Source organism: Brassica napus, chromosome C9 (genome assembly GCF_020379485.1).
Source record: "Brassica napus cultivar Da-Ae chromosome C9, Da-Ae, whole genome shotgun sequence".
Lineage (NCBI taxonomy): Eukaryota > Viridiplantae > Streptophyta > Magnoliopsida > Brassicales > Brassicaceae > Brassica > Brassica napus.
Genome location: NC_063452.1, coordinates 48,893,515 through 48,965,603, shown reverse-complemented (window position 1 = coordinate 48,965,603; position 72,089 = coordinate 48,893,515). Strand labels below are relative to the sequence as shown.

The 72,089-nt window shown below is 38.5% G+C and overlaps 3 protein-coding genes, 1 non-coding gene and 2 pseudogenes across 7 annotated transcripts in view; 3 read left to right on the top strand and 3 right to left on the bottom strand.

The window, feature by feature from the left end:
- Positions 1-15,894: 15,894 nt before the first annotated feature.
- LOC125593706 lies at positions 15,895-16,001 on the bottom strand. The gene has a single exon (XR_007329604.1). It is a non-coding gene; the product is annotated as a small nucleolar RNA R71 (small nucleolar RNA).
- A 14,830-nt stretch (positions 16,002-30,831) lies between these two features.
- On the top strand, positions 30,832-31,845 carry LOC106392610 (uncharacterized protein K02A2.6-like). The gene has a single exon (XM_013833419.1). The coding sequence runs from the start codon at positions 30,832-30,834 to the stop codon at positions 31,843-31,845; it is 1,014 nt and encodes a 337-aa protein (XP_013688873.1).
- An 8,110-nt stretch (positions 31,846-39,955) lies between these two features.
- On the top strand, positions 39,956-47,216 carry LOC106394818 (E3 ubiquitin-protein ligase XBAT32-like). Its single transcript, XM_013835371.3, has 9 exons — positions 39,956-40,561; positions 45,140-45,199; positions 45,268-45,339; positions 45,408-45,574; positions 45,660-45,820; positions 45,920-45,978; positions 46,039-46,085; positions 46,171-46,323; positions 46,397-47,216. Exons 1-9 carry the CDS (start codon positions 40,367-40,369, stop codon positions 47,028-47,030), a joined length of 1,548 nt encoding a protein of 515 aa, XP_013690825.2. The 5' UTR covers positions 39,956-40,366; the 3' UTR covers positions 47,031-47,216.
- Positions 47,217-51,104: 3,888 nt separating this feature from the next.
- LOC125593004 lies at positions 51,105-56,299 on the bottom strand (annotated as a pseudogene).
- A 4,708-nt stretch (positions 56,300-61,007) lies between these two features.
- On the top strand, positions 61,008-68,508 carry LOC106390998 (annotated as a pseudogene).
- Positions 68,509-71,548: 3,040 nt separating this feature from the next.
- LOC106395977 (protein SUPPRESSOR OF MAX2 1) overlaps positions 71,549-72,089 on the bottom strand; it is a 3,881-nt gene continuing 3,340 nt past the window's right edge. For all 4 annotated transcript variants that reach the window (XM_048768835.1, XM_013836279.3, XM_048768834.1 and 1 more), the window contains one exon: positions 71,549-72,089. This exon is cut by the window's right edge and continues 971 nt beyond it. In XM_048768835.1, coding sequence (XP_048624792.1) covers positions 71,822-72,089 — 268 coding nt within the window. In that variant the 3' untranslated portion in view covers positions 71,549-71,821.

Below are 72,089 nucleotides of genomic sequence, written 5' to 3'. Positions count from 1 at the left end.
CCACGGCCAAGCCACTCTCCTTTAGGATATGGCCGGTCATGTTCCTCAACCACACAAGCTCTCGGCTTGCTTAGTACATGGCTATGATCTCAGCATGATTAGATGATGTTGCCACTAAGGTTTGTTTTGTGGACCGCCAACTTACTGCAGCCCCACTGTATATAAACACATAACCTGTCCGAGATCTAGCATTGTGTGGGTCAGATAAGTACCCAACATCTGCATATCCGGCCAAGCTATCTCCTGGTCGGCTCGTATAGAACAAACCGAGATCGGTTGTTCCTTGCAGATATCTGAACAAATGTTTTATTCCGTTCCAGTGCCTAAGTGTCGGACATGAACTGAATCTAGACAGTAAACTCACGGCAAAACTAATGTACGGTCTTGTATGGCTAGCCAAATACATTAAGGCTCCAATGGCACTTAGATAAGGTATTTCCGGCCCGAGCATATCCTCGTCCGGCTTCTGTGGTCCGAATGGATCCTTCTCAAGGTCTAAGGACCTCACGACCATAGGACTTGACAAGGAATGAGCCTTGTCCATATTGAACTGCTTGAGTATCTTTTCTGTATATGTCTTTTGATGCACAAGGATTCCATTATTCACATACTCAAATTGCAGTCCCAAACAGAACTTAATTTTTCCTAAGTCTTTCATTTCGAATTCTTTCTTTAGACATTCGACCTTTTGGGAAATCTCTCCAGGGGTTCCAATCACATTCAGGTCGTCCACATAGACAAACATAATCACGAAGTCCTTGCTGTCAAATCTCTTTATAAAGATACATGGACTTATTGGATCGTTCTTATAACCTTCTTTCATTAGGTACTCTGATAATCGGTTGTGACACATTCGACCTGATTGTTTCAAACCGTACAAGGCTTTATTCAGCTTAATACAATGCTGTTCTCGAGAACCTTTCTTATCTTTGAGCTCAATACCCTCTGGAACTCTCATATGAATTTCATTATCCAGTGGACCGTACAGATACGCAGTTACTACATCCATTAGGCGCAGATCAATTTTCTCTTTCACGGCCAGACTGATCAAGTATCGTAATGTAGTTGCGTCCACCATAGGGGAATAAGTTTCCTCATAATTTATTCCTGGTCTCTGTGAGAATCCTTGTGCTACAAGCCATGCTTTGTATCTCACTACTTCTCCTTTCTCATTTCTCTTTCTCACAAAGACCCATTTGTATCCCACTGGTTTGACATCTCTAGGTGTCACGGTTATAGGGCCAAAAACGCCTCTTTTCTTTAATGATTCTAACTCCACGTTTATTGCTTCTTTCCATTTGATCCAATCTGATCTTTGCATGCATTCATATATGGACGTGGGTTCTAGATCCTCATCTTTTTCCATGATCTCAAGTGCTACTTTATAAGCAAAAATATCATCGACGTCGATATCATTTCTGTTCCATTTCGTTCCAAACATTATATAGTTTATAGAGATCTCTTGATTGTCCGGCCCTTGTGTCCCATGAAGTTCGGCGTCCCGAACCCCATCATGTGGAACGGTCGGATCATTTGGCATGGCCGGCTCACTTGGCTCGACCGTTTGGGTCGGCTCGGCCGGTCCATCAATGTTCTGGACGGTTTCCTTGATTCTCTCGGATCCAGCACCTCTCTTGGACTTCCGAGGCTGTTTATCTTTGGAACCAATAGGTCTACCACGTTTGAGACGTTGTTTAGACTTTGTAGCCACTTGACCTTGTCCCTTCTGGACATCTATTCGTATTGGTGCATTACAAGCCGGGATATACGATTTTGTCACTCTATTTGGGTCAGCAAATGAATCTGGCAGTTGATTAGCTAGCTTTTGAAGATGTATAATCTTTTGGACTTCCATATCACATTCTTTAGTCCGAGGATCTTGCCAAGATATTGATGGTTGAGACCATTCGATTTCTTTGTTCAATTCTTTGCTCAACCGACCGTTATCTCCCCCTAAGGTCGGATATGTGGACTCATCAAACTGTGAGTCTGCGTATCTGGCCTTAAACAAATCACCGGTTGTTGGCTCCAGATACTTTATAATGCTCGGGGAGTCATGTCCTACGTATATTTCCATCCTCCTTTGTGGTCCCATTTTCGTTCTCTGTGGTGGAGCAATTGGAACGTAGACGGCACATCCAAATGTTTTGATGTGGGACACGTCTGGCTCATGACCCATGAGTAACTGGGATGGCGAATATCTATGCTCACTAGATGGCCTTATGCGAATCAGTTCTGCTGCATGTAATACGGCATGTCCCCACGCTGATACCGGGAGCTGAGACCGCATGAGCAATGGTCTGGCTATCAGCTGGATACATTTAATGAATGATTCAGCCAAGCCGTTATGCGTATGTACATGTGCCACGGAGTGTTCTACACTTACCCCCATGGACATACAATAGTCATTAAACGTCTGGGACGTAAACTCACCGGCATTGTCTAGACGTATAGTCTTTAAAGGAAAGTCTGGAAAGTGTGCTCTCAGTCTTATTATCTGAGCAAGCAGGCGTGCAAATGCCAAGTTCCGTGTGGACAGTAGGCAGACATGCGACCATCTGGTCGATGCATCAATCAGGACCATGAAATACTGAAACGTCCCACTAGGTGGGTGTATTGGTCCACATATGTCTCCCTGAATCCTTTCCAGAAAATTTATGATCTCTTTATTAATTTTTTCTGGTGACGGCCTGGTTATGAGTTTCCCTTGTACACATGCTGCACATGTGAGATTGTATGGGACAACTCCTTTGAACGTGTGCCCTTGTGAGTTTATCATCAACGTTCGCATCATGTTAGTACCGGGATGGCCAAGCCGGTTATGCCATAAGGTGAAATTGTCGCAGTCATTAGCCTCGATCATACTGACCTTTGCATAGTATAGGTCAGTAGACATTGCAGGTAAGGTTTCTAGGATCCTTTTATAGCCTTTGGTGATCGAAATTATGTTAAGGAATTCTTTATTTCCTTCTTCCCATGTTTCAAGATGGAAACCGTTCAATCTTATGTCTTTGAAACTCAATAGGCTCCTTTTAGAGCTTGGGAAATACAAGGCATTTTTGATCTCTAGGTGAGTGCCCTTAGGCATCAACACATAAGCCTGGCCGTGACCTTCAATCAGGCCGGCTACACCTGCAATGGTGTGTACGTTTGCACTTTGCATTGTGAAATTTAAGAAATATCTTTTATCTCTAAGAATTGTATGACTTGTGCCACTATCCACCACGAGTATGCTCATTTCGTCATTCATTTCTATAAATAAGATTTCATTTCTCAGAGACTTCAAAATTTTCATTTATTAAAGTTGCAGAACACCGAAATTAAAAACACCAAATCAATCATAAAACAATCATAAAGCAATAAAACAAATCGTATCGAAATATTTAGTCCTTGAGACAATAAGAAGTCTCAAAATCCATCAGGTCGTCATTTGCAACATCGGATTCTTTATCAACCTCATAACCGGAATCATGGACCATGTGAGCTTCCGGATTCTTGTCTTTAATACTTTCCTGGTAGAGCTCACATAAGTGCTTAGGAGTCCTACAATTCTTGGCCCAATGGTTGCTCATCCCACATCTGTGACAAACGGATTTGGTTGAGTAAGACGGTTTGGATATACCGCCTCGACCTCGTCCATATCTGCCTTGGCCACGGCCGGGATTGGAACCACGACCACGGTTATTGTGGTTTCCTTTCCGGCCGGCCAAGTACTTATCTCGACCGTTCGAGTAATTGTCACGGTTCCTGTATCCACCACGGCCTTTGCCGTGTGATCTCTTATCATTCTGGATGTAATTGCACTCGTTGGGATTTTTCTTTTCAACTTCATTGGCCTCAGGTAATGGGGCAGATCCGACAGGTCTAGCTTCACTGTTCTTCATCAGGAGCTCATTGTTTGCCTCGGCCAGTAGCAGGCACGAGATCAGATCAGTGTATGTGGCGAAGCCTTTCATTCGGTACTGCTGCTGCAGGATTATGTTTGAGGAATGAAACGTAGAGAATGTTTTCTCAAGTAACTCTTCTTCGGTTACTACTTCACCACAAAGTCTCAGCATCGAGACCGTCTTAAACAAGACCGAATTGTACTCATCCACTGACTTATAATCCATGAATCTTAGATTCTTCCAGTCATTTCTAGCTTTTGGGAGTAACACCGTTTTCTGGTGATCATATCTATGATGTAAAGCATCCCAAAGCTCTAGTGGATTTTCCATCGTAATGTATTGATCTTTTAGACCTTCAATGAGGTGATGGCGTATAATACTTATAGCCCTGTACCGATTCTTGTCGGTCTCATTGTTGTCCTTGATGATTGTATCACCAAGTCCTTTTGACCTTAAGCTGATCTTTGTATCTAGCGCCCACTGCAAGTAGTTATCTCCGGAGAGATTAAGGGCTGCGTAGTCTCTATTTGAGATTTTCGACATCTGAATCACATTATCATTTCAATTTAGGTTCATAATGTGATCATGTGGCCGCATGGTATAACAAGCTCGGCCACAAACTTGTCTTACGCATCTATGAGAAAACAATCAATCTAATCAACCATGGAGCGAACAAACAAGCCGCACGGCTATGTGGACAAGCAATAGGATCGGACGTGTAAAACTAATTGACCATGGTGCGAACAATCCTAATATTTGATTCTACATGTACCAAGGAGATTAATGCCACACGGCCATATGAGTTTTAATACAATCAGATTCGAATTCGTATGTTTTCTACATGCTGGTCGATTTCATTAATCAATGTGAATGCAATTTAATTCAAATTCATATGTAATACAAACAACCTTAGCAATTGATTTATGAATTTAGGGTTTCTACTTTTAAATCTAAGGCTGTTGGTTTTAATAAAAGGTTTCAAGGCCTTTAGGATTCAAGTTCTAGATCAGATTACTTCAATCAATCTAACAATCCTAAAACCTCAAATCAACAAACAATTCAATCAATTAAAAATCGAATTCAGTCCTTTAGGGTTTAGGGTTTCGATTCCTAAATTAGGATTTCTCAAAATCAAATCAGGAACAATCAATTTAAGTTCTAAGGAATCGATTTCTATATTTCTAGTTAAGAGATTGCCGATTTTAATCTTGTAGGTTTTAGGGTTTTGATCAAGATCAAAGTTTCCATAATTATGGATTAGGGTTTCTGATCAATCTAGGTTCTCAGATTAAGTTATACCTTTGTTTGTAGGGGTTTAGAACCGGACCACCTTTAGAGAGAGAGAGACGAACGGATCGGGTCGCGGATGGGACGATCGCGGGCTGGAGGCGTTTCGGCTGCGAGCTGCGCGGAGATCGGGTCGTCTCGGGTCGATCGCGTCTTCGGGTTTGATCGCGAGCTGGACGGTTCTTATGAGCTGGAACGTGATCTGAGAATGTCTAAGATTCAAGAGGGATCAACTGAGTTCTTGATTGAACTAAGAACGAGATTAGGGTTTTGGGTTGTGGTCGCCGGTTTTGACTTTTAGGGTTTGAGAGGTTTCGATTTGTCTCAGGGATCTAGAGACGATCGTGCTGATAACGTGTTGTAAAAGAATGGGGAATTGTTTCTGTGTATTATTAATGAGTAATAGAGGTTCCTTATATAAGGATTACAAAGTATAGTAAAAATGAAATTATCCAAAACCTAATACAACATGAAATAGGAAAAGATCTAAAACAGATAAATGGAAAACATCATAAGACTAAAGTCGGCCAAGACATGGACCGACTCTCTCTCCTCTGGGACGCCGACTCTCTCTCCTCTTGGACACGGCTGGGTCTTGTCTTGGTCTTGGTTATCGGTCATCCGCATAATGATTTATAACACCACGAACTTTGTCACTTTATTCTCTCTCCTCAAATCTAACATCCATTAACGTTATTTTTGCCTCCGGAAACATCGAGTTCGGGATGGAGCTTGATCTGAGACGAGAGCGTGAAATATATAGATAGAAGCCATGTTCAAATCAGAAATTAGTTATGGATCTACAAGTTTTGGACATAAAAACAAAATACAAAAATACAGCTCGATGACACTTTTATCAGTCTGGTGGCCATTGAAAAAATTGCAGAGAATCCTTGAAGAAGATGAATAAAATTACATTAATGCAATTACAAAAAAAAGGGAAAAATATACATACAGACAGTGTCGTACTCTGGTTGTTGGCGTTAGGGACATCAAGAGTTTTCCAAAAGACCACTATTGTTTTTATAGTTCTTCATAACACATTTAGTATATCGCTCGGTTATTCACTCAAAGCTTAAACCAAACATTAATAAAACATAATAAACACTGTAGAATATTTTATAATTAGTTGACACATTATATTTGAATATATTATATATTTCTAATAAAAAAAACTCAGTGCATAATGATGATTTATATGATTAATTTTAGTTTTTTAATCTTTTTACAGATATAAAGATGGTCACTAAAATTGTCGCTGTTAAATTTTATAAAAACATAGAAACATGATTTCGTAATTTGTTTATTTATGAGACATTTTTATATTAAACACATTTATATCTTCCAACCTAGTCTAGATGATTGACACATTTATTTAATTTATAAAAGGATGTGTGGTTCATCTGCTTTTGAGACGAATTATTTTAGAGTCGTTTTAGAAATGAGATTTTGTAAGCTTTCATAAGGTTTCAATTCTGATTCCAGTTTTGAAGTAGGGATCAGACATGATGTGCCGTGCGGTAGCGCACCGGGCAAAACAGGCATGCATGGCTTGATCATGAAAAGCAGTAAAGATATATGTTCATTGTTTGACTCATATCTTCCGAACCACGAGGCTTCTACGCATGAAATCACTTGGAGAATGTTCTCAACTCAATTACGGAGCTCCTTGAAGAAGAATCAGATCAAACGGAGTTCATATGTGATAGTTATGCTATTTACAAATCAGGTGATCTTCAGTTCTCGCGAATTCAGACCACCCGAGAAGCTCGAAATGGCTAACCTTCTTTCTGATGAACCAACGGTCAATTCAATCATGACAAAGGTTATTATTCATGTTCTAAATGTTCAAGAAAGCATTGGGCTTGATGGTTTTCAAAAAGATTCAAAAACGAACTTGTTTGGGCCAAATGGAGAAACCGATAAATATTGGCTAAGGGAAAAGATGGATTTCGACCAGGCCTCAAAGGGACATGTCTTGGCCCTTATCAGGAGTATATTCTTCACCTTTCAAAGTCCTGGTCGTGGCTATATGAAGAGGTAGTCCAAGTTTCAGTCAAAGACTTTATTTAGTCAAATCTTTGTTTCTATTTCCAATGTCTTGTTTTTAGCACATTTTTCTTTGGATCTCTACAACTTGTAATCCTATAAATAAGGCCTTAGAGCCACGAAATAAAACAGATTGTTTTTCCTTTTTTATGAGTTTCTCTCATTGTTCTTTGTTTAGAACACTTCTTAGTTTCTTGGTGAGGTTATCTCCAAGTTTCGATCCTTCTTTTGTTGGACCGGTGCGTCACATCCGGCAACGATCGAAGTCTGGTAGTATCTTTGGGCTATTCCGCAACCCTTAGTGTCACCGTTCATACCATCAGTTCTCAATCCTCTCGGATCTGAGTTCATATCAACCTTACCGAAAGAGTGATCCTTATTTTGGTTCTATCAAGTGGTATCAGAGCCACTCTTCCGGTAACTCTATTATCATTCCATCTTCTCATCTCTCCATCTTCTTCAAACACTTCTTCTTCTACCTTTCTTGATTCCGGGCCCCTCATTACCATCCATTTATAAAAAAAAAAAAAGATTTACGATTTGATTAAAAAAAAAAAAAAATAGAAAAAGTTCAAAGTTTGTTTTGTGGATTGGTGGTGGAAGAGAAAGCCTGCTGGCTGAGGAGAAATCCAGCCTTTGAGGTGGTTAAAATGGATTTCAAAAATCAAAAATCTCTTATCTATCTATCTTGAGAAAAACCCTTTGTTTGCTTTGGATCTACCCATTGGGATTCTTGATTTGTTCTCTTAGAACCTTGAGGAGACTCTTGAGTGACCACTAAAATCTTAGAGAAACACTTGTGTGGGTGAGATCAAACACTTGAGAGTGTGAGGATTATTTTATCTGTTAACCCTTTTGTGTTAAGTAATTTTTCAGGATAAAGATGTTTGGTCTTCACAAGGGAAGTAGCAAGAAGAAATTCCAGCGAGAGGCTAACTTTAAATCTTCATCTCAAAATTCATTGAATGTTTTTGATGATTTTGTTCCTGTGCAGGAAAGACTAGCCCAAAGAAGACCACATAAGATGCTGAACAGGAGGTGCAAAGAGCAGTTCAAAACGTCCAAAGGCGAAGCTGATCCAAAAAGGAAACATTTTCAGTTTGATGTCCAACAATTTTGTGATAACTTTGTGAAGGGTGTGGACAAAGCCCTCAAGGACGTCAGCAAGAGCCAAAAGAAGAGCACACCCACACGTGCCCCAGTAGCTGAGCCATCAATTTTCATCAGTGAAAAACCCAAAGGTAAATCTGAAAACAACCTTGATGATCTAAAAGATTTTTCAGATTCTTTACCAATTTTTGATAAGTATGATGAAGAGCTAATGGAAAGTTGGATCACTTGTGAGGATGAATGTGATCTTCCTTCTCCAAAACCTGATCTTATGTTTGATATTGATAATGAAGAGACTAATGGACTAACCTGTTTTGAACCGGAGCATCCGAGTAGTCTTGTTCTAGTTTCACAGGTTTTTGAGGAAGAACCATTGAACTACCAACATCAAGGACCACGTCTTGAGACTAGGAGACCCTTGGACAATGATCTTAGTCCCATCTTTGATGAAGAAGACGAGCTTGATCCAATCTTTGATGAGGAAGCACCAAGCACATCATCCATCATCATAGAGAAACATCTTTGCTTTGATCCAGGCACAGCTTCTACTCCTTTACCTAAAAAGCACTGTGAGAAACTTTATTTACTTAATTCTCTGCCTGAAATGTTTGTCAAGATCAGTTTTCCTGTTGTAAATCGTTTTGGTTTTGACAAAGTTAAAGAATTTTGTGTTTCAAATTCTGTTTTTGATAACATGATTCATTCTTCTGAGAAATTTGAACTTGACGGAATTCTTGATCAAAAACGTTTTCAAAATGGCAATGACATCCATTTTGGATTTGTTTTGAGTCTTGATCAGTTTTTGAAACATAGCAAAAGTTTTGATCATCTTGAAAAGTCATTTGAGCTTGATTTGCAACAGTCTGATTTTTGTGCTAGAAAATCGTTTGATTCATCTGTCTTCAAAGAAAATGACTTTAATCTGAGCCCTTATAGACATGAACTGATCACTGGTAATTTATTTGCATCCACTTGTGCCTTGGACGAATTTTTGGTTAAGAAGTTGCTGAAACAAAAATCACATAGAGCTGAAACCGATTTTATTTTTGATTCTGTTTTGAAGCTTGATAACTTGTGTGTTGAAACTGATAAACCTTGGCATAATTTGAAACCAATGTTTGAAAATTGTGTTGTCTTGAGCTTTGATGTCATCTTGGTTTACAACACATTCTTTGATGATTATCCTAAGAGCTTGGATCATGTTCTTGATGTCCTAAGGATAAAGAAACTCTTTGATTATTTCTCTCGCAGATTTGATGTGGTTTCCCTAGTTGTTTTGAAAGTACAGGATAAGTATGATCAGTTCCCAAGGAGAGAAAACACTGGTGAACGCCAAAGTTCTTATGTATCAGGGACATGGAACTGGAAGTACTTGAGGAAAACAAGTCCAAAACTCCAAGGAACTTTCTGTCCATACTTTTCCTTCATTGAATTTTATATGATTTTAAAATTCGTTTTCTCTTATTCATTTCCTTTTGATAGAGGTGAAATGGATTTGAGGTCAAATCCTTTTCAAGAGGGAGGGAATGATGTGCCGTGGGGTAGCGCACCGGGCAAAACAGGCATGCATGGCTTGATCATGGAAAGCAGTAAAGATATATGTTCATTGTTTGACTCATATCTTCCAAACCACGAGGCTTCTACGCATGAAATCACTTGGAGAATGTTCTCAACTCAATTACGGAGCTCCTTGAAGAAGAATCAGATCAAACGGAGTTCATATGTGATAGTTATGCTATTTACAAATCAGGTGATCTTCAGTTCTCGCGAATTCAGACCACCCGAGAAGCTCGAAATGGCTAACCTTCTTTCTGATGAACCAACGGTCAATTCAATCATGACAAAGGTTATTATTCATGTTCTAAATGTTCAAGAAAGCATTGGGCTTGATGGTTTTCAAAAAGATTCAAAAACGAACTTGTTTGGGCCAAATGGAGAAACCGATAAATATTGGCTAAGGGAAAAGATGGATTTCGACCAGGCCTCAAAGGGACATGTCTTGGCCCTTATCAGGAGTATATTCTTCACCTTTCAAAGTCCTGGTCGTGGCTATATGAAGAGGTAGTCCAAGTTTCAGTCAAAGACTTTATTTAGTCAAATCTTTGTTTCTATTTCCAATGTCTTGTTTTTAGCACATTTTTCTTTGGATCTCTACAACTTGTAATCCTATAAATAAGGCCTTAGAGCCACGAAATAAAACAGATTGTTTTTCCTTTTTTATGAGTTTCTCTCATTGTTCTTTGTTTAGAACACTTCTTAGTTTCTTGGTGAGGTTATCTCCAAGTTTCGATCCTTCTTTTGTTGGACCGGTGCGTCACATCCGGCAACGATCGAAGTCTGGTAGTATCTTTGGGCTATTCCGCAACCCTTAGTGTCACCGTTCATACCATCAGTTCTCAATCCTCTCGGATCTGAGTTCATATCAACCTTACCGAAAGAGTGATCCTTATTTTGGTTCTATCAAGACATCCTACGAAGCTTTTTTGCAACATAAGTGTATATTCCAGTGTACGCGAGGGTATCTACCCCGGTGTACACTCAGACAATGTACACTCAGGCGGTATACACTCCGTAGACTCCGGTGTACACTCAGGCAGTGTACACTCTGGTGTAGACCCTGAGTACACTAGGTCGTAGTTTACGCTATAGTTAAATTTGAAAACCTTGCGTATACAACCACCACAAAATCACTTACAACCATTCAACTCATGTCTTAGCCGCAGCGTCTCTCAATTCTCAAGAAAACATGTCCAACTCCATTATCAAAGCCAAGTTTAGATGGATTTAAATTAATGAATCACAAACTAAACGTTTTTCAAACAACTAGCCTAAAAGATACAGTTTCTTTCATTCTTATGATACAATCTAAGCCTCCTTATATACACTCTTTCATAATAGAACAATGGAAGTAGCTTATATGTACTGAGAAAATTTGGGATCTGACACCAAGTCTTCAGCAAGACTTGTTTATTTATTCTTATTTGTTGGTCGATTATAAAACTCTTGTGCTGGTTCAATTACTGTACCAACCTGTTTTTTTTATAACACAAAGTAAACAACAAGAGTTGATGTTAAGACAGAACAAGACAGAAAAAAAAATTCTTGGTCTTGATAAAGTTTGCAGAGCTCAGAGACTTGCCTGGAAATACTTTCCAGCTAAATTTGACTGGGACGCAACTCTCTTGTAGTTTTTCTTAGGATCCATTACATCCCTCAACTGCCAAAAGAGATTAAATTAGAACTGTGAAACCAAAACCAAGAGAACAACATCAACAACAACGAAGAACACATTACCTTAAGCAACTGAAGGTTTCCGGTGCACCGACTCTGGTTTAGTCAAGCTCCGGTCCGACATCAGCTCCTAAAACCTCCGGTCAAGCTTGTAGATAACAGTGGCTTCGAGTTTGTAGATGACGGAGGTTGTGGATTAAAGCTTGTAGATGACGGCGGCTTCGAGTTTCCGGTGCACCAGCATGGAGAACAAGACGACGAATGGAGTTTAGTCGACAAGGTTTAACAGAGGTTTTGGATTATTTACCGCAAGCTCCGTTGTCACCGTCAATTACACGGCATGAGCTCCGTCAAGCTCCGGTCCGGAATCAGCTCTGTCAAATTCATAAGGAGTCTTGTTCAACAGAAGATTTTGGTGCCATTTAAGGTGAAGAACCAGGAACACAGGAGGGAGAAGATAATTTAGGATCTGAGACTTTAGTCGAATAAAGTAGATCGTAGATCACTTTTTCATTATTATTTGATTTTTATTTTTTTAAATATAAATGGTAACTGTAAATATCTATTTTTCATAGGGGCTTGAGAGACTTTCACAACACTTTTGCATTGGGTCAAAAAGTACTGCGACCCAGTTTGCAAATATAAACTTCGGCTGACCCAAAGCTCAAATTCCAAACTCGGCCACTGACCCACTTCTCCAATTTTCTCCAATTTAGATTCATAAAATACTGAGTCCATTAATCAAAATTTTAAATTAATTGTAAAACTAATTTTATAAAACTATCTTACGATGAATGAATCTTGTTTGAGTTTTATCTAGTGATTATACATGAGATTAGCAATGAAATATGAGATATTCGGATTCAAAGCAAACACAATATAGAAAATATAGGACTCTACCACTCAAAGAAAACATTTTTTAAAATGTTATTAAGCATATAGAATATTGATTGGAGACCAATAATAACATTTTTTTAAAAGAAAATCATAATCTTAATCATAAAACACGTTTTTGATGGGGTCTTTAACATAAATTGTTTCTTTAATGTTATTAGGCAGAACATAACATGCTTTTTTTTTTACAAAAAATGTATTTTCCAGCGCTTCAATCCATCATCACAACTTTCCAATATATCAAGATTTTTATTTGTATCAATGCAACATTTTATATATTAAAACAGAAGTCACGATCTTGATTTATGTGTAATTTTTTTAAAAAATAGACCTAATAGACCTATTCCTAAAAAGTCATGTTACATTTAATCTCTATCAATAATTGGATTTAAACAATAGATGATCCGTTGGATTTATAGATAGTATAAATTAAATAGATATAATGTAATATTGTAATACTATACCTCCATATGTTAAATATTTAAATATTTGTCGATGTTAACTTTTAAAATTATAAAGATTTTATTTTAAAATAACAAAAATCATATTCTCTAACAACGATTAATATTTACTACCTTAAACTAATGAAAACAAATTTTAAACTATATAATTTATTTTAAAAATTAAACAAAAACTAAATGTTTAATTATTTACTCGATAATATAAATCTATGAAGCGAAAAGTTTAATTTTTTAAAAACTTTCTAAATTTGTGAAATGTTACAATATCTTTGAATATGACAATAAAACAATATTTTACTAATCTTTATATATATAGTTACGATTTTAATAATGAAATAATAATCAGAAAATATATATATAGAAGAAGATACAAATACATGTGAAAGTTTGAAACAATTTATTCAATGAAAAAAATATACCGTAAAAATACTGTGTTTTAAAAATTGATAGACACATATATATTATAATATATACCAATTTAGAATTGAAAACAAAATATTTATATAAAAATAATGAAAATAAAAATCTGCGCGGTTGCGCGGGTCGAGATTTATTAGTTTTTTAAACCTTTAAATATGTGTTATTGTCAACAATATCTACCATCACATACTTAGACATTTTATCTCTTTGAGGTAAAAAACCAAAGCCAAAGAAAATCTAATCTGATTCCGATTCGAAGTAAGATCAACCTTACAACAGAATGAAGAAAAGGTCAAGTTACATTGTGTGACAAATCCATAAATCAAAAGTTTGTCAATTTTCATCATAGATGGTACAAACTTTAGACAGAAAAATCAATTTGGTTGAAGAATCATTTTCTTAAGTTGAGATCTATCGTATCTGAGCTTTTAAAGCATCAACATTGTTCAAAAACCATATCAATTTTTCAAAAACTAAAATTTTAAAACTAATTAGAAAACCAATAATTTTGTGACATTTGTTGATTGGGTTTTTCAAACCCTTTTAATTGTATCTTATAGAAAAGACGGTATTTCTAGATCTTATGCACTCTTATTTTTGTCTTTTCTAATTTTTTATTTATTTTCAAGAAACTTTTAACAACTTCTCATTAAAGATGCTCTTAGTCCTGATATATTGTGTTTTTGGCACATTATACGTATGTCTTACTAATAGTTTTCAAGGTTTTATCGAGTCTTTTTAGTCCTTTTCGAGTCATAACAGGTCTAGAGTTGCATTGGATGGGAAATAGACCAGCTAGAGGAAAAGAAGAGAGAAAAGTATGATTTGGAGTCTTTCTCGCGGAACAGCCAACCGGAGCAGCCTGAGTGCCTGCTCCAATGACAGAGATAAAAAAAGGAAGTTTCCAAATATTTCGGGATTTGCCCTAGATTTCATATTTCTTTCCTCTAGCCGCATGTGGCTCCTATATATATAGTTTCCTATTTATTATTTTAGACCTACCTTGGTTTTTACGCAAGAAAAGACCTGAGAGAGCTTTGATTTTAGCGATTGCTACTTTTAAGGGAAAATGTCTCATCTATCTCATAGAGAAGATTATCCTGAACCCTCTGATTTCTTTGATCTATTATATGCAGTATTATTCAAAAATCATGCTTCTCTGTTCTTGTGTTATGTCTGAGTAGTTACCGAGTTAGTTTAGGGTTCTAGGGTTTTGGATTCGTGAGCTAAGCATAAATAAGTCATCTTGAGATTGTCTACATTCATATTTGTTCTTATTGCTTGCATTGAACCGATCACTCAGTGCATGAATTAGGGTTAATCGATTTAGCTAGCCGTTAATTGATAACCTGATATGAATTGAATGAGCTTTGCATCCCTAGTCAGCGAGAGTAGATATTAGGGTGTATTGTGAACATATCAGACTTGATCTCTAGAGCTTGCCATCGTGTCTTGATCCAAACGAGAGTTTAGGCATCAAGACCGACTTGCAAAGGAATCAACACCACGAGAGTGGGTTGATTCAACCTGAGTGATCCGAGTTTAGACTCGTTATAAACTGAACTTGAATAATTGCTTGGTTTGTGATTACATACCTGAAGAAGAAACCCTAGACTAGCGCCTTTAAATCAATGCAAAACAACCTAATCTAGTTACCTGTTCTTTACGATATTTACTTCTTTAAAACCCTCACTTCTTTTTGATCCCATAAAGATAAAGTGTGAACTGGTCCTCTGGAATTGAATCTAAAGATATTACAACTACACTGTTAACTTGACAGTAGACAAAGATCCAATTTTAGTGTATCAAGTTTTGGCGCTGTTGCGACGGGGACCAGCTTTTTACCTTTATTTTTCGGTTATTTACTTAGTCTAAAACTTCTAACTTGTTTAATCATTTTTTCAGTTAATGACCCAGGTGCATGACCAGTAGACATACTCGGAGCAATACACAAGGGGACTTAATTTCGCTTGCAAATCAGAAACTCGCAAGCTTAGAAAGAACCAGCCGTTAACAAAATCAATCACTGCAACAATGGCCGACTTCGGCACTCCAGAAAAAATGGTCGCGTCTATGCAACAGATGCAACAGCAGATGCAACAGATGCAACAGATGCAACAGCAGCAAACAATGGCAGTGCGGCAACTGGCTGCGCAGCGGGAACCACCTGTCCCAATTGGTGAGAGAAACCTACCCCCTAACATCCCTGCTACGCGCTCTGCAACCTACCCCCTAACATCCCTGACAGCGGGACCACCTGTCAAAGGGCATATTTTGAGATAAAACCCGGCATGATCAATCTTGTCTAGAGAAAGATGTTTCATGGACTGTCAGCTGAGATACCGATGGAACACATTGAAGCTTTTGAAGAGATATGCAGTTTCACTCGTGCAAACGGCGTCCCACCCGACTACATCAAATGCATGCTGCTCCCATTCTCTCTAGCGGACAAGGCTTCACGATGGCTTAAGTCATTACCTACAGGTTCCCTAACTTCTTGGGAACAGGTTAAAGCAGCTTTCTTGGGACACTTCTACACGAAAGCTAAAATAGCTGCCCTAAGGAACAAGATCTCCTCCTTCAAGCAACTCGCTAATGAACCTTTCAACGAAGCTTGGGAGCGGTTCAATAATACCCTCAGAGAGTGTGCTTATCACGGGTTCGACGATGACCATGTTCTAGAAATCTTTTACGATGGTGTGGAATGGGAGTTCCGCAATGCTATAAACGCAGTGAGCAACGGAGATTTCATGACTCAAACCACATAAGGAGCTCACGCGCTAATAGAGAACATTGCAGCTAGTTCGTCCAACAAAAACGAGGAGACTGACCGTTCCAAGAAGGTGAACAGCATGGACACTTGGAAGATTGATGACCTCGCTGCTAAGGTCGATCTGCTGCTCAAGAACAATCAGAATCAGATCTATGCCATGGAAGAAACCAATCTGGAACCATGTACTACAGATGCTGCAGCAGAAACCGAGACATCGGAAGAAGATCAGCAAGTGGTCAGTTACGTTAACGGGCAGGGTTGACAGTTCAAGACCTACCATCCAAACCCTAATGTGAGGAACAACTTGCATTTGTTCTCATACAAGACCAATCCAGACAACCCCAACGACAGATCTCAGGGAAATCAGTTCCAAAACACTGGATATCAGAAGCCATACTTCCAGAATCAGAATCAGAATCAGAATGGGAAGATGTTCATCCTCAGCCAGGCTCAGAATCAATTTCGGAACCGGCAGAATAATCCACGGGCTGCTCCTGCAACCGCGAGCGGTCCGCCAGATGAGCTGAAGGGAATGATGCAACAACTTCTGCAAGGTCAACAGATTCAAGGAAAAGCACTGAACCAGGTTACAACCGAGATAAACACTCAGATGTACAACATGTTCATGAAATTGAATTCCAAATACGATGTTGTAGCAAGCCACATAAGGCAGATGGACGTTCAGATTGCTCAAACTGCTGAAACAATAAAAAGGCAACAGGGAACACTCCCAGGGAAAACATACAAGAATCCCAAGGACTGTAACGCAGTCGAGCTGAGAAGTGGAAGACATCTATCAGATCCTGTCCCCAAGAAGCTCACTGCTCAAGAGAAGGGAAAACATAAAGATGGGGAACAACCTCCGCTTGAGGATGTCCACGACGACGATCATGAACCGAAACAGCCAACAGCAGCAGAACCAGTAGCTCCCACGACGCAAGATCAACCTGTTCCTACTCACGTCCACATTCCAAAAGTTCCCTACCCAGTCCCTGCTAAGAAATCACGCAAGGATTACGAAGAGATGAAGTGCAAAAAGATGCTTGATGAGTTGAATGTTAAGTTCTCTCTCATGGATGATATTCAGATGATTCCTTCAATTCGCAGTCTTGTGAAAGGGCTGATCTCTGGGAAGACCTCTACAGACAGCGACATCATGATGGTCTCGAAAGAATGCAGCGCAGTCCTTAAAAACAGAACAGTCAGGAAATTGGAAGATCCTGGAAAATTTGTCCTATCTGTTCTGATTGGAAAAACAGTCTTCGCTTGTTCTTTATGCGATCTGGGTTCCAGTGTGAATCTCATGCCCTACTCAGTTGCAAAACGCATGGGACTAACCAACTTCAAGCCAACCAGGATTTCTTTGGTATTCGTAGACAGATCAGTCAAGTTGCCAGTAGGTGTTCTTGAAGATCTACAAGTTCAAATTGGTGACACCACTGTTCCGGCAGACTTCGTGGTTCTAGAGCTCGAAGATGAACCAAAAGACCCTCTCATTCTGGGCCGACCTTTCCTGTGCACAGCTGGTGCAATCATTGATGTCCGCAACGGGAGGATTGATCTCCAACTGGGAGATATTGTGATGAAGTTCGAGATGGATGAGCTTCTCAAACGACATATGCTAGATGGTCAGAACTTCACGATTAGCGACAAGAATGCTGCCTTGACCCCTCAACAAGGGATGATCGAAGAAATCCTCGCAGATGATCCTTTGGAAGTAGCCCTGATATGAGTAGAGTCTGAGCAGAACACGTGCAACGTTGATGCTGACGGGTACGAAAAGATGCTAGACTCGTGTGAAAGCATTGAGAAGACGGTCACTTTTCTAAGTCAGGGGGAAACGATCAATCAGATTTCACCAGAAGGAGCAACTGCTTCTAAAAAAGCCGGCCAAACCAACCAGCCAGCTCGATGATTCATGGAGCGAACTCAAAGCTTCGGAAATCGAATTAAAGTCCCTTTCGGTAGGACTCAGGTATGCGTTTCTTGGACCTAATTCAACATACCTTGTCATCGTTAACTCTAAACTTAATAATGTGGAAACTGCTAAACTATTGTGTGAATTGAGAAAATACCGCAAGGCAATAGGATATTCGTTAGCTGATATTCCCGGTATTTCACCTGATTTATGCATGCATAGAATACACCTAGAAGATGAATCGATGAATTCTGTAGAACATCAGAGGCGGTTAAACCCAAATCTAAAATATATTGTTAAGAAAGATGTTGGGGTCAAAAACGGTTACGACGAAGTTAATATCCAAATCCCCGCAAAATACGAGTATGTCTTTCCGCAACAAATCATGCTCGGTCAAGAGAACGTCGCAACGTATGTTCCCGAGATAAAGCTTCGTTCGAATTCAATTTAGATCAAACATAAGCCATCGGAAACATACTCAGACCAGTTACGGATAGGTCCGAGTATGGCGATCGGAACACAGACGAACCAAGCTCGGTCATTACGCAACTACCGTACATGCATGCTGTCCGGTCGCTACGTAGCGACCAAGCGTCCGTTCTGCTCAGTCCGCTCGGTCTCTACGTAGCGACCGAGCTCGAGCCAAAGCTCGGTCACTACGTAGAGACCAAGCGTCCATTCCGCTCGGTCGCTACGTAGCGACCGAGCTCTTCCAAAACGTCGATACGACATTTGTCCATGCATTCTCGTCTACCCTTCGATGCTATCTCCCGAAGACCGTAGCGAACCCATTTCATGTTTCCCGCCATTCTAAGTCATCGATCAAACTTTACCGCAAAAACCGAGGAAAGTTCGTTCTTTATCGAAAGAAGCCGTAATAAACACTTCGATTCAGAAGACGACCCAAAGGGACCTAAGACATGACTCGAGGCCCAACTTACGATTTCTTAACCAATAGCCCGTAAGCCGCATGACGGTTTACGCTTGGTTCGCGAGGAAAGATAAATGTCAAGTTTCCGCGGATATATACAAAATTTTGAAGATAATTACGAAGATCGGAAAAATGGAATATCTCCATTTTTATGTTATGGCGGCTTAAGGGCAGAAGAGGAAAAGCGTAAACCGACCTAGGAGCCAGTATATAAGGAGTCCTAGGCGAGAGGCATGGAGGTTTCGTATTCGAGCTGTGACTCAACTAGGTTATTGCCGTCTTAGGGTTTTAGAACTAGGAATCTCGCCGACAGCTCTCGTAGCCCAGGCTCTTACCTTGTTGTAACGCTCAAACACGAATTCGGAATAAGATCTACTTTGCTCTCTTTTCGATTTCTTATAATTTATCGTTGTCATTATTGTGTTCTGATTGCTTGGCGTGTGGTATTAGCAGATATACGGGACCTCTGGGAAATTAGGGTTTTCCTAGTTTCCTTATTTAAACGGAAATCGACAGTGCGAATTTCGGTTCCCACAGTTTGGCGCTAGAAGGAGTGGGATACGGATCAATCTAACTCTCAACCACATCACGCTCAACCAGACATGTCAACTGACGACGCGGATAACGTGCAGACTCCTCTTAACGGAAGCAGTGGCACTGATCTCCACACTCCCGCAGCGGACGTATCCGCGGCCAACGCACCAGCCAACGCCGCGGCGCTCGAGGAGTTTAAAAAGATGTTCGCCACCTACGAAAAATGGTCGGAAGAACGGGATAAGCTCGTGAGCACCTTGACCAAACAAGTTGAAACTTTAACGGCAAGGACTCGAGCAATCCGCCCCCGCGGAACCACTAAAGTCCGCTGGAAAAGACTCGACTTCGCAACCTCACTCGACAGGTCTGGAGCCGTGCAGGAACGACCTTCGGGTCAAAACCCTAGCGAGAAATCTCCCATCGAAAAGGGAAACCTTGAAAGCCCTCCGCCTCCCGCGAAGGCTTCGGAGGACAACGGAGTCGAGCAAGTCGACCTGGATCCTAGCGATGTCTCCAACGATACTGATGAGGACGTCGACAGACAGACAGACATCCAAGGAGATACAGAAACCGATTCACTCGGGAAAGCTCTCCGTTCGACAAACCAATGACAGAAGAGGAGGAAATCCTCTATTGGAACGAACAAGAAGAGCTGGCTGAAAAGCAAACCGAGCTCACTCGCAGTAAACGCCGACAAGCACGGAAATCTACTGGCGAGACGTCGGATATACGCGATGTTCGCGACTATATCACCAAGACTGTGGCAGAAGTAAGAGCCATAAAATCCCAAATCCATCACGCTACCAGCGCGGCCCCCGAGATCGACAGGCTGCTGGAAGGGGCTCGGAAGACCCCTTTCACCACTCGCATCTCAGATATGAGGTTATCCGATCCAGAAAAAATCAAAGTACCGAAGTATGATGGTATGACCGATCTGAGAGCGCACCTTCAGGCTTTCCACATCACGATGGGAAGAGCGAGGCTGAAGGACTGCGAGAGAGACGCCGGCTACTGCCGCCTGTTCGTCGAGAATCTAGAAGGAGCAGCCCTCGAATGGTTCGCACGCCTTAAGCGAAACTCTATCGGAATTTTCCGACAGCTCTCATCGGAAATTCTCAAGCAATACTCTATGTTCATAGATAGAGAAACTTCCGATGTCGATCTCTGGAGTCAGTCCCAGAGGGAAGACGAACCCCTCCGGGAGTTCATCAGCCGATTCAAGTTGGTAATGTCCAGGGTCAGCGGGATAAGCGGCAAGGTGGCCATCGATGCGCTCAGAAAGGCTCTCTGGTACAAGTCGAAATTCAGAAAATGGATATCCCTCGACAAACCACGGACGATCCAGGACGCCCTCCACAAGGCGACATACTACATCATGATCGAGGAAGAAACGAAAGTCTTATCGCAAAAACATAAGTCGGCGAGACCATCCTCGAAAGATGTAGATCCAAAAACGAAGAAGAAGAACCCTCGTAATGACAAGTACGTCCATCACGAGGGGGAAGATCTCCAAGGAGCGCACAATTACGCGATCGGCTCAGACCAGGGCCGAACCACGGGTAATACGTGGACTCGCAATCAAGGATATGATGAAAACACCTTCTGCGAGTTCCACCAGTCCCGAGGACACTCCACGACTAACTGCAAAGTCTTGGGAGCAAGGCTGGCCCCAAAGCTACCAGCTGGAGAGCTCTTGGAAGTGACCAGCGTGAAAGATCTCATCCTGGAAACCGATCGCCCCTCGAAGCTGGACAGAAATCCTCCCGCGGAGAGATCTCCTCAAAGAAATCAATCTGGGGATAAACGCGGCAGGAGGCCAGACGACAAGGGGAACGATAACAATCGTCGCAGAGTCAACATGATCATCGGAGGATCGCAATTCTGCAACGATACGGTTTCGGTCATCAAGGCTTACCAGCGGAAGGCGGAGTCGAGCGCAAACTGGCCTACATGGTCGCCTACCCGAGATGATCAGAATTGCTCAATCACCTTCACAAAGGAGGAAGCCGGCGGGATGGATCAACCGCACTGCGATCCGCTCGTCATAGACCTCGTCATAGGAGATCTGGAAGTCGGAAGAGTACTCATTGACACGGGAAGCACGGTCAATGTAATCTTCCGCGACACTCTCAATCGGATGAGCATCGAACTCGTAGAAGTAACTCCAATGCCGAAACCGCTCACAGGCTTTTCAGGCGAAGTATCGATGACCCTCGGGTCGATTCAGCTACCAGTCATGGCCAAGGAGATCACAAAAATCATCGAATTCACGGTAGTCGATCATCCTGCCATGTACAACGTGATCATGGGAACCCCATGTGATGCGCCACGAATCAGCAGCAGAAACAAATCAAGAAGTTTTGGCTTATGGGTTTGCAATTAATCGAGATGAGCTTGAAGTATATTGCAAATGTGTTTATGAACATGTATCCGCCCAAAGAAAGAAAGGCCCAACAAGAAATTATAAGTGATGGTCGTATAATATATCAATCTGACGGTAATTCAGAGACTGTCGACCATGTGGAAGCACGAGATCAGCCAAAGAGTTTGGCGACCACAATCTTTCAATTTCGGTCAAGTCAAGACATTTATGATTTTTGGTCAATTCAAGGTCTTTAGTCAAGTCTTCCTTGTTTTTATAAGTTGCTAATTTCTATGTTTGACTAGTCTTTTGTATTCCAACCTTTTGTATGCTTTGCCTATTATATAAAGGCCATTTGATCAATGAAATAAAATAAGCTTTGATTATTATTTTTGGAACCTTGAGATGGATTCTCACTTCTTTCTTGGTGTGGTTAGCTCCAAGTAAACACCTCTTTCCCGTTGGACTTGTGCGTCATATCAAGCAACGGATCGAGATTGCTTCTTTGTTGGACCGGTGCGTCACATCCGGCAACAAATTGGCTTCGGGAATATCAGCAGCCTTCCGCATCTGCTGTGCGACCCTTCAATCCACCATTTCTTCCTTTGTTGGACTTGTGCGTCATATCAAGCAACAATCGAAGCTCGGTAGTATCAAGAGACTCTCCGCCCCTCTTGTGTCACCATTCAATCCACCAGTTCTCCCTTTTGGCGAGTTCATATCTTTAGGACGTATCACCATGGCTCAACGCTATGCAAGCCGTTCCATCGACGTACCACCTGGGTGTCAAATTCCCGACCCCAAACGGAGTCGCAACTATCTGGGGATGTTAGAAACAGTCGCGACTGTGCTTCCTCGCGGAGCACAAGTTAAGGCAGATGATGATCTATGCAACGGCAAAACGCAAACGCACGAAGATAGACAACTCTTCGACCAAAAACGTTTCAAGAAAAGACGATTTAACATCGTCTGCTGACGCAAACGCTTCGGGTGTCGAAACTCAGCACGAGTCTGAAGCCACCACTACGACTCAACCGGAACATCCGGAAGAGAACGCTGACCCGGCCACGGTCATCACGATCAAGGCGGTCAGCACGGCGACAATCGCCGAGTAAAAACGCTCGCGGCATAAAATAGAACTACGAGATGGCTTGATCCGCGAAAGAGGTACGGCAGCTCGTCGAAAGACGAGTTCAGCTATCCCCCTCTCTAAAGGTGGGGGGGGGGGGAGTGGGTGCGTATACTCGTATACTCCCACATAGGAAAAGATGCGTTATTGTAATCGAGTTCTTTGGAGATTTCGAAAATTTTTACTACAATATGCGTCGCTCCTTTTTAAGACATTTGCGCTTCAATTAACGCAAAAGTCTCAGAACACGCTTAGAAAATCTACAAACGTTAATACTCTTGTCAGCAGCCTCGTACGGCCCAAAATCGCAAAACAATCTCTCTTCAGCACCGAAAATATACGTATAGTCTTCGAAATAACTGCGAGACGTCGCCGAGTTAAAAGTCGAGACGATACGAACAAATTGTCCGAACGCGACCACAAAAACATTACACTTCGTTCGTCGATTGGCCCCGACGAACACATCAGCCATCTTAAACAAACGCAACTTGATCACTCTTTTGATCTTCGAACGTCCAACACAAGAACGAAAACGCGCTACAAAAAAAATCCAAAATTTTGGTCTAGCACTTCCAGTTGGCTTAAAAATTGTCTCTGGAAAGAAGCTCGGTTCATGCAATACAAGTCATATAAGCCAAGAACCTATCGCGGACTTTAAAACGGTACGAATCAGGTAGAAATCGCAACAGGAAAATCGATAGCCGGCTAGTCACCGCACAAACCTTAAAACCGAGAGTAAACCTAGGTCTTGCCCTAAACTCATCGCATTGGTCTCAGACATCTCAAGACATGATATCTAAACGATACGAGATCCTAAAACATGTATCTCCGTTCATATCTTGACGTTTCCGAAAAGTCCGTAAGAATAAATAATTTCTACGAAAAAACTCACGAACAAACTAACAGATTGAACGCCTCAACGAAGTTAAATATGAGAAGACAACTCATGTTTACTTCAAACCCACTCGAAACAAAGTAACTCAAACAAACATCCATTATATAAACCGCATAGCGGTCGGGGTTTAAAGCCACCAACCGCCAGTCCCGATAAAAATAAAAATGGCCAAAACAGGCCCATACAAAGTTCGAAGGCCACACTCGGCCGGACATATATGAACAAAGGCCACACTTGGCCGCAAAATACTAGATAAGGGAAAAACTTCTTCCCGTCAAACACTCTGAATGCATCCGCGGGATAGTTCACTTCCTCATCATCACCGGCAAAATCAGTCGTGGTTTCGACGGTATCAGGAGAAACCGGGATAAAATCCCAGAATCCCTGAATCTTCCCATCGATCGGAGAATTGAGCGTCTCAGCGTGAACATGATCCTTCATGCCACCCTTCATTAACTCCATCTCCCTCTCGAAAACATAGTCATCCGCCCGCGTCTTCCAAAGGCTCCCGACTGAGCCGCGACACTCACGGAAGTCGCCCAGCGAGTTGAAAGCGTCCTTGAGATTCCCGTACTCAACCTGGAATTGAGAGGCGCGAGTCTTCATCACCTCGACAATTTCCCTCTTGCCCTTCCGTTCCGCCCTACGAACAGCCCTGGCATGATCACGAGCGAGTTGAGCATCTCGCGCCAACATCTCGTCTCGCATGCGAGCAAGATCCTTTTCCGCCTTCTCCGCTTTAAAGCGATAGATCATGGCTTCTCTATGGCTCGCCTCAATGGCTGATCCAAGCAAGTTCAAGCCCTGTAAAACCGATTGGCACGTTATAAGCAAAAAAAAAAATATAATAACGATCGTCGAAATTCTTAAAGCTTATACCCCGTTGATGATACGAGATCCTTCCGCGACGACTTTCGGCCTTCCCGACTCGTTCATGGTCTGAGGAGCATCGAAGCCCGATGGAAGACCAGCGATGAAATCATCGAAGTCCGGAATAGGGACCTCGCTCGTACCGCTTCCATCGCCGAAAGCAAGGTCCGGATCCCATCCTGGAAGCATGCAATCGTCCACCGAAAATTCCAGGTCACCGAGGTCAACATCTTTCCCCTTCGAAGAGTTCAGCCCCGTCGCGATTGTGGGAGCAGCGTTGGGACCTTGGTCATCAGGCTCGGAATCACTCCTTGTTTTTCCGCCCAAAGCAGGACTAGGATGCACAAACCTCAGCGCCTTTCGAACTCTCTTCGGCGTAAAGGAAGTCCAGAAAAAAGGTCCGTTCCTGAGCAGATCCCTCACCGCAATAATGTCCTCAGGAAACAGAGCAAGAGGATTGATGAAGGGATGATCGTTCGGCAACCTCCAGAACAACGGGATACAACTCTCCCCAACGGACGCGGCGTCTACACGAACGAAGAAGAAAAACTTCTTCCACGAGTTGAAGTTAGAAGTAAACCCCTTTACCACTGACATGAAGTTCCGAGGAACCAGCCTGTACGTGTCTGTATCCTTGATGATCTGTAACCGAAGAAGCGCTACGAAGTGATCGACGGTGAGGGAGAGACCATGCTCGTAGCTCAGGATCAGGACTCCAATGAGGTGCTGGATGCCAAGAGGATTCAGTTGGCTTATCGCCACCCTGAAACGATCCTACACACGGACGATGATTTCGGGGATATGAGAAGACAACTCATGTTTACTTCAAACCCACTCGAAACAAAGTAACTCAAACAAACATCCATTATATATATATAAACCACATAGCAGTAGGGATTCAAAGCCACCAGCAGCCAGTCCCGATAAAGATAAAAGCGGCCAAAATAGGCACATACAAAGTTCAAAGGCCACACTTGGCCGGACATATATGAACGAAAGCCACACTCGGCCGCAAAAGACTAGATAAGGGAAAAACTTCTTCCCGTCAAACACTCACCTCTCACAGATCAAAGTTAAAATTCCCGGACAAGGAAGCTCCTAATGCATCCGCGGGATAGTTCACTTCCTCATCGTCACCGGCAAACTCGGTCGTGGTCTCTACAGTATTAAGAGAACCGGGATGGGATCCCAAAATCCCTGGATCCTCCCGTCGATCGGAGGAATGAGCGCCTCAGCGCGAGCATGATCCTTCATGCCACCCTTCATTAACTCCATCTCCTTCTCGAAAACGTAATCTTCCGCCCGCGTCTTCCAAAGGCTCCCGACTGAACCGCGACACTCACAGAAATCACCTAGCGAGTTGAAAGCATCCTTGAGGTTCCCGTACTCGACCTGGAATTGAGAGGCTCGAGTCTTCATCACCTCGACAATCTCCCTCTTGCCCTTCCGTTCCGCCTTGCGAACAGCCCTCGCATGATCACGAGCAAGTTGCGCATCTCGCTCCAACATCTCGCATTGCATGCGAGTAAGATCCCTTTCCGCTTTCTCCGCTTTAAAGCCATAGATCATGGCTTCTCTATGGCTCGCCTCAATGGCCGATCCAAAAAAGTTCAAGCCCTGCGAAACCGATTAACACGTTATAAAAAATATATATATACTTGAAACGATCGTCGAAATTCTTAAAGCCTATACCCCGTTGATGATACGAGATCTTTCCGCGACGACTTTCGGCCTCCCCGACTCGTTCGTAGCCGGGGGAGCATCGAAGCCCGAGGGAAGACCAGCAAAGAAATCATCGAGGTCCGGAATAGGGACCTCGCTCGTACCACTTCCATCGCCGAAAGCAAGGTCTGGATCCCATCCTGGAAGCATAGAATCGCCCACCGAAAACTCTATGTCACCAAGGTTAATATCTTTCCCCTTCGAATAGTTCAGCCCCGTCGCAACCGTGGGAGCAGCGTCGTGACCTTGGTCATCGGGCTCGGAATCACTCCCTGTTTCCCCGCTCAAAGCAGGACTAGGATGCACAAACCTCAACGCCTTTCGAACTCTCTTCGGCGTAAAGGAAGTCTAGAAAAAAGGACCGTTCCTGAGCAGATCCCTCACCGCGAGAATGTCCTCAGGAAACGGAGCAAGAGGATTGATGAAGGGACGATCGTTCGGCAACCTCCAGAACAATGGGATACAACTCTTTTCAACAGACGCAGCGTCTACACGAACGAAGAAGAAAAATTTCTTCCACGAATTGAAGTTAGAAGTAAACCCCATAACCACTGACATAAAGTTCCGAGGGACCAGCCTATACTTGTCCGTATCCTTGATAATCTGTAACCTAAGAAGCGCTTCAAAGTAATCGACGGTCAGGGAGAGACCATGCTCGTAGCTCAGAATCAGGACTCCAATGAGGTGCTGGATGCCAAGGGGATTCAGTTGGGTTATCGCCACCTCGAAACGATCCAACACATGGACGATAATTTCGGGAATCGGGAACCACAAGCGACAGCGCACTACGAATGCGTCGTAGCAAGTAAAGTAACCCTCCGGGGGACTATTAGCGCGCTCTCCTTGACAAGGAAACCGGAACTTCACCGCATCCGATATCTGATAGAACGACCGCATGATTTCGAGGAATTCGCTAGTACTCCTACTTGGTGCACCTTCCTCGACCGGGCGACGGTTCATGACCGGGAACGACTTCTCTTTGGGAGGCGTGATCGAACCATAACACGCCACCCACCATGCCTCGTTCTCGGCCGGGTCTACCGAATGAGGAACGAATTCTATCTTTGGCACAAGGAGCTCTTTAGAAACGTTCACGGGCAAGGACCCTTTCTTCGAACTCCTTTTCTTACCCGACATATCGTGTTTTCTATTTAAGAATCAAGAAGGAAATAATAGAAAGAAAGAAAAAAGAAGAAGAAAGTTTTCAAGAAACCTCTCTATGAAAATGAGTAAGTGTAAAGGTTGTGAAGAAGTTACTTCCCTTCTTATAGGCATGAGAAATTACTATTTACTTGCGGATTTTCGGACACAAACTTCGCCCAAATACACCAATCTCGTCCGAACTCGCCATACCGCACGTTGAAATCTCACTAAAAATCCACGATCCTAACGAGCTGGGAGGGCTAACTGTTGGGGTCAAAAACGGTTACGACGAAGTTAATATCCAAATCTCCGCAAAATACGAGTATGTCTTTCCGCAACAAATCATGCTCGGTCAAGAGAACGTCGCAACGTATGTTCCCGAGATAAAGCTTCATTCGAATTCTATTTAGATCAAACATAAGCCATCGGAAACATACCCAGACCAGTTACGGATAGGTCCGAGTATGACGATCGGAACACAGACGAACCAAGCTCGGTCATTAGGCAACAACCGCACATGCACGCTGTCCAGTCGCTACGTAGCGACCGAGCGTCCGTTCCGCTCGGTCGCTACGTAGCGACCGAGCTCGAGCCAAAGCTCGGTTGCTACGTAGCGCTCGAGCCAAAGCTCGGTTGCTACGTAGCGAGCGAGCGACCGGGCTCGAGCCAAAGCTCGTTCGCTACGTAGCGACCAAGCGTCCGTTCCGCTCGGTCCCTACGTAGCGACCGAGCTCGAGCCAAAGCTAGCGACCGAGCTCTTCCGAAACGTCGATACGACATTAGTCCATGCATTCTCGTTTACCCTTCGATGCTATCTCCCAAAGACCGTAGTGAACCCATTTCATGTTTTCCGCCATTCTAAGTCATCGATCAAACTTTACCGTAAAAACCGCGAAAAGTTCGTTCTTTATCGAAAGAAGCCGTAATAAACACTTCGAGTCAGAAGACGGCCCAAAGGGACCTAAGACATGACTCGAGGCCCAACTTACGATTTCTTAACCAACAGTCCGTAAGCCGCATGACGGTTTACTCTAGTTTGCAAGGAAAGATAAATGTCAAGTTTCCGCGGATAAATACGAAATTTTGAAGATAATTACGAAGATCGGAAAAAATGGAATATCTCCATTTTTACGCTATGATGGCTTAAGGGCAGAAGAGGAAAAGCGCAAAGCGACCTAGGAGCCAGTATATAAGGAGTCCTAGGCGAGAAGCATGGGAAGGACTTTCTCAGAGCAAACTTAGCACTTAGGGCAATTAGGCAACTTTCCGTTTTTGTTATTCGAGCTGCGACTCAATTAGGTTTATCCGTCTTAGGGTTGTTAGGACTAGGAATCTCACCGACAGCTCTCGAGCCCAGGCTTATACCTTGTTGTAAACACTCATACGCAAATTCGGAATAAGACTTCTCTTTGCTCTCTTTTTACAATTTCATATAATTTATCGTTGTTATCTCGTGTTCTGATTGCTTAGCGTGTGGTATTAGAAAATATCCGGGACCTCTGGGAAACTAGGGTTCTCCTACTTTCCTAATTTAAACGGAAATCGACAGTGCAAATTTTTGTTCCCACAAAAGAGATAATGAAACTTCTAGAAGCTAGTGTAATTTATGTGATTTCTTATAGTAAGTGGGTTAGTCATGTTCATGTAGTTCCAAAGAAAGGGGGGGGGGGTCACTGTGGTTGCTAATGAAAAGAATGAATTTATACCCATTAGGACAGTAACCGATCCCGTATGTGTATTGATTTTCGAAAATTAAATACGGCTACACGAAAGGACCACTTCCCGCTCTCATTTATTGATCAAATGCTTGAGAGATTGGCTAACCACCCATATTACCTCTTTTTAGGTGGTTATTCAGGTTTCTTTCAGATTCCCATTCACCCAGACGATCAGGAGAAAATGACCTTCACGTGTCCTTACGACACTTTTGCCTACAGGAGAATGCCGTTTGGTTTGTGCAACGCTCCTGCGACATTCCAGCGTTGCATGATGTCTATTTTCACTGACCTAATTGAGGATATAATGGAAGTTTTTATGGACAATTTTAGCGTCTATGGGAACTCCTTTTCTGTGTATTTGTCAAACTTGTGCAGGGTCCTTCAGAGCTGCGAGGAAAAGCATCTCGTTTTGAATTGGGAGAAGTGTCACTTTATGGTGCGAGATGGGATTGTTCTCGGTCACAAAATCTAAGAAAAGGGGATCGAAGTGGACAAGGCAAAGATAGAAGTGATGATGAGCTTACAACCTCCAAACTCTGTCAAAGGAAACAGGAGTTTCCTCGGACATGCTGGCTTTTACAGAAGATTCATCAAGGACTTCTCCAAAATCGCAAGACCACTCACTCGCCTGCTCTGCAAGGAGACAAGATTTGAGTTCGATAGCGATTGTTTGTCAGCCTTCCACACGATCAAAGGAGCTCTAGTCAGCACACCCATCGTGCAACCACCAGACTGGGAGCGCCCATTCGAGATCATGACAGACGCAAGCGATTTTGCAATTGGAGTTGTGCTAGGACAACGAAAAGACAAAAAGCTTCACGTGATCTATTACGCGAGCAGGACTTTAGATGAAGCTCAGTGTCGCTATGCAACTACAGAAAAGGAACTTCTAGCAATTGTCTACGCCTTTGAAAAGTTCAGATCCTACTTAGTTGGATCTAAGGTGATAGTGCACACATATCATGCAGCATTGAGGTATTTGCTGACGAAGAAGGATGCGAAACCAAGGCTACTCCGATGGATCTTATTTCTCTAGGAGTTTGACCTAGAAATCAAGGACAAAAAGGGCATTGAGAATGGCATTGCAGATCACCTCTCCAGAATAAAGATATATGAAGATACATCACTTGATGACAGCCTTCCAGTTGAGCATGTCTACTCGATCAGTCTAGGAAGCGTCATAGAACAACCGCTCCATCCAGTTTGCTCCGGCGTTCTGGAACACCTTGTCTGTGCGATCAAAAAGCAACATCCCAATCTTCCATGGTTTGCTGAGATCGCCAACTATCTGGCTACTGAGAAAGAACCTGTCAAATTCACTGGCAATGATAAACGGAAATATCTGAGAGGAGAAAGACATTACTATTGGGATGAACCCTATCTGTACCGTAGTTGCAAGGATGGAGTATTCCGACGATGTGTATCCGAGTCTGAGATTCCAGGAATCCTCTATCATTGTCATGGTTCCTCTTATGCAGGGCACTTTGGTGGCCAATAATGTTCCAAGATGCCCATTCCTACATCTCTAGATGCGACTCATGCCAGCGACAAGGGAATATCAGTAAACGGAATGAGATGCCTAAGAACTTCATCTTGGAGGTTGAAGTATTCGATTGTTGGGGAATCGACTTCATGAGACCATTCCCACCATCCTTCAAGAACGAGTACATCTTGGTAGCAGTTGACTACGTTTCTAAGTGGGTGGAAGCAATTGTCAGTCCCACAAATGACGCAAGGATGGTAACTAAGATGTTCAAAACCATCATCTTTCCAAAATTTGGGGTACCACGCGTAGTCATCAGTGATGGGGGTAGTCACTTCATCAACAAGATCTATGCAGGTCTATTGAAGAAGAACGGCGTGCAACACAAGGTAGCCACGCCATATCACCCTCAAACTAGTGGGCAAGTGGAAGTTTCAAAAAGAGAGATCAAGAGCATCCTGCAAAAAACAGTTAACACAAGTTGCAAGGATTGGTCGCTCAAGCTAGACAACGCTCTCTGGGCTTACAGAACAGCTTACAAAACACCAATCGGGACTACTCCTTACAATCTGGTGTACGGTAATGCTTGTCACATGCCGGTTGAGTTGGAGTATAAGGCAGTTTGGGCTGTGAAACTACTCAACTTCGACATCCAACCAGCAGCAGAGAGACGATCCATGCAGATTCACGAACTGGAGGAAATTAGGCATCTCGCCTATGAAAGCTCTAAGATCTACAAGGAGAGAACTATGGCTTACCATGACAAGAGGATCATCAACCTCAACTTTCAACCTAAGGATCAGGTGCTCCTGTTCAACTCAAGGTTACGATTGTTCCCTGGAAAGCTGCGATCTAGATGGTCCGGACCATTCACCATTAAAGAGGTCCGCCCCCACACAGCTGTTGTGTTGCTGAACACAAAAGGGGAAGAAATTGTTGTCAATGGTCAACACATAAAGCCATACCTTGCTGAGACAACAATCGCAGAGGGTGAAGAAATTCCCCTAAGCGATCCTTCCTTAGCCTAATAGGCCAACCAAGTCAAGCTAGTGACTTAAATCAAGCGCTTGGTGGGAGGCAACCCACTGGTGAGTGTAAATATTTCTTCTAGATTTAGTTTTGTGTTTCGTTTTACTTATTTGCAAGATAAAAATCAAAAAAAAAAACGAGTTACTCAAACCGGAACAGTCTCTGATTTTTCGGAGCAGCCGCTCCGCGAAGGTAAGTTCCTCGGGACCAAAAAAAAAACGGAAGGTTTTCAAATTTTAGTTATTTTTGTAACAATTTTTTTAAAAAAGGAAAAACCCCTAGCAAGTGGGAAGTGGGCCACGATGTGGGGGCCTATAAAAGGGAACTTACCCCATCTTTTCCCCACTTCCCCCAAACCTGCCTCCTCCCTCTCCACTTCGATTCCCCCTCTTTAAAACCTCTTTCTCTTCTCTTCTTTGCGCTTGAATAGATCGATTTTAGGGTTCATCTAAACCAAAAATCGACCTCTCCTTTTGCTGCTAGGATGGTTATTAGAAGTTGAGATAAGAATGGTTGAATCGATTAGGATATATGGGAGGTTATAAACTTTGCGCCAATGTTCTTCAATTGCACTTGCATCGATTGTTTGGATATAGATTTTAGGATCTATTAAATCAATTTCTGTTGATTGGCAAGTTGATCTACGTACCTAGTCTTCTAAGTGATTGTATCTGGTTTACCATTAGCAATCGCTTGTTCTCTCTACATTGGGTTATGGGATAGTTTGGAAAGAGCAACTAAAATCGCAAAAGCTTCCAACATTTCCTACCAAACCCAATTGAATGGTACTAAGAACTTCTCATTTGGTTTGTTTTGCATATGGCTCCTAGGCGAACCAAGGCAACATCTAGGATCAAGCCACCATACGCTCAGGGTGAACCGGAGGATTACACTGTTCCCCCAACCTACCCATGGCCACGAGAAGAGGGAACCGAGATCTCCATCACAGACCCGAACATCCCTAAGTCCTCGGAGACAAGATGGGATAAGGAAGCCCCACGCCGCTACAACACTCTGCTCAACACCAACATCTTCTCCACCCATTTCGTCGACGTCGGGGCTTTGAGCGACCTAGGCCTCCATGAGGATTTACATGCGGTTCTCCAAGTGCTGGGAATAGCTGATCTCTGTCACAGAACTCACCCGTTGTACCCTGATTTGGTGAGGCAAGTCCTCGCCACCGCGGAGCTAACTTTCAAGAGGCCTGGTTTCCCAATCTTTGAGGAAGCCTCTTTCACTTTCTTTGCGAGTGGTGTTAAGCACTCTATCAGCTTGGAGACGCTGACTGAGATTTATGAGATGTCCGAGGAGTACACTCAGACGTCCTTCCCCAGGAAGTTTATCCCAGAGCAAGCATTCTGGAAATTCATCGCTTCAGGGGATTTCAAATCCCGATCAGCCAGTCAGTCTCACATCCGTAACCATGTTCTGCGAATTACTGCTAAGGTCTTGAGCAATCTGCTCTACACAAAGGACCAGACGTCAAAGGTGACACGGGGAGAGTTGCAGATGCTATGTGCCGGTGTTGAGGACGAGCTCAAATCCTCCGACATTGGGATTCCGACTTCGCCGATGACAAACAGTCCCGGTTGTGTGCTTGTTCAGATGTTTGTGGACAAGAAAGCTAGAGTGGTTAAGGGTTCTTTGAAGAAAGACCGTTCTGGGAGTTTGCTTACTCCTTTCTTCCGCCACTTAGAGCTTGATCTTAGCGTCTATCAGTGTAACGAGACAGCGGCGTTCATTGATATCCCTTACTTGATCAACTGACAGATTCTCCGCGACGAGACCACCTATTGCTTCCTCAGTCAGGACGGGAGAAACCTCTATTGCAAGTTGCCTCAACCGAACATCACCTCGCTAAGTGATGTGACCAACATCTGTTTCGTCCCTGATGCTCAGTATCTCTGCGCCGACCCAAAGTCATCATACCGTGACGACACTATGGATGATGTTGAGTTTGTCCGCACAGATGGAGGCGACAATGCATATGACCTGGGCCCCCTTGATGACAACGCAGATGACGCCACCTACCGTCGCTGGATGGTAGATTCTCAGCGCAAGAAAAACAGCCTCATGAAGAGGATACTGAAGGCGATCACTGGAGGATGCATGGGAGCTCCGAGCACAGCTGACCTCGTCAAGACCAGCCTACACCGCGCAGTCATCGTCCATGGAAGGAGCCAGCAGGTACTGCAAGGGGTGACGAAGAAATTCCGTGGGCTACTCCACGCAGAAGGAACATGCGTTCCGCGGGCCATTCCGAGAGCGATGATACTGACTAGGCAGTCTCCTAGTTCTATCTCCATTGTTATATCCGTTTGAACTATTTCTATTTATGTTTCTGTTTCCTGCACTTGTTTATTATTTTGGCCTTTCCTTGAATTATTTTCTCACCAGGGATGGTGAGAAGTAAGTCTGGGGGAGGCGCTTATCTTCTACTAATCGTTTACCTTTGGCTTTTATGTTTAGAGTCAGTCCGCTTTGATGTCTTTATCGAGTCATTTGTTAAGATCGAGTCAGTCCAAACTTTGTGGGAATCAGGACCTTATTTTATGATGTGTATTAACCACCCTCGTGCTCTAATTCATCTTATTCAGTGACCTTAGCAGAAGCAACAGACGCACATGTGGATCCAGAACACCCTGACATTACATCATCTTGTTCTCCAAAAGCTTTCTGCTTGTCGAGGTTACTCTGGAAAGATTTAACTCTATCTAACTTGAACTTAATCTTGACTGCAATTCTTCTTGTTATGGGCGTTACAATAGGGTTTAACGTGATCAACACTCAGGCCTTCTTATTCTTTTTATCCATCTTGCTGATCCTAAGTGGCTAGCTCATCTTTAGCTAGTACCCACCTTAAAACCCTAAGGCCTTTGTTCCGCCCTCATGCATTTTTTATTTAGTATCTTATGTGCAGATATGTACAAAAGGGCTAGAGAGGAAAGGATCGACACAGTCTCTCACTCGTTGATACACCAGAATTTTTTGCTGAGGAATAGGCGGAAGCACATGGAGCAGCCGCTCCACCGCCGATGATCTAACTAAGAAAAGAAGAGAGACAAGAATGAATGTGAGGTCAAGAACTCTAGTGGCATGTCACTATCACAATGGTTACCTCCTGCTTCGTCACCATCACCTATATTTATTCAAAAAAAAAAAATTAGCTTTATGTACTTCAAAATAAGGTGATGAAGAATGAGAAGATTCTAAAGAAAAGACAGACGCCACAATTAAATTAAAAAGAGTATAAAGAAAAGAGATGAGAACCATGCAGATCAGAGCGACTGTTCCTAAAGAAGAACATGCAAAAACGAGTAGAGGCTGTGGACATCAATGGATCTATCCTCTCTTGCAATTTTGCGCGATATCCTGCATCCTCTACGAAATTTGGTAACCCCTAAACACTGATTAGCTCCACTTAAACACAAAAAGACATGTTTCATACCTAGTTTGTTACCCTATCTAATATGATGAGAAGCTCACACTACTCTTAATTGAATATAAGGAGTTTTGTCTGGAAGGTTTTAACTTTGGCAGGTATGAGATACAGAGTATGGAGCCGTTTTGAACAGCAGTCAGTGGGGTTCTTGGTAAGGCTGTGTCGTTTTAGCTAAACTGCTTATATGGTTCAGAGATTTGTGGTTATTGTATGGTTGCTGAGAATAGGCGAGTTCCCACACTTTCAAACCTTTCTCTCAGTTCTTGGTACTTGATTTTGTTTGAGGACAAACAAGGATCTAAGTCTGGGGGAGTTGATATATTGTGTTTTTGGCACATTATACGTATGTCTTACTAATAGTTTTCAAGGTTTTATCGAGTCTTTTTAGTCCCTTTCGAGTCATAATAGGTCTAAAGTTGCATTAGATGGGAAATGGACCAGCTAGAGGAAAAGAATAGAGAAAAGTATGATTTGGAGTCTTTCGCGCGGAACAGCCAACCGGAGCAGCCTGAGTGCATGCTCCAGCGATAGAGATAAAAAAGGAAGTTTCCAAATATTTCAGGATTTGCCTTAGATTTCCTATTTCTTTCCTCTAGCCACTTGTGGCTCTTATATATATATAGTTTCATATTTATTATTTTAGACCTACCTTAGTTTTTACGCAAGAAAAGACCTGAGAGAGCTTTGATTTTAGCGATTGCTACTTGTAAGGGAGAAGGCCTCATCTATTTCATAGAGAAGATTATCCTGAACCCTCTGATTTCTTTGATCTATTATATGCAATATTATTCAGAAATCATGCTTCTCTGTTCTTGTGTTATGTCTGAGTAGTCACCGAGTTAGTTTAGGGTTCTAGGGTTTTGGATTCGTGAGCTAAGCATAAATAAGTCATCTTGAGATTGTCTACATTTATATATGTTCTTATTGCTTGCATTGAACCGATCACTCAGTGCATGAATTAGGGTTAATCGATTTAGCTAGCCGTTAATTGATAACCTGATATGAATTGAATGAGCTTTGCATCCCTAGTCAGCGAGAGTGGATATTAGGGTGTATTGTGAACATATCGGACTTGATCTCTAGAGTTTGCCATCGTGTCTTGATCCAAACGCGAGTTTAGGCATCAAGACCGACTTGCAAAAGAATCAACACCACGAGAGTGGGTTGATTCAACCTGAGTGATCCGAGTTTAGACTCGTTATAAACTGAACTTGAATAATTGCTTGGTTTGTGATTCCATACCTAAAGAAGAAACTCTAGAATAGTGCCTTTAAATCAATCCAAAACAATCTAATCTAGTTACCTGTTCTTTACGATATTTACTTCTTTAAAACCCTCCACTTCGTTTTAGCTAAATTTTGATCTCATAAAGATAAAGTGTGAACTGGTCCTCTGGAATTGAATCTAAAGATATTACAACTACACTGTTAACTTGACAGTAGACAAAGATCCAATTTTAGTGTATCAAGTCCTTAGCAAAACATCCATGCATGCTAATACTACCTCTTATTTCCTTTATGGAGTACTGATATAAAATCTAATGTTCAATAATGTATCTACTCTATTAATTTAGACTCGTAAATTTTATCTAAGAAGTTATCATTTAAGTTTGGATCTATTCACAACTCATTAGAAATAATTATAACATTTCTTATTATTAGTTTATATAACTCCCCTTTAAGAAAAGTATATTCCTAAGTTTGATTCTTCCGCTGTTCAAACAATAACAAAAGTAACAATAATTTACAGATCAAATTATTATCCCTAACCAACTCTAAGGGCATTTCTTTCTCCGCTCCATTTTTTCGTCTAAAATGGAGTAAAAGTGAATATGGAGTAAGGAATGCTCCAACCAAACTCCATATCTCACTCCATAATGAAATTTACTCCATAAATGGAGTAATCTATTGTTTGTTTGTTCATCACTCCATTATGAAATTGAAAATAGAGTAGGGTTGGAGCATTTTTACTCCATATTCACTTTTACTCTATTTTGGAAGAAAAAATAGAGTTTTACACTGGATGCTCTAACCAAATGAAATACCAAAATTAGTATAATGACATGATTTGTTCCGCATGATGCATTGTTTTGAGAAGTGAGCCAATATATTGTTATGGATCAAACCTTTCTTAGACATTGAATTATATAATTCAGTAGATTTTTATACATCTGGTCCAACTATTTAAAAAATACTAAAAGTTTATATAATTTAATAAAATTTTATAGTTTTAACATTTTAGGTGTTTACACATTTACACGTATACATATTTTAACTGCATAGAACAAACACTCTTGATAATATCTAATCACTTTTTGTATAACAATATATTAACTATTTACAAAATTCTGCAAACATATAATAAATTTAAACTATATCACATAATATTTTTCGTTTTTTTAACTTTATTTACAAATATATCTCATGAAAATCTAAACAAATGGTATGTCAAATATACTCATCCAATTATTTATATAATTTATTTGATTAATAGATGAGTTGCATGATTAGAAAAAGTATTAAGATTTATTTTTATTACAATGTTTTTTTAAATAACAAAATTTTATGAAATATATATATATTTATTATGTTTAAATCAAATACAAAAATATTTTTAGCAAATATTTTATTTTCCTTTTTAAATATTTCAATTTTCTTTCAAAATTTAAATCTTAACAAAAACAATTATCATAAGATATTTATCCATTATTTAGTTGTAATATATATATATATAGTATGTAAATTTTAAACAAAAATCTTCAAAATCATCTCAATAGCAAGTATTATTTTAAAAAATAAAATATACATCAAACTAAATAAATTTTATAAATTTAGTATTATTACATAAAATAAATTTTATAATTACTGTTTTCTAAAAAAATAAAAAATTAAATATTATTGTTAAATTATGATTTCAAATTTAAAACTTTTGTTAGAAGTTAGAAATAATATGTGCCATAATAAAATTTTGCAAATTGTATTGGTTTACTCTTCATATGTTCAAGAATTAACATATTTAAAATTTTAAAATAATTTCAGTTTATGTTCACAAATATAAAATATTTTTTCATATGATAAAAATAAAATGATATGTTTAATATATTATTTATCATTACACCTTAAATATTGTAAATTTTAAATTAATAAAATATAATATTTGATTATACAAAAGAAAATTAAACAATTTAAATAAGTAAAAAATAATTAAAATATATCCCGCGTTGAACGCGGATTAGAATCTAGTTCTATTTAATATTTAGTTCTCTTAAAAAATTATGGAAAATGGTTTGGTTAATGTACATCTAAATGAATTGAATGGTTTTATCTTTCCAAAATAAGCCTCATGATCTTATTCCACTCAACCATATATTTTTCTTTAAAATCTCCCTTAACCAAAGTTTACCATATTAAATAACGAAACATTTTGACCAGTCTTCTTATATAGAAAACCAAGAGTTTTGAGAGAGTGGAGTGAGAGAGGGAGGGATCATTCGCTTACATATTATTCACACATACAAGAGATTTGAGGATACACCAGCTCATCAATGGTTGGAGTTTTTTTTGGATTAGTTGAAATTTGATATCGTTAATGTGCGGGTTACTCTATGCATTATGCAAAAGGCAATTATTCCCATAACGTGACACGACCCACATGCTCTCCCACATTTCATTATTATAAGCTTGTCTTCATTAAGCTCATGTTACTCTTGAAGAATTTATAAACGGATCATTTGTTGACAAACAGGAAAACTATACTATTAAATTATTAATTAATTTTGTAATAAAGATTAAAGGGCAAATCTCCAAAATAACACATTTCTAAGTTTATGTCACAAAAATAGCCTTCAAAAACTAAAATGACCAAAATAACAATTTATCTTTTGAAAATTTTAATTTTTTTTAATTTTTCAAAATTTGAAATCTTATCCCAAAACCCCACTCCCCAACTCTAAACCCTAAACCCTAGATCCTAAACCCTAAATCCTAAATCATAAACCCCACCCCTTAACTCTAAACCCTAAACCCTAAACCCCACCCCTAAACTCTAAACTCTAAACCCTAAACTCTAAACCGTAAACTCTAAACCCTAAACCCTAAATCCTAAACCCCACCCCTTAACTTTAAACCATAATGTCTAAATTAATTTACCATTGGGGTATAAGTGTATATTTATCTCTTTTCATAAAACATTAAGTGCTATTTTGGTTATTTTTATTCTTAAAGACTATATTTAATGACAAAAACTTTTTTAGTGCTATCCTGGTCATTTTCTCCGGATTAAATTTGATATGAAAAGTTGAAAACAGAGAGAAAAAGCTAACTTGTGGTGAATGAAGAGGAGAGAATGTCTTTCTTTTAGTTTAAAACGAAACGCGCGAATTTAGGCGATTGGTTTGTCGGTTTGGAAGAAACCTCTCTGGCCACAACGTTCGTTCTCCTCTTTTACCTTTTTTATTTTATTTTTGAAAATTACAAAGAATGATTCTTTTGACCGTGGAGGAACTTGTAATAATATTTGATGGTGACAATTTAATTGACTTTGTTTTTTTTTTTTTTTTTTCGACCAGAAAAAAACAAAGTCAATTAAATTGTCACCATCAAATATTATTACAAGTTCCTCCACGGTCAAAAGAATCATTCTTTTCCATTTTTGGTTTGCAATAAATAATCGCCAATTTGTTTGCTGTTTTTGTAATTAAAAAAAAAAACATTTTCAAATAAATTTCTCCATTATTTAATGTAGGCCTGGATCAAGTTTGGTATTTTTATTGTTAAATTCTGTAGAATTATCTTCTTTCTAAATGCCGGTGATGATCATCATCTGTGCATGACAGAATTAAAGAACAACAATCCAACCCCCTTTTCAATAATTTGAATTCAATTCAACTTGTTGAAATTTTGTTATTTTTATAAAACTTTGAATCTTTCGAGCTGATTTTACCAACTGGGTTCCTCTCAAAATTTCGAATTGTGGATCCAATTGAATTGGTCTTCTTGTGTCCATGGTGATGATCGGTTAAGGGTTCTTCATCTTTTGATTTGAATCCGATAAAGATTTCACCTTTATATCGTAAAACGATGAGGTTTCTGAGCCTCGTCGGAAACTCATTCGGTTGCTCCGCGTCCGGCGAACGATTAGTATCTGCAGCCAGAGACGGCGATTTACAAGAAGCCAAGGCTCTTCTTGATTACAACCCGAGGCTCGCTCGCTACTCCACCTTCGGCGTTCGTAACTCTCCTCTCCATTACTCCGCCGCTCAAGGCCACCACGAGGTAACCAAAAGGAAAACAATCTTTACCATCTCAAAGGTTGCGACTTTACTGAAAGAATATGTCAAATATTCTTGTTACGTTTATGCTTATCGTATATACTCTGTTTCCTATATTCCCTCCTCTCTTTGAGGATCTACAAACTGTAATTAGTTTATATAGGAACCTCCATGTACGTTTGTAATCAAGCGAGTAAATACAAGCTTTCATGGTATCAGAGCCTACTCTCTGATCCTCTCTTATTTTTTTCTTGTTTCGTGATCTCTCCTCTGTTCTTCTACATCTTCGATGGCGGCTCCAACCACCTCGACCGAGAGAGCTTATGGAGTCACGAACATAAAAACTCACATACCAATTGTCTTGGATCTTGATGAATGCAACTACGATGCATGGAGGGAGCTGCTCCTGATGCACTGCCTTACCTTCGATTGCCTTGGTCACCTTGACGGAACCCTCGCTCCAACCGGTGATGATGATACGGCTTGGCATAAGCGAGATGCGATTGTGAAACTGTGGTTATACGGCACTATCACAAAACCGCTTTTCAAATCTACCTTCCAAAAAGGTGGAAACGCTCATGATGTCTGGACTAGAATTGAAAATCAGTTCAGGAACAACAAAGAAGCCCGCGTGATGCAGCTAGACAGCGAGCTTCGCAGCAAAGAGATAGGCGATCTTTCAATCAACGAGTACTGTCAGCAACTCAAGTCTACTGCAGACCTCCTTGCCAATCTCGACTCACCAGTAGCAGATAAAACTCTGGTAATGTATATGCTAAATGGCTTAAATGAGAAGTTTGACTATGTGCTTAATGTGATCAAGCACCAGAAACCATTTCCATCGTTTGACGATGCAAAGAGCATGCTAGAGATGGAAGAGACCAGGCTGAAGAAGACGAATAAGGTGACTGCGTCTCACACCGATCATGCTTCCTCTTCAACCGCACTTGTGGCCACCAACCAACAAAACACACTGCAGCAACAGAACCAACCACAGCCGCAGTACAACAACTCAAGAAACAACAACCGAGGCAACAGACGAGGAAACAAAAACAGGGGACGCTACAACAACAACAACTACCACCAGCGACCCTCGTACAATAACTGGACACCTCCGCCATTCTGGTACGGATCCTACAACAACAACTTTCAACCACAACAGCAGACTCCGTGGCAAACACTCCCCCAAGGATTCTACCAGCCTCGTCAGTATGCTCCACAATCTCAAGCTGCTCCGGCTCAAGCCCATTTCGCAGACACGTCACTGCAGCCGACTAAAGACTTTGCGGAAGCCTTTAACACCATGACCCTCACTGATCCGTCTCAAAATGGCTGGTTCATGGACAGCGGTGCTTCTGCTCATCTGGTTTCCTCGCCAGGTATGCTTCAATCTGTTTTTAATATGAACACCGGAAATTCCGTCACTGTTGGCAATGGTTCATCCATACCAGTTAACTCCACTGGTCACACTTCCATACCTTCTCAATCTCGTTTATTACACTTGAAAAACGTTCTTGTTGCACCTAATATTATCAAAAACCTTGTCTCTGTTCGTCGTTTCACCACTGACAATTGGTGCTCAGTTGAATTTGACCCATTTGGTTTTTCTGTGAAGGATCTGCAGTCTCGGAAACTCTTGCTCCGCAGTGACAGTACAGGTGACCTGTATCCAGTGCCCTCTCATCTAAATAAATCCACGGCACTGACAGTCACCAACGAGACTCCTTCACTATGGCATAGGCGCCTAGCTCACACCAGCAATGGCACTCTTCAATCTCTCATTTCCTCTGGTTTTATTTCTTCTAATAAAGACAACTTGCTTTCATGTTGCAATGCTTGTCAAATTGGGAAACACTTAAAACTTCCGTTTCATAAATCTCAAACTCAAAGTTCTCAGCTTTTTGATATCATTCACTCAGATGTTTGGACCTCCCCGGTTCATAGCATCAGTGGGTGTCGTTATTATGTCTTATTTCTTGATGAGTTCTCACATTATTTATGGGTTTATCCACTTCGCAGGAAAAGTGATGTTTTCTCTAAATTTTTAAACTTTGAGGCCTATGTCAGAAACCAGTTCAACTCAACTATCAAGACGTTTCAATGCGATAATGGTGGAGAATATGATAATTCAAACTTTCATAATCACTTCTCTAACCATGGCATTTCTTTCAGATTCTCTTGCCCACACACATCCCAACAGAATGGCAAATCCGAAAGAATGATTCGAACGTTGAACAATGCCATTCGAACTCTTCTATTTCAAGCCCATTTATCTCCTTCATATTGGGTGGAAGCTCTTCATGCTGCAACTCATGTTCTCAACATTCTTCCTTCGTCTTCTATTGGTAATCTAACACCTCACTTCAAACTGTTCAATCAAAAACCAAGTTATAATCACCTTCGTATATTCGGCTGTCTTTGTTTTCCAAACTTACATACAGCCTCTACAAACAAACTCTCTCCTCGGTCAACCCCGTGTTTGTTTCTTGGATATCCACTTCATCATCGTGGATATAGATGTCTAGATCTTAAAACCAATCGTATCATTATATCTAGACATGTCGTTTTTGATGAACATACTTTTCCCAAAGCAGAAAAAGCCTCACAAAATTCTCAAGTTTTTGATTTCCTTGAAACAGAAACTCCTTCACCTATCTTTAAAGAGATCCTTCAACCTCCTCAACCTCAGTCAGTTTTATCTCCTCTCCAGCCAGCCTCGTCTACCACCACGTCGAATACAACTCGCGCTCAACCTCCTACGGTTCCAGTGCAGCGTATGGTGACGAGAAGCCAGGCTGGAATTCACAAGCCAAAGAAAGTTTATTCTCTATATACCTCTTCTGTGTCTAGGATTCCTACAAGCCATCAAAAAGCTTTAGATGATCCGAACTGGAACCCAGCTATGACGGATGAGTACGATGCTCAAATTAAAAATAAGACTTGGAGTTTAGTACCTAGGCCTTATGGAGCTAACATTATTAACTCATTGTGGTTGTACAAGCTTAAATATGATGCAGATGGAAATCCTAAACGACACAAAGCCCGCCTTGTGGCAAATGGCAAATCACAACAAGAAGGGGTTGACTTCGACGAGACATTCAGTCCTGTTGTAAAGCCAGCGACGATAAGAATGGTGCTGAACCTAGCAGTCTCCAATGGTTGGGAAATGCGGCAACTAGACGTCAAAAACGCCTTCCTTCATGGCTCCATCAATGAGACAATCTATATGCACCAACCTCCAGGATTTGTTGATAAAACAAAACCGCATTATGTATGCAAGCTGCACAAAGCCCTATACGGCTTAAAACAAGCCCCGCGTGCTTGGAATGCTCGGTTTGCATCATCTCTCTCTCGCCTTGGCTTTGTTACGAGCAAAAGTGACCACTCCCTGTTTGTTCTACGTCAAGGACAACATCTTGCTTATCTCCTACTTTATGTAGATGACATTGTGATAACAGGTTCATCACAAGAATTGAATTCAGGAATAATATTGAAGCTGAAACAGGAGTTTCCTATTACAGACATGGGAAAACTACACTATTTTCTTGGGATCAAGGTCGAGTACAACAAGATGGGAGTCCTCCTAACTCAAAAACAATATGCGACAGAGATCATTTCGCGGGCTGGAATGTCTGAGTGCAAACCAGTCTCTACACCAGTCGATGTCAACTCCAAGCTGTCTGCTAACATTGGTGATCGTATCAAAAATCCCACTGAGTACCGCAGCCTCGCCGGGGCTCTGCAATACCTCACCTTCACCAGGCCAGACATCGCCTACGCCGTCCAACAGATCTGTCTGTTCATGCACGATCCTCGCGAGCAACACATGAGCGCGCTTCGACGAATTATAAGGTACATTCAAGGAACCAGCGCCCATGGCCTTCAAATTTACAAGTCCAAGCTAACCACACTCACAGCATACTCAGACGCAGATTGGGCTGGATGTCCTGACACAAGACGCTCCACATCTGGCTATGCTGTCTATCTTGGTGAAAACCTGATCTCTTGGTCTTCAAAAAGACAACAAACGGTGTCAAGATCAAGTGCGGAGGCCGAGTACAAAGGCATAGCAAACGCAGTAGCTGAGACTTGCTTCTTACGTAATCTTCTACTGGAGCTACACTGCCCACTACGCACAGCTACCTTGGTCTTCTGCGACAACATCAGCTCTGTCTACTTGTCCTCTAATCCGGTGAAGCATCAACGAACAAAACATATAGAGATCGACCTTCACTTTGTTCGGGAGAAGGTTGCACTTGGGCAAGTCAAAGTCATTCATGTTCCATCCTCACTCCAATACGCAGACATCTTCACGAAGGGCCTTCCAACGTCGCTGTTCACAGACTTCCGAACCAGCTTAACCGTTCGCTGCGCCAACGATCTCACTGCGGGAGGGTGAAAGAATATGTCAAATATTCTTGTTACGTTTATGCTTATCGTATATACTCTGTTTCCTATATTCCCTCCTCTCTTTGAGGATCTACAAACTGTAATTAGTTTATATAGGAACCTCCATGTACGTTTGTAATCAAGCGAGTAAATACAAGCTTTCATTTACATTGTCTGTTGTTTGTGTGCACAGATAGTTTCTCTGTTGGTGGAATCAGGTGTTGATATCAATCTCCGGAACTACCGTGGACAGGTAATAACTCTCTTGTTTCCTCTCTTTACATTGTCTTTAATCTGAGTACAAGGGATGTTTGGAAACAGACGGCTTTGATGCAAGCTTGTCAACATGGTCATTGGGAGGTTGTTCTGACTCTCATTCTCTTTGGTGCTAATGTAAGCTTTTCCATCGAACTCTTCAAGAGATTGAGATCATTGTTTCTTGATTATTCTGGTTTATATAGATTCACAGATCAGATTACCTAAACGGTGGCACTGCTCTGCATCTCGCGGCTCTTAATGGTCACCCTCGGTGTATCAGGATATTGCTTTCCGAGTATATTCCAAGTGTCCCCAATTGCTGGAGCTTGTTGAAGAGTAACAAGACCTCTGTTTCCGGATTTGATCGAAGGTTATAAAAGTGTTTTGAAAGCTTATGGCTTCAGAAGCTGACTCGATTAGCTGAAGATGTTTTTTTGTTTCTTAAATGTGTGTAGTGTTCTTCAAGAAGTGATAAACAGAGCAGCGGATGGAGGAATCACACCTCTTCATGTGGCTGCTCTGAACGGACACATAGAGACGGTGCAGTTACTCTTGGATTTGGGAGCTTCCGTTACTCAGGTCACTGTGGAAGATGGAACCACAATAGATCTTATAGGTTATTATCAACATTACCCAATTGATGCTAACATTCTTTAAGAGAGAAACTTAATAAGTAGTTTGTTGTTCGCTTTGGCTCTTTGGTTTTATATTAAAGGTGCTGGGAGTACAGCTTTACATTATGCTTCATGTGGAGGAAACACTCAGTGTTGCCAGGTATATATACTTTTCTTAAGACTCAGATTTGAACTCATTTGACATTTGTTTTTTTATCAGCTTTTGATCGGCAAGGGTGCCTCTTTGGCTGCCATAAACTCTAACGGGTTAGAAGATCTTCTCTCTTTTTTTCTTCTGCTTACATAACAATACCACCATTGTCTTTATTCCTTTTGTTTGTATTGGTTTTAGATGGACGCCATTGATGGTTGCTCGCTCGTGGCACCGGGACTGGCTCGAAGAAACCGTGAACCCAACCACAGAGCAGCAGCCACAAAGCCATCCACCAAAAGTCCCTTCTCCTTTCCTCTGCCTTCCTCTAATGAGCATTGTCAAGATCGCTCAGTAAGTATAAAACCTTTCACCTAAACTGAATATGATCCAAACAATCTCTAAGATGTTCGTTTGTGGATTTCAGAGAATGCGGCTGGCGAGAAAACGACTGTCTAACTCCATGTCGTGATCCTTGCGCCGTTTGCTTGGAAAGAAAATGCACCGTAGCTGCAGATGGATGTGGTCATGAGTTCTGCACGAACTGTGCGTTATACCTAAGCACAACAACCATAACATCCTCAAAGACGACATCACAAGCCACACCAGGCTCAGTCCCATGCCCTCTCTGTCGCCACGGCATTGCTTCTTTCACCAGACTTCCCGATACAACAGCAATAACAACAACAGTGACATCATCGAGAACAAGCATCTCATTGTCCTTCTGCACTTGCTCTTCATCCTCTGATGTATTAGACACAGCTCTTCTTACCACCAACACTCAGTACAGCTGTAATAAACCGGTGGTTTCAAGAACCGGTTCTCGAATCTCGCAATCCGTTGGATCATCATCGTCATTTCGGTCACTTGGCTGCCATAGGTTTCCTCCAAGTCTCTGCCTCGGTGGCTCAGATGTTGATGAACCGCAGAGACGGTTAATGAATGGATCGTATTCAAGATCCGGTTTAGGGTTCAGGCGGTCGGCGTCTCAGGTTGAAGGAAAACGTTCTTGGTTTTCTGCGTTTAACCATTGTGTTACAGCCGGTGGAACTGCGTGCTAACGCAAACGCCATTTTTTTCCCTTTTTTTTTGACAAATCTTTACTCCTATTTTTGAGGAGAAGAAAATGTGCTAATTGGTTCTGTGAATGGTGGTGTGGTTATTATTTATTTTGTAACAATTGAAAATGTTGTAATAAATATAATTAATTTGGCTTTGCCGTTTACATTGAAATGGTGTGTATATGATGTGAGTACAGTACATTTATTGATATTAAGATAGACTTATTAGAGAAACATAACTATTAAGAAAATGATGGGATTATAGCAAATTTACATAAAGCTCAGGAGGAATAGATAAGAGAGAACAACACAAATGAGAATACAGAAAGAAACAAAAGATCAGAAAAGACAAAAGAGCATTACAAAACTAATAAACCTTGCAAGGTCAAGAAAAAATAAATTCTAAAAAAACATTGTAGAACTTTCTATCGATGATTTAATAGAAATAAAAGTTTGAAAAGAAAAAAGCTCAGCATGGATAATGCCAGTAGAACACTAATATCCAAGAAATCTTCTTCTCCGTGAGATGCTTCTGCGTTCCAAAGTATATGGAGAAACAAAAAATAGTTGACAGAGAGAAATGATCATGGTTATGATCATAAATACCATGCTAATTATGATAATGAGGATCATCTCATGATATAAAAGAAGAAGAGGAATGATATGATGCTTTTTGCTCTGAAGTGATGATGTGAGAGGGCAGGTGAAATTGCGTTTATATAGGGAAACAAGAGGATAAAACTAACGGAAAGGAGTAGACCTCTATTTTATTCCCAAAAAAAAAGAAGTATATAGAGCTAATAGAAGCTAGGCTTTTAACTGAAATACACTAGAAGCGAGAGACGTAATAAAAACTAATAAATTCTATAAACAAATTTTTTGTCAGCAACAATTTGGTAATATAGTTTCGGTATGTTTTGTTTTTGAGCAACATATAGTTTCGATATGTAACTACGGAGCATAAAGAATCTAACAATATAAATAAAAATAAAAATCACAACAGAATAAAAAAGTCCTTGTACAAATGATAACTGAAATTACACGTCAAACGAATTTCGAGTTGAGAAGCACTTTAAAACCATAAAGGCTGTGGTTGTTAAAAGCACATACAGACTATAGTTATGCTACTCGTTTAACACGACCCCTACAAAAAGATGGAACAACATATTCAACTTTAAGTTTAAGGGATTAGTATTTTAAGAGGTTTCACGGTGATATTTTGAAGAAAAAAAATATTTTTTTAAAAAGTAGGCTCGTTTTTCTTACCAAGATATGGCCTCTGTTTGAAGATTTTCCTTTTAGCTGAGACTGTTGATTTCTGTCACATTTCTTTTACCGTCTGACTTACGAAATTTGTTTTGGGTGGAATAACTTTAGATATCTCACATTTTGAAATTTCATCTGTTCTCGTCTTACGTACTATTTAAGAAAATTAGGGTTTCCCGTTCTCAGAAGAGTAAGTGAAGACAGCACAAAGGAAAGCATTGAAATTTAAACCGCTAAGCACAAAATCAAAACTTCTGATTTATACAAAGCTAGACAGGACATTCATTGTGTTTTCATTTTGTCCTTCTCTACCTTCTGTCGTGTAAATATAATCAATAAACGCAGCAAACATATATCCTGTTTTTGTTCTATTCTAATAATATTTTTGTATTTATATCATATTTTATAAATCTGTACATCTTCAAATAAATTAGTGTTTTATACTCCAGAACTGAATTCAAACGGAAAGGCGTAAGTAGATGAATACACATATGTGATTTAGTGGATGAAATACTGATTCATAGTTAAGATTTTAAACATTCAATAAATAGTTAAGATTACAACATTATAATGTAATAAATTTGGTTACAAAAGATCATATAAAAGTTATAGGAAATACTCCACTTGGTAAGATGTACACTGGTCTAGTTCAGGGTAGTATTTCGTTTTATTCCCGGGATTTAATTCCGGCTAACCGCTGACTTCGTTTCTGGAGTTTAATCTATTTAACAGCCAATTTTAGTTTTGGATGTCGATATAGAATGTTCCAAAAAAAAGAACGATGTCGATATAGGAAGCCAGCTTAACTGTATCAATTTTGTATTCACTCAATCGAATAATAATATCTTTGTTGAGGAAAAATAAGTAAGATATGGACAATGGTCGAAGCTCTTATAGTATTTTTCTGCCCAAGTAAGATGATGTTATCCTGTTGTTCAAAAAAAAAGATGATGTTATCTTTTCACACGAAACAAATATCATATAGTTCTCAGTTCTCACATTACAAAGATGATATAAGTAAAGTCAAATGTGAGAGACAGGTGAGTAACTGTTGTAATTCAGTTTGTACTGTGTTTAATGGCGTTTTATACATGCAAGGGCATCTCCAGTACATACCTATTTTTTTCTCTATAATTCTTATAAAAAAAGAATAATTCTATTATAAAATAAATTTTGCTTCAATGGTTTACTCGATAATAGAGTTACTCTACTATAGAAGAAAAAATAGAGGGATTTCACTTTTTTCACTCTATATTTGGAGCGAAAAAGTAAAATCTCTCTATTTTCTCATGTATAATAGATTAACTATATTATAAAGTAACTATTGGAGCAAAATTTATTATATAATAAAGTTATTCTATTTTTATAGGAATTATAGAGGAAAAAAAAAGAACAGGTTGGAGATGGTTTAAGAGGAGAACAAACAAAAAAGCTGCAAATGTATAAATAGGGGTAATCATCACAAACTATGGGATGTGACAATACATTGTCAAGCTTCTGTCTCTTTCTCTATTTTTTTCTCTGATGGGCTTTTAATATTGTTATTACTTCTTGATTATTTTCAGAAACAAGGGGGAAAAAGTAACTTTTCAAAAATTGAAGAAGTAGTAGCCATGCATGCTAATGCTATTACCGATTCTTCAACGTTCAGATTGTCTAAGTCGAAGAATCTCTTATACCAATATAGAAAATGGGACAGGACGACTTTGATCGTCAAAATTATTTAATCAGAAACTACTCTTTTGGTCAATTTGGAAAAAAGTATATTACTCATGCAACTTGTTTATGTTGAAGATTCGAGGGAATATATGGACGACCCTAGTAACATTTCTCATTTTTTGTCAACAGTAACATTTCTTATTACATCGCCGTTAGAGCACTTTCAATGGTGTTCTCAGTGGCTCGGAATCATAACTAAACTTTTTAGAATTTTTTATTATTATTATTTTTTTATCCGTTTAAAAAAAAAAATTAAAAAAGGAACTAATCGCGGATCGCCACGTGTCGTGGGACCCGCGAATAGTGTAATGATTCATTAACAATTAGTCTTTAATTAAGGGTTTTAAGTACCCAATCCTTAACAAAATGTGAGCCCCACCAAATATCTTAATATTATTTTGCTAAGAATTCTAGTATAAAATCTTCTATTGAAAGTGTTCATGATTATTGGGGGTCTTTGCTCTTGGGTCCTTAATACACATATATTTGTATGTATATATTATATACGCGTATATAATATATACATATAAATATATGTGTATTAAGGACCCAAGAGTAAGGACCCCCAATAATCATGCCTTTAGGCTCTTGCTAAGCTCAAGACCCTTCGAAATGCGTCTCTATTAATTGCTTTTTTTTTCTTTTGTTAAATACCAGGAGATTCTAAACTGAAACTATTAATCTTTTGGGTCTGAAACCACATCATTTGACATTAGTTTCGTTTTAACCGTTACTCAGATTACGTGACTTCTAAGCTTTGCCTACAATATTTTTCAGCTGAGCTAAAGACACTTGGTATATGTATGAATTGCTTTCGGCTTAGATTACGTGACTTCTAAGCTTTGCCTACAATATTTTCCAGCTGAGCTAAAGACACTTGGTATATGTATGAATTGTTTTCGGCTTGTGTGATCCATTGAATTTTCATTTGACAAAACTTTGGTTTCTGATTGAAATTAAAATTTCATGTCTGATTTGAGACTGCATAAAATATTCATACATTCTATATTATATCATAGAATGTGTTTACTAAAATAACCTTTTAAACAAAAACAGTGACCAAAATATATTTTATAAACTGGTTTTACGTTTAAGCCGGCGGTGTTAACGTTAATATAATCTTGGCGTTTAAGAAAAAACAGTATTATGCTATTCCATAGTTTTATAGATCTGTATTTTGGAATTTTCTGCCAAAATCGTATTTTTTAAAATCATATTTTTTTTAACACTGTTTAGTTTCAAACCATAAAAAGACAAAGTTCAAATAACCGGTTTGAAAAAAAGATAAATAAATTAAAAGAAATCACTAGTAAGTGAGTATAAAACAGTGTCGTGCGAAGGTCTACAAGGGTTTGAGGCAAATATAAAAAATGGGGCCTTTTAACCAAATTTTTTTTTTTTGATAAAAATATAACGTATAGTTAAAACAACATAAAAAAAATTAAAACAATAATAAAAAAACTACGACATAATCTTTCTCCCCTCTTTTTCAATAAACTCTTTCACCAAATTTTCATAATCTAGATTCCGAACTAGTTCTCTTTCTATAGATATGCTAAACCATTCAACCTTTCTTGTGACATGGTTGATCGCATATAAGATTTTATTAACTTCAACTTGGAAAAGCTTCTTTCAGCAGTGGCGACTGAAATTGGAATCGTCAATAGTATTTGATAAGCAATCCATGAGTTTGGATAACACTCTTCCATTCCTTTCAGAAAGTTTAAAACTTCAACATGTTTCTTGTAGTGTTGTGGCAAAGCATCTCTTAGAACTGTTAGTTCAAAAAACAGATCATCCCCAATAACATCATAATGGTTTCCATTCTTTAAAGTGGCTTCAAGATTGGTACAATATGCCTTCAAACTCTCGTCACTTGCTGACTTCAATTTTTCCAAATCAAACAGAAAACCAAAGGTTTGTTCGTACTTATGAAATTGCTCAAATCTTGTCTCCAGAGAATAAAGAGCTTGATCAATAACTTGGAGAAAATAAGAAATTCTGAAGCTCTCTTCCGGAGATAAATCAGCTTCGTCAACTCTCTCTGGTTGCTCGTCAAAAAAAAATTTTCTTTTGATGACACGCCTCTTTTTCGTTGGGAATGCTGCTTCAATCTCCATAGCTTCTGCAATTTGTTTAACCTCTGATTTTGCACTTTCAAAACCGGTATCTCTGTACTTATGAAAAAAAGAAACAAGCCCTTTCAACTGGGAAACAACAACTTCAATATTCATGTCTTCTGACTGCAAAATCTTGCTTACTGTGTTAACAGCAAATAAAAGTTTGTACCAAATCACCATAGACAACAAGAATTCATAATTTCCAATCCCATGTGTTTCACTTGTAACAAGACACTCAGCATCACTTTGCGTTTTTGGGTCATCCGAAGTTTCTGCTATATAAATCAAAGCATCTCTTATCTTTGGAGCTTGAAATCTTATTGCCTTGACACATTCAACATAACTTTCCCAACGTGTATGTGATAAAGATTTAACTGTCAAACCTCCTACCATATCTTCCAATATCTTCCACCGCTTCGTTGAAGATGCAAACACACAGTAAATACGTTGGATTATCCCAAAAAACGAAATCGCTTTTTCAGAAGTGCTTGCCATATCACAAAGTGCAAGATTAAGGCTGTGACAACCACACGATGTATAAAATGCACGTGGGTTAACATCAAGAAATCTCTTTTGTACTCCTTTATGTTTCCCTTTCATGTTTGACCCATTATCATATCTTTGTCCACTCACATCATCAATATTTAAATCAAGAGCAACCAAGACATTCTGAATCTCACGAAAAAGCCCTTCTCCTGATGTATTATCAACTATTAAGAATGTGAGGAAAAATTCTTCTATCTTAGCTGAAGCTGAAACATCCACACATCGAAGTATAAGAGTCATTTGTTCATGATGACTAATATCTGGGGTGCAATCAACAATGACTGAATAATACTTTGCACCTTGAATCTTTTTTATGATCCTTCCTTTAATCTCATCAGCTATCATTGCTATCAACTCATTCTGAATTCTATTGCTGAGATAGTGATAACGAGATTCTCCATCTTTGAACCTTCTAACATGCTCTCTCCGTCCCATTCAGCCATCGAGTCAATAAAACTTAAGAAGTTCTCATTGCCATCTACTCCTAACTTTTCATTTTTCCCGCGAAATGCTAAATTTTTAGCAAGAGTTTTTACTAATGAAAAAATTCTAACCATCACATCTTTCCAGTGGTTTCTCTCTTTGTTGAGTTCCTGTTGCACATGCTTATCAATTGTTTGGTTTTTCTGCAGCCTTGATACAAGTTCCATCCACTGACTCATGAATTTGATATGCTCGTGACTAGTTTCATGATGTCTCAGCCTATCCAAAATATTTTTCCAGTCACCAAATCCTTTAGATGGCATGTGACTAGGATTTTTATCTCCAGTGAACAACTTACAACAAAAACAAAAGATTTTATCTAATGTTTTTGAATAAACTAGCCACCTCCTGTCTTGCTTTTTACCATTACTTAAAGATCTTATATAATATGCATGAGAGAAATGTCGACCACTTGTCTTCTCCCTTGGAAAGAAAAAATCCTTCGGTAGTCTTAGAGCATGACCTTTTTCAACCATGACAAGTCTTAATCCAGCTTTAACTTGTCCTCAATTTCCAGGATCATAAATATCTAAAATTCTACCTTTTTCTCTATTCTCTTGATCATTCACATCGTCATTCCCTTTTTCACCTAGATTTTCATTGTGTTCAATGTCAGCTTCCTTATATGCTTCATTAACATTCTCAGCATTATTTTCATTCTCATCTTCCATTGGATGTTCAAACTCATCATCATTAAGAATTGCAGGTTTTACAAGAAACTTGTCCATAGAACCTTGCATTGATTTCACCAACGCATCAACTTTGTCTTTTCTTTGTCTCTTTTGTGCTCCGGTAAGATATGCTCTAGACATATTTCCTGTAATAAATAGTAGATCAAATCAGCACAACTATAAAACAATCAGCACTAGTATAACAATATATAAATTGTTTTAAAAAATAAATTAGCAGCAAAAATTAAGAACTAGAAGAATTAGCACTACGTGGTCTATACAGGATAACAGGAAGAAATATATACCTTAATACAAGAAGAGATGGTGATGATTAAATAAAAAGAGACACTCTGCTTGTTGACAGAAGCACACAACAAGGAACCAAGAAAAAAGATGGTGGGATAATGCGTGAGAAATAAGTTATACATAAAACTTAAGATTATATATAGATAATGTATAAAGTAGTTGCGATTTTTATTCCCTTTCTATTTAGGAATTTTGATATAACGAAAGAGATTTTTCTTTTTAATAATGGAAAGTTGACAATAACCATGTTGTTTTCTTAGACGCAGCGGCAGCGTCCGCGTTAAAGAAAATACAAAGGAAACAGTTTTTTTACGGCATTCTCATTTAATTGGTGTCGCTGCGTTTTATAAAAAACCACCGTATTCTCCATTTTTTCTGACGCCGGATTTTACAGCGTCACAAATCCCCGTTAATTTTAAGTGGCCATGTTGTTAGCGTCTTATTCTATAGACAGTGAAAGGAAGGATTCATTCACGATCAAGTGTATTTTTTAAGACGCCAAACGCTGCCGCCGCGTCTACAAAAAGAACAAGGCTAATAAAACAAAATTAACTTTTTCTGACAAAAGCATTGAAAAGCAATTTTGGAGGTTCGAACTTCTCATGATAATATAGCATGTTAACTAAAATTTTTGCCTGAAACCACTATGCTACACCAGATTTTTGGAATTATGGGACCCGAAAAAAATCTATATATTTTTGGGGCCTGAGGCAAAAGCCTTTTTGGTTACCCCTTAACCACGCCTCTGAGTATAAAGAGCTCAAAAGAACATAGTGACATAAAGAGCTCAAAAGAGCATCGTGCTCCATTCAATTCAACACCAATAGAATTTGATTCTAACGAAGCTTGTAAACTTTTTTTTGTGTGTGTGTGTTTTGTCATGTAAAAGGATGGAAGATTTTAATAGAGCGAGAAAGAGTAAAGATAAGTTGATGCCGTGGAAGAAATAAGATGCTAATGAGTTCAGTTTGGAGACTAACTCCATATGCCCCTCCTTATCTTAAAAAAATTCCCTTTTCTCCTCTTACTAAAATATTAATTAGTATTTTTTTAAATACAAAACGTGGGTCCATGGTGGGTAAAGACTCCAATACCCTTAACGAAATCGAATATTCACAAACCCAACTTCTAATTTACCCAGCCACCCAAAACAAATGGATATAACCAGATTCTTTTTTTTTAAGGAAGCTCATCTCTATCTAGGCCCTATCTCTATCGCTATCTCTGTTCTACGTTCTAACTCATTATCGGATCAGAGGATTCGAAAACTGAAACCTTTACGCTTTCTTCCTTCCTCTGTTTCATGGAATCTGACTTCCCAATTCGTCTATGTTTCTGTTGAGATTGTATGAGATTGAGATGGCGAGAGGTAGATCGATAACTGGTTCTGGGTTATGGAGATATTTGAATTATGCGTATTATCTCATAAGGCCAAAGCGTTTGGCTTCGATTTTCTTCGTGTTCGTCTCTGTTTCTATGGTGGTTTGGGATCGTATGAATCTTGCTCGAGAACATGAGCTATGTTTCGTCTGAATCTCTCTGTCTAAGAGACAGTTTTAGTATAACAGGTTGTTAATGAGCATAAATTAGCTTATGTTTTAGACCTGGTGTGGTTTATTGCCTTCATAGCTTAAGGATTACAAGTAAGAAAGTTGAATTGCTTGTGCAACCACTTTATAGGAACGATGGTGCCTTATTTTGCTAGAAATAGAACTGTAATTGATAGTTTTGAGCTCAACATGTTAAAAGTGATGATATTTTTGTTTCAAGGATGTGAATGGTATTTTACCTTATTGATAAATATAACTGAATCCTATAATCTAGCTTATGTTTTAGGCCTGGTATGGTTTAATTCCTTTGTAGCTTAGAGTCTAGAAGTAAGAAAGGTGAATTGCTTATGGAGCCACTTCAAAGGAACGCTGGTATCTTGTTTTGCTAGAAAAGAGAACTTTAATTGATGGTTTTTTGTGGAAGAAACTATGTGCGTTTGTTCATTTGCTTGACTTAGATCAGATTTATGTCAAAAGTGATGATGCTTTTGCTTCAAGGAAGTGAATAACTCTCTTGTGATCATCCTTCTGCTGTCTTTAACAAAATTTATGTCTTGTTTCAGGTTGAAGATTATAAGTTAAATGAAGAAGTTTCACGGTTGGAGCAGATGGTAAGATTGATGTTTCCCTTCTCATTATATTGCATTCAGTGTTTTTTTTTATTCAACTGTTTAGCTAACTATGTCATATATTGTGCTAGGTAGAAGAGCTTAAAGGTGCTGGCAGTGGTAAAACATTGATAACTCAGAAGGATGTTCCCGAAAATCCAGTTGATATCGAGTGAAGGCAGAAAGTAAAAGAAGCAATGACCGATGCTTGAAGCTCATATGAGAAGTATGCATGGGGAAAAGATGAGCTTCAGGTATGAATTATAATTCAAATGTTGTCCAATACATAATGGCCCTGTTCGTTTGCTCACCCAGATGATCCATCTGAGTGAAGATGCAAATCGATATTCGTTTTGTGCATTATAATGCTACATCCAGATGGATCACCCAGTTGAATTTTTAAAAACTCATCTCAAATTCTCACTCAAATGAAGGTGAGTCTTGATGGTGCATCTGGATGCAGATGCATCTAGTTCAGTCCAAAATAATAAATGACAAAAAGGACATTTTAAAATCAAAATTTTATTTTCAAACCCTAAATTCTATTTTTTTTTGCATATACATTTTTCTGCTATAACCAAAAAATGCATTTTCTCGCAAAAACTAAAAAACACACTTTCCCACCAAAACCGCAAGATGCGTTTTTCCGCAAAAAAACGTAAAACACACATTTCCATAAAAACACATTTTTCGGCCAAACCAGTAAAACCGCACTTTTCGACCAAAACCGAAAAATCGCATTTTCCCGTCAAAACAAAAAAAAACGCATTTCCCGCCAAAACCCCAAAAACGCATTTTCCCGCCAAAACCCAAAAAACACATTTTCCCGCCAAACTCCAAAAAGCATTTCCGGCCAAAACCGCAAAAGCATTTTCTCGCCAAAACCGGAAAAACGCAATTTTCTCGCCAAAACCGGAAAACACCATTTTCCCGCCAAAACTGGAAAACAAAATTTTACCGCCAAAACCGGAAAATGGAATTTTCCCGCCAAAACCGGAAAAACGCATTTCCCGCCAAAACCGAAAAACGGAATTTTCCCGCCAAAACCGGAAAACAGAATTTTCCCGTCAAAACCGGAAAAACAGAATTTTCCCGTCAAAACCGGAAAATGCATTTTTTCCGCCAAAATCGAAAAAAAACGCATTTTCCCGCCAAAATCGAAAAAACGCATTTTCCCGCAAAAACCGGAAAAATGCATTTTCCCGCCAAAACCGTAAAAATGCATTTTCCCGCCAAAATCATGAAAAAAACTTTTCCCGTCAAAAACACTTTTCCCGCCAAAACCGTAAAACACACTTTTTCCGTCCAAACCGCAAAACGTATTTTTCCGCCAAACCCATAAAAACGTAATTTTCCGCCAAAACAACAAAAATGCAATTTTTCGCCAAAAACACATTTTTCCTCAAAAACCGCAAAAATATTTTCCGCCAAAACCGTAAAAATGTAATTTTTCCGCCAAAACGTTAAAAAAAATATTTTAATCATTTTATTAACAAGTCGACCTGGATGTAGATGGAAGTTAGAAAATAAAAAGCAAACGAACATAGTTGCATTCAGATGATTCATCTGGATGCATGGACGAAATGAAGAAACGAACAACACCCAGATGGAGCATCTGGATAAGACATCTAGTGACGATGGGCTCTACAAATCTAAATTAATCATGTTATTTGGTGCCTCCTCTTCCGATGTTTCTGTTGAGATTATTTTCTTTCTTGCTCTGCAATGTCAATGTCAAATCTAAATTAATCATGTCAATGTCTCCAATCTTTAATATCATTTGCTTTGATTTTCAGGTGGATGTCCAGTGGTGAAAGGAAACAAATCATCCACGAAGTGGTTCCATGTCCTCGAGAGAAAGAAGAAAAATCAAGAAAAAGAAAAATTGACGGAAGAAGGAAAAAAATAAGAAATTGAGTATGTTTTATTGTTTTGAACTTTTCTTCAAGGTAGTGAAAACTTGAATATTTACAATTGTATATGTTGCAAAAGAAAGGTTAGAATAACTAACTAGTTAAAACTTGAATGTTTAACACATTTTGTTTGTCGTAAATATTAAGTTGTGGTAATATATCACATTACACCTTCCATCATTTATAAATATTTAAAAAGTTTAAAAACATTTATCTTTTTATTTTAGATTTTAAAAACGTTTTATGTTTCATAAAATTCGTTTTGTTTTGCTCATGTCAAAATAATAATAGAAAAAGTACTCATGTAAAATAAGCATGTATAGCACTTTAAAAAATATTCAAGTAAAATGTGCAGTTGTTATCTACATAAATTTAATATTCTAGTTACACTTAGTAATTCTTGGTAATCTTTACACATAGTAATATTTTGGTAAATTTTAAGTTTTATTAGTAAAATCATGTCCAAATGAAATATTTTTTAGTAAAACCAATGATTTTATACAATGAATATCATTAAAGAAGAATATTATATAAACCGTTTACAAGAAATAAGTATTTTTATAGATTCTTCTTATTATAGTCTTACGATTCACACAACAACCATGAAAGTTAAGGAATCATTTTGAAAAAAATGATAAATATTCCTAAACTATATAAGATAATCATCTAAATAGTTTTAATAGTCTTATTACTATATACATAGTCTACTAATAGATAATATATGGGTTATATATGTTAAATATACATACTACTTGTAATATATAGGGGTTTCAAATCACACATAATAAAACCAAGTAATCCTTGTAGTCCGAATTACACGTAATAAACCCAGTAATCATAGTAGTCCGAATCAAACACAATAAACCAATTAATCTTAGTAGTCTAAATTAAACACAATAAACCTAATAATTCTAGTAGTCCAGATTATACGCAATGAAAACATAATAAAATTACACATTCAAAAAAATGTGATGATCATATTTTTAGACAACTTATCAAGTAAAAAACTCACAAATTCACAACTCATTTCTGTTCCAATTAGCATTCTACAATGTTATCCCTAATCTAAAATTTCAGCAATCTTTCCCCCAATTTCATAAACCTAGTTTTTGGAATCAGCAATCGACTGTAGTTTGGCTGTAGAAGTGCTTTTACTGAAATCAGTTTAGAGTTAGGTTCCAAAACCATTTGGTATATACTTAATTGCTGCTTCTTAGACTCTTGAGTGTTGTGAAATTGCAGCGAGGTTTGGTGCTGGAAGCAGAGGATGAAGGCATGGGAAAGAGGCGTAGAAAAGAGGGAGAGAGTGAGCAAACCAAGGGTGCGGAAAAGGAAGAGGAGCTTGAAGATGAAGAATGTGGTCGGTATTAAAATATCTACTCCCATCAATGGGAGATGTTTACTTCTAATTTGGCTTGGGTTGTGTTTTCTTGAAGCCATTAAACTATTTTGTCACAAACAAATTATCATGCCGAGCTGCAGCTTTAACGTAATCAGAGATGGATGGATAGGAGTTATACCTTGTTTCATTATCGTTTTTGTTGAATTTTTATATATATCCTCTTGGGTTCAAAACTGAAACTACAAATATGGTCTAGTGGCGTTATCAAGGTTCCGGTTGATCTAATTCGCTTTGGAAGACTAAAGCAATATCCAGATATGAGATAATACCAAGCCTCATGACTTTTCAGTTAATTAGATATGTACAACATATTGAAATATTTTTTTTCAAAGCTGCATTAGAGATATTTACATTAACCATAATATATACTTTATTTTAATGCTATTCTACAAAAAAAAAATGAATCTGAAACCCAAAAACACAGTTACGACAAACGTTTTTAATCTTTCAAAATTTACATCAAATCTTACTTTTTTTACATTACCCATAATAGAAACTTCTTTTAATGAAATTTATAAAAATAAATCGTCAAAAACGGATATGAAATATCTCTTTTTTGAACTTCAAAACCTTGTTAATGGAAGATGAAGAAGATGGGCACGAGAGAGAAATAGGGTGAGCCTGATATGATTTTATTGGTTAAAATTATTTTGTGGGGTCAGGTTGTTGGAAATTATGGCTGATTTATTTAAATGAATAATCAAATGTATTAGTGAGCTGGAAAGTGAGAAGTAAGATATATAATAAATAAATATAAAGTTAGTTTAGAGAGTGCAAACACAAGGGGTAGTGAGAATAGATGAGGGATAAGGAGAATTGTTATAAATCATATTGTGGATGTCCATAACTGGCCCGGTTCATAACCGGTTCAATGCTAGAGAGAGTCGACCGTGAAGAGAGAGAGAGAATCAACATCTTGCATTTTCCTTATTAAATTATGATTTGTACTATTTCCATATTTGTATTTCCTTTCTTTAGTCTTTCCATTATTCTATGATGGTGTAATTCCCTATATATAAAGGGCTCCTTATGTTTATGAATAATACAGAAACATACAGATTCTATTCTCTTATTTCACAACAAGAATAGTTTTTTTCTACTATTAGCATATTGAGTTAAATTCCGTTCAGTTTACATAGGTCCATGATATTTGAACCTACACATATGGTTCCCAATAAGCTCAGGGAAAAAGGTATCTTTTACTTCTTCCCAGGCTTTGAGTTAGGCTTCTGGTTAGCTTATGTAGTGTGTCTAAACATTATATCAGCTTATGTTTTTGGAGTTGTGCATCAAAGCTTATGATTTTATAGTTGTTAGTCTAATGAGAACCATCACAAAGCTCTTTAGATTGCTTTATACAGTATTTTATGGAGTAAATAATGTGAATCCTTGCAAATCTTGTTAGTTATAATGTTTGACATTTTCATCATATACACATTTATGATCTACCTACACTTTAGTGTTCATGTCCATATCTAGTGTATAATCTCTATTCACAAATTTTTGTATTCACAAGTTTCAATGTCCACGCAATTTTTTTTCTGTGTCCATGTTGACGAAACACAATTTCGGTAAATTATAATTTAAAAATTTTAATAAATATTTAACTATACCTATATCACTATGTGTACATCAAAATGAAAAGAAAAAAAAGCATATGCATTTTTATACATATGTTATATATGTATTTACATATTAGCAAACAGAAAATAAGGTATAAAATATGTTGAGATAAAAAATTTTAAACTAATAATAAAATTTTCATATTTTTTTGGTAACTCTAGTAAATAAATTAAGTACTAACTAGAAACCAAAATATCTCCGAACTAAACACTATCTGAACCCAAATATAAGTTATCCATTAACAATGGAAGAGGGCATTTTCGTTCTAAATGTGCCTTGGTTTCAGGAAAAAGTGATATTCCAGCCCATTGTACACAAAGATGAAAATGTGTCTGATTGTTGTAATGCACTCCAAAAAAAAAAGTTTTCAACTTCATTTATATTTTCTGGCTCTACTATTGGGGTTTCTTTCGGCCCATATAACTTATATGACCAAGACCGATATTTGGTTAACGAATATGTTTACGGTTGGGCCTCGCTTTCTACTAACTATTTTATTCTCGTGAACTTATTATTAAAATGGATTATAAAATATCATATGATTTGGTACAAGTTCCACTTTCGGATAGACTGGTACATAAACTTTCAAAGCTTCTATCACCACTCACCAATGTCAGTATGCTATATAGTATTCAGAAATGATGTTTCAAAGGAACGCCTTACGAAATGACCGGCTAGGGCATTTTGCTAAATGTCCAATTCACTCTCGACGACTTTATACACACTCACACGTCAAAACCAAACACCTTTTGTGTTTGTATTTACTTCTTCAAAAGCAAAGTTTGAAAATTCAAGAAAAAGCTAAAGCTTCTTCATCTCTCTGAAATCGAGATACAAACGAGAGCTTGTTGTAGTGACGAAGATGGTTTTTACTCCATACCCAGATTTACTCATAATCTACAACTCTCAGGATCTTTCTCTTTCTCAACGTTTGGTAATACACTTTCTTCACTCAACGTTTGTGGTTTCCTGGAATAGATTGGAACTTTCTTCTTCAAACCATGTTTTGTTTATATACTGTAAAAATTGTAGATAATCTTGATAAGATAACTGGTGGCTAGTTTGTTTGTATTATTGATAATGTAATGTACAGCTTTAAACATTGCTTCTTCAGTTCTTTATCTCACTTGGTTTTGGTTCTGCTTTATTCAAACTTTTTATTATTTTACTGTTCTATTTAATTCTTAATTTTCCTCCACTCTTTATTGATGTTCATTAGCTCTGTTCAACATTTACCTTCTTTTCATTCATCTTCTTTTTTTTTTTTTTATATATATCTTAGGGTTTTGTTATGTTCTCTATTTCGATTTTGTTTCCGATCTCTGAGGGGTTTGTGTCTGTTGCTGGTTTATTAGAGTTTGGTTGTGTTTGCTCTCTTACGGTTTGGTTATGTGTCCGGTCTCTTAGGGGTTTGGTTCTGTTACTTGTTTTCTAGGGTTTGGCTATGTTCCTTGATTTCTAAGGCTTTGGCTATGCTAGATCTCTTAGGGTTTCTGATTCCTCTACTCTTGACGAGACACGATTAGCTTCGAGGATGTTGGTCTAAGTTTATCACAGACAATGATCCCATGGACGGAGGCTTTCTCTTGTTCTCCTACGATGGTTATAGAACCTTCTTGGTAAGCATTTTCTGGGATAGGTTGCCTGTGAAGCCCAAAGCTCCAGTCAATATTCAAGAAATTTCAGATGAGGATGAAACAACTGGTGATGATGCTAACGATGATGATGATGAAGAAGAAGAAGATAACGATCAGAACATGATCATTTATCTTTCTTCGGGAAGCAGCGAAGAAGACAATGTTGATACGTTGACAAAGCTCATGGAAGTTCAAGGAGAGGTACAACTAACCTATTATCTTGATTTCGTTTTGATCAGAATGTGTTGATCCTACTACAAGTACTTATCTGAGTGATGTTTCATTAGTTACGTCTTCGCAAAGAAAACGTGCTGAACCTATTGGTGATCCAGAGGCTATCCTGCTGATCCCTCTAACCCTTTCTTTATCGCAACTTCGACGTGTAGCGGTAGTGTGTTGGTAAGAATCTTCATCTTAAGTTCTTTTTTTTTTCTCTTCTTATAATTCAACTATAGCCCTGTTCTTTTGGGTTTCTCTGTGGCTGCGTTCAGCGGCAAATATATATACAGGAAACAAAACTATTCACGACATCGTCTTTGTAACTTGTATCTCTGGTTTTAAGAAAACAACCGCATCTTCCGACTTCTCGTCGCCGAATATTACAGCGTCACAAAACTCTATCAATTTTCAGTCGCTGTGCTTTAAACCTCCTATTCTGACAACCACGAGAGGCAGAAATCATCACCATTCACGATGGGAGGTAAAGAGTTCACAGCGGAGTTCTACTACCCATGGTTACTGTCTCGGTGCACTCTTTGTGAGAAATGGGGACATACCGAGAAGGTTTGTTTTATGAGGAAAAGAGTTCAGAAGATGGGAGAGAAGGATACAAAAAGTGCTGGTACAGAAGGATCAGGACAGAGTATAGTAAATAAAGAAGATGCGGTGCAGGTTCGGGTTGCTAGTCCTGTGGGGAAAGTTTCATTAGAGGATTTAGTGGATAAGGCTGGTACAGACTCTTCAGTGGATGTAGTTGGTTCTGTTAGTGCAGTGAAGAATGGAAATGATTGGTCACTTGTTACGTCTGATAAAGTAGGGAGAGCTCAAACTCCATTGAGAGATGCTGGTGAAGTTCTTTTTTTGGCATCGAAGTACTCTGTATCATCAGTAGATGAAGTAGAGGAAGGTGAAATTGCAGAAACACTTGAGGTGGTGGAAGATGGAAGCGTGGGAGTTGAATCAACAGAAATTCTGGAGGGGGAGTTGTTGGAAGATGAGATTTTGGATCAGAAAACAAAAGAGAAAGATAAGGCAGCTATGCAAAAAGGGGGTAGAAGAGTTCAGAAGACTAAAGCTCAAGAGGTTCAACCTAAGAGTAAAAGGTCTTCGCGACGCAAACTATAACAATGACGTGTTTCTTCTGGAATGTTCGTGGGTTTAATAAAGATTTGAAACATTTCGTGGTATTTGAGTGGGTAAATAATAAGGAGATGAGATTTGGATGTATTCTGGAAACTAGGGTGAAGGAAGGTAAATCAGAGAAAATTCTAGAGAAGGTATTTAGGGATTGGTCATCAATCACTAACTATGAGGACAGTCAGGGAGGAAGAATTTGGTTATTATGGAGAGATTCGGTCCGTATGTCTCCTGTATATAAATCGGACCAGATCATTACTTGTTCAGTGGAGATGAAGGGAGAGGAAGAGTTCTATTGTTCTTGTATCTATGCGAGTAATCAAGTGGAAGAGAGGGAGATTTTATGGGAGGACCTTGCTTTTCATCATGATTCTCCTAGTTTTAGAAATAAAGCTATGATAATTATGGGTGATTTCAACGAGATACTGGATGGGGTCGAGAGTTCGAGGTTTGAAAATATGAGTAGGATCCCCTGTGGTATGAGATAGTTTCAGAGTTTGGTTCTGCACTGTCAACTCACTGATATAGCTTATCAAAGACCACAATATACATGGTGTAACAAGAGGGAAGATGGGGTTATATGTAAGAAACTGGACAGAGTTTTGCTCAATGAAGTGGCTTTGCGTAGATTCAGCCACGCATATTCAATCCTTGAAGCTGGAGGATGCTCTGATCACATGAGGTGTAAAGTTCAGTTATTGACATCAAGTGAAAAGATTAAGTGTCCCTTTAAGTATATTAACGCAATTGGTAGCATCCCATCCTTTCTCCCTATGGTTCAGAGGTATTGGGATTCAACTGAGAGATTGTTTCATTCAACTTCTGCTATGTTCAGATTCTCCAAAAAGTTATAGTTTCTGAAGCCGTTAATTCGTGAGCTGGGAAGAGAAAAGCTGGGGAACTTTACAAAGCGCACAAAGGAGGCTTTTGATTTGTTATGTGAGAAGCAAAGTAATACTTTAGTAAATCCAAGTGAAGGGGCTGTTCAAGAAGAGACTGAAGCATATGGCAAATGGCTACATGTTGCCAGTCTAGACGAAGATTTTTTGAAGCAGAGGGCGAAGTTACATTGGCTTGATATTGGAGATAAAAATAACAAGACATTTCATAGAGCCATCAAATCCCATCAGGCTCAGAATATGATCAGAGAAATTAGTTGTGTGAATGGCAATGTGGTGAATCAGCATTCGGAAATAAAGAAGGAGGCTGAAGATTTCTTTGCTCACTTTCTTAATCATATTCCGGAGAGTTATAAGGGTGTTACTGAGGAGGAGTTGCAAACTATGCTTAAGTTTCGATGCTCCTTGGAAGATTGTAGATTGTTAGATGCAGAAGTTACTGCAGAATTTTTTATGCCTAACAATAAATCCCCAGGGCTAGATGGCTTTCCCTGTGAATTTTTTAAAACCACTTGGTCGATCATCTCTCAGGACTTTGTCATTGTAGTGCAATCAGTCTTCAGATTTGGGTTCTTGCCAAAAGGAGTTAACTCTACTATTCTTGCTCTAGTTCCCAAGAAATTGGATTCAATGGAGATGAAATACTACCGTCCGATAGCATGTTGTAACGTCCTTTATAAGGTTGTTTCGTAAATATTGTCTAATTGGCTTAAGGTGATCCTGCCAAGAATCATCTCTGAGACTCAGTCGGCGTTCGTAAAAGGTAGGCTTCTCATGGAGAATGTGCTCCTTGCCTCCGAGCTTGTTAAGAGTTACCATAAAGATACGGTTACTCCTAGGTGTTTAATGAAGATAGACATCTCAAAGGCATTCGATTCAGTGCAATGGGATTTTGTTCTGAAGAGTTTGAGTGTGTTGGGTTTTCTGGAGAAGTACATACATTGGATCAAACTTTGTATTACTAGCTCTTTCTTTTCAGTGCAAGTAAATGGTGATCTTGCAGGCTATTTTCAAAACTCAAGGGGACTTCGTCAAGGTTGTTCTTTGTCACCATATCTATTTGTGCTCTGTATGAATGTATTATCTATGAAGATAGATAGAGCAGTGGTTGAAAAGAAGTTTAAATTCCATCCGGGTTGCAAGAGTCTCTCCCTTACGCATCTTTGCTTCGCTGACGATTTAATGGTGTTTGTTGAGGGATCTAAGAAGTCGATAGAAGGTGATCTCTCTCTGTGTTCGAAGTGTTTGAAGGTTGGTCAGGTTTACGGATAAGTCTGGAGAAGTCCACGATCTATATGGCGGGGGTTGAGGAGGCTGAGAAGCGGAGTATTCTGACAAACATTCCGTTTGCGGTTGGTGAATTACCAGTGAGATACTTGGGTCCTCCCCTTATGACCCAAAGTATGAGGCAATAAGATTTTTTACCTCTGTTGGAAAGGATCAGAAGCAAAGTCTGGTCATGGACGTGTAGGTTCTTGTCCTATGCGGAGAGTTTACAACTGATAAACTTTGTGCTGCTGAGTATTGTTAATTTCTGGTCAGCGGTCTTTCGCCTTCCAAGTGCTTGTGTGAAGGAAGTGGAGCAAATTTGTGCTGCTTTTCTTTGGACATGGCCAATTCTTAAAGCTAAGAGTGTTAAAGTAGCGTGGAGTGATGTTTGTTGTAGCAAAAATGAAGGTGGGCTGGGTATAAGGAACTTACGAGAAGTTAATAAAGTGAATGGGCTGAAGCTGATATGGAGATTGTTGTCTGGTGACTCGTTGTGGGGTAAATGGATCAAAGCAAATTTACTCAAGGGGATAAATTTTTGGTAGGTAAACTCTAAACGCAGACAAGATCTTAGATGTGGAGAAAAATGTTGAAACTGAGAGAAGTGGCTAAGTTGTTTCATAGGAGAGAGTTGGGTAATGGTAGACATATATCTTTCTGGCTTTATATATGGTCAGAAAGAGGAGCATTAATTGATTTGTTGGGTCCACGAGGTATGATAGAGATGGGTGTGAAAAGGGATGCGACTTTGGAAGAAGTAGTATTGGTTGTTAGAAGGAGAAGAAAACATCGTACAAGAGTCCTAAATGATATAGAAGTTGAGTTATATATCATTGCAAGCAAGCTTGTGCCTAAGAAGGAGGATAGTAATCTTTGGAGAGGTAAAACTGGGTTTAAACAGAAATTTTCTACTCATGAAACTTGGTCCTTGCTGAGAGAGGGTAAGACTCCAGTCTCCTGGGCTCGTGCTAACTGGTTTTCTCAAGCTACTCCAAAGTTTGCATTTATGGCGTTGTTGTCTGTTAGAGACAGAATGTCAACTTTGGACAGGATAGCTAAATGGAGTTAGGGTCTTGACACAATGTGTGTACTCTGTAAAAGTGTTTCTGAATCGAGAAAGTCATTTGTTTTTTCAGTGTGATTACTCGTCTCAGGTCTGGAAGTATACTGCCAAAGGGATATTGCGAAGTTCCTACACTAATGACTGGTCTGGAATTATTGCGCTCATCTCAGATGAGACAAGGGAGAAGATGAGCCGGTTCTGTCTTCGATATACTTTTCAGGCTGTGTTGTATGCAATCTGGAGAGAGCGTAACAAGGTAATGCATGGGGAAAAGATGATGCAGCTACCAGCAATAAAAAGGATGGTGGACAAAGGGATTCGTAATAAGATCACATTGATGAGTACGAGAGGGACCAAGGGTATGGAGAAGTTGATGCAATACTAGTTTTATACTATAATGTAAATAGGCTTTCAGTTCATTTTTGGGAGGGTAGCTATAGCTAATTCTAGTATAAAAATTGTATTTGATGTATAAATGTTTTTTTTGAATAAATTTAACATTCATTTAAAAAAAAAAAAAAAATCATCACCGTATAGTGTATTTATTTAGTCACTGACGCTGCCACAGAGAAAACCAAAAGAACATGGCTTATCTTTTTGATATACTAATTTGATTTTGTATTTTGTTGCTTGTAGGTTTTTGCTAAGCAAGTAATAAAAGACCATGACTTAAAGTTTGGTGGCACAATCAAGTTCATCTATGGATTTGGCGAATTAGAGGGAAAGATGGATAACAAGTGGAAAGAAATCTACGAAAGAAATGATGCCACGCCTGAATACTATCTTAACCTTGTGTTCATTTAAATCTTCTGAAGGTCTTGGATTTGCAGTTGTGTTCATTTAAATCTGCTGTAGCATGTGTAACGGAAACAATGGAGTATGACTCAATTTTCTTCTCTCGAGTTAATCTTAGTCTTTTTCTTTTAGAGGCTTTTGTGTTGTCCTTTTGTCTCATGATTAAGATCTTATGTCCAAACTTGATGTTTGGTTAGTTATATCTGAAAAAGAAACAATTTTCTCAAAAAAAAACTTGATGTTTGGTTTTGAGTTTTATGTTGTGAAAATCATTTAAATCGTGTGTTTCTAACAGAAACAATGGAATGTGACTCCATTTTCTTCATGTTAAATTTTAAAACTGGATTTTGTCAAAACATAAATAAAACAGATGGGATGCAACTTAATCTTCTTAAATACATTTTGTAGTTTTCGAAATGAAAATATAATGTTATCAGGTCCAATATTTTTAAATATCCCAAACAACTTTTTTTTTGTCATCGTCCCAAACAACTTATTTACACATATTTTATTCAATGGTTTGTAAAAATAGTTTTACTAAGTTGACTTTATAAAGAGATATTACCTATCATAAACAGCTTAACAATGTAATTGTATTTCTTTATCTTACTATTTTCTATAAATATGTGAAAATAACTCAAATATGTGATAACACAATACATTATAGTAGTAATAATAAGAAGATTAGATGAAGTAAATACTAATATACTAATATATAGAATAATTATTTAATAACAATTTTAATCATTATTTTATTAATAAAACTATAAATAAGGCTAAAATTTAGAAATATTACTATTGGTACTTTATTTACATATTAAAATTTTGAAAATCTTAACAAAAAAATTTGAAAATCTTAATTTTTTTTTGTAACTATCTCAAATTTATTGGTCTAATCGGCGGGTAAGTCATTTACATGATTTTCAGTCTCCATGATCTTTCATAGGATTTTCTCAAAGCTCTGCCTTGAGATGGATCTTTCTTGGATTTAAATATATGGACAATAACACAAATTTTTTTATCTTGTTTATATTCCATACGTTTTATATTAAGTGTCATTTTATCTTTTAAATTTTGTTTTCTATATAAGTGTTGTTTTTATATTTTCAGTGCAAATATTAAATAAAAATTTCAGTATTTACTTTTATTTTTAAGTTATTAATTAATAAAACCAAACAAATAGATATTTGGTCCAGTTTCAAAAAAAAAAAATAGATATTTGGTGAGGGCTCGGAAGTATACTGACAGTTTACATTTTTCTTGATAAGTTGAGTTGTCCAAATCATCAGCGTCATCTAATTTATTGTGCAATCTTTCTCACATTTATTGAGCATGCATTATTTAATTGTTTCTGAATGACATACATGATACAACTATTAAAGCGAGGAACTGCAAGCTATAAAGTATAAATTAATTCGGTTAGAATCTGTTTAGATTTGAAAGTACTGAAAAAGTAAAAATTGTAATTAGGCAAGATAATCTATCTCCTTATTATAAACAAGGAAAGATGAAACAAGGGAAAACGCTCATGATTAGTACCAAACATTCTGACATCACAACACCACGTCACTCTTATTTTAACGCAAACATATTATAATAACTAGATTAAGACTCGCGTATTGCACAGAATAAACATTATATATAAATTATTTTTACGTATTATATATATTTTTACACATTATAAAATAATAAATATATATTAAATATTAAAAATTAGTGACTATTACGTATATTATCAAATTGATGCAAACACATAAATAAATTGTATTAATCCAAACAAACACTTATATTTTATATGGTCTCTATTTAAATTTAAATGATATTTACATAGATATAATATATTTTTAATATTGATATTTATTAAATATTTTTTTTACTCAGTTTTTTTTTATCATTTGTATCTTCTTATAACTAAAACTTTGAATTACTGATAATAATTTTTTTCATCGTGTGATGTTTAATAGTTTTTGCAATTTATATTTTTTTTAAATAAATCAATGCAAAATTTAAAATTTAACTATTAAGTTGTCAATATTTGTTCAAAGCTTTTATAAAAAAAAACTGTTCAAATAAAACTTCAAAATTTAACTATTTATGTATGTTATATGGTATATAGTTAATTTAAACGATTTTAATATATACATATATATATATATATATATATATATTTAATCTCAATATTTATTAAATGAGTCTTCATAATTATATGATTTTGTAATCATTTGTACATTGTCATAAAAAATTTAAACCATGGTTCACAAAAAATTTAATGTGAGACTTTTAACACTTTTAGTAATTTATAGTCATTTTTAAAAATTCAAAATATTACATATACAGAAAAATCTAATTTTATTATATGGTTAATATGGTTGTTTAATTTATTTTAATTAGTTAAAATTGAAAAAATGATAGAGAATACACTATTTTTTTATCAAATATTTATTATTCAAAATTATTAATTTTTTTTTTGGTATGATTCAAAATCATTAATTGTCATATATACTTTAGCTATATTAGACAATTCCGTAATTTTTATTTATAGAAAGAATGAAGAACATTAATAATTAATTTATAGTTAGTTTAATAAAAAAACTTATTATATATTTAGATGAACCAACATATTTTTCTAGAGATTCTAAGAATTGGTAATGACACATTAAATTGTTTTTGTTTAAAGTATCAAATGTTGTAATGTTTTTTTTTTTAATACAAAGGGGATGTTATACATTAGATCATATATTGTTTTTGTTTAAAGTGTTTTTCAAGTGTTTTTTTTTTAAAAAAAGAGTGTTTTCAAGTATGTGATACTTTTGCGTCGTACGTTTTCGTAGTTGTAACAGGTAAGCTCAAAGGATAAAGTAATAATTTAATTAGTTATTATTTGTACTAGAAAACAAAACAAAAAAGGATGAGGAAAAGGTCAAAAAATGCAAACAATTATTGAATAAATGTATAATTAAACGACGAAAACACATGCAATGTTCACCATTCATTGAACCAAAACCTTATTTTAATTTAATATCGGTTGGTGTCTTCCTTTAGCTTTTCAACTTTTTAAAGTGTGTTGTTGTCTTTCTTTTTCTGGAAACTTTTTGTTATTCCTTTTCCATTTTTGTCGTTTTCTTTAATATTTTTCCGTCTTGTATAGAAAAAATGTAATAAAGCTAAGCAATTACAGATTTTCTGCAATTAAAACTGTTTTTAGCCTTTTACACTTCTTAACTCAAGAATCGATGGTCCCTCCCTATTCATGGATATGAATGAAGATGACTAAAGAAAATACAAATTTTAATTGACAAAAAATACTTATAACTTTATTAATCTTCATTATTTATCTATCAAATAAATCTCTATAATTGCTACATAAATCACCCCTCCCGTACCGTACATAAACACAAAAACTATAAGTAAATAAAAAGAACAAAAAAACTATAAACACCTTTTTATACTGTTTTTACCTCTAACCGGTTTTACCCCCCCCCCCCCCCCCCACCCCCCCAGTTGAGACATATTTACTTCTCTACCCTTCCACAGTAATAACAAAAACTCCATCTCTGTTTCTTCCTCAAGCTGCCAACGTAACACTAGTCGGCAGTAAATCACCACCGCTCCGTTCACCGGAATCTTCATCTAGCTCAAGCCGAGCAACTGTACGGTCACCGTAAGTACCAGGAGACGACACTCGAGCCTTAAGCTGGCTCAGAACCGGAACAATCGCCTTCTGAATCCACTCCTCTAACTCCATCTCGCCTAACCATACCCCACTCAAGATCCTCTGAAGCACATCTTCCTCCACTTCTATCGATAAAGATTCGCCTACAACCGTCGCGAAC

Bases quoted from the DNA above. Each gene is read 5' to 3' on its own strand.
- LOC106392610 (XM_013833419.1), top strand. From the start codon at position 30,832: ATGTTCCAAGATGCCCATTCCTACATCTCTAGATGCGACTCATGCCAG.
- LOC106394818 (XM_013835371.3), top strand. From the start codon at position 40,367: ATGAGGTTTCTGAGCCTCGTCGGAAACTCATTCGGTTGCTCCGCGTCC. The intron at 45,200-45,267 runs GTAATAACTCTC...GTTTGGAAACAG, and splicing joins TCCGGAACTACCGTGGACAG to ACGGCTTTGATGCAAGCTTG. The intron at 46,086-46,170 runs GTTAGAAGATCT...TATTGGTTTTAG, and splicing joins GCTGCCATAAACTCTAACGG to ATGGACGCCATTGATGGTTG.